A 65,526-nucleotide genomic window follows, 5' to 3' on the forward strand; every position below is an offset into this window, starting at 1 on the left:
TGCAGACGGAGGCGGTTCGCTTTATCTACGATAGTTTGTCCCCCACGTCAGTCACAAAACTTCTAAAACGACCCAACTTGCCGCAACTAACCCAGCGTAATCGAGTTTCCCGACTGAAATTTATGCAGCAGACTGTAGACACTACAACGTTAACATCGCTGACATAATTATATTTTCTTCCAGATATACCGCGCGAAGCAGAGGCATCAACTAACTATGACACCATTCCGTGTAAAAAATAGTATTAAATATTTTTTTTTCCCAGGACAGTAACTGACTAGAAGAACAAAATAACACGACAGTGACTCAACCTTTCCTTTATTTTCCGCCAGCAGAGACTGGCACCAAAGCTCATATATGCCTTTTTTGCTTTTTTGCAGAGCATTTTTTGCCTATTTTACAGTGCACTGCGTTGAAAAAGTACCATTTGTTGAAGTGAACAGGCAGTGTACTTTGTTCTTCACTTTGATCATTTGTCTGCGATTATTTTTGTACTTTGTTATATTCACACCTTGCTAAAATCGCTTCTGGCTTGCGGTGTCCATGAATAAGGATCCATATAGTGTTAAGAATATCTTTTATCTCGCACAGATCGTAGCAACTGTGGCATCAGGTGAACAGCTCCTCTTGGCAACATCAAATTCTGGCGCCAACGCTCCGCTGGAAATCGCAAGCCACGACGACATGCCCCAGGGTGTTCAATCACTGCTGCCAAAGAACTACAAATTTCCAAGCAACCAGACCGGAAGGTCCTGTAAATATGCATGGTTTGAGAAATTCACGTGACTGCCGCACGACTACGAATGTGACCGTGTTTTGCCACTTGTGTCAAATAGCCTTAAAGGAAAAAGGAGGAAACGTTGCAGCAGTACAACTACGCTTTATTCACAACGGGTTGAGTAACTGGGAAAAGGCTATTGAAAAATTTAAGTGCCATAAAAAGAGCCAATTTCACTGCGTCTCCGCAAGCCGCCAACTATCGAGAGAAAATTTGGGAATTCGTGTAGTGCAGCTGTTGTCTCAACACAGTAGCAGACAGCGGGAGGAAGCCAGGCAGGCACTGCGCGCAATACTAAATTCGGTGTGCTACTTACGCCGCACAGGTCAAGCTTTGCAAGGGCAGGCGATCGAAGGATGAAAGAAACCTTCTTGATCTGCTGGATGAACGATCGCAAGACGTGCCTGCTATGAAGAAATGGCTGGAGCAGCGATATAGGTGGCTGAGCAGCGATCTACAGAACGAGCTCATAGAAATTATGGCGCACAGCATTCAGCGGAGCATCATCAACGATGTCAGATGCAGTCCATTTTACGGAATCATCGCTGACAGTACTACTGACGTAACAGGCAATGAGCAATTCACATTTTGTGTGCGTTGGGTAGACAGGATAGCACTGGAAGTTCATGAGGAAATTCTTGGCATGTACAATGCACCAAACAGCAGAGCCGAGACTTTGTATAAAGCCGTGAGGGACACGATTTTGCGTCTGGGCCTGGACTTTTACAACCTAAGGGGGCATTGTTTTGACGGGGCCGCGAACATGGCAGGCAGATTTACTGGCGTGCAGAAAAAGATTACAGACTCTGAACCACGGTCAGCAAATCTGTATATATAGGAAAGCGGTAAAACATTTAAAATGCATAGGACTTTTCCAATGCTACTTGAACGTGAAGAGCATGTCATCATAAATGCCAAACACGCCTGAACACTGCACTGCACCAACAACAGAAGTCAAGGAACATGTCTTGCCAGAGTCATAATACGGATGGCTAAAGTGGAGACTTGGACTTCATCAAAAATGTGAGAAGACGGGTTTTCAACTTGAAAAACAAAGAAAAAGAGGAAATAAACCTCCAGTCAGCATTTTTCTTCTCCTATAATTCCTTTTTTTTCAAGCATTTTTCTGCATAAACACATAAATGAACATTGCAAGTCGAAAGTGCTCAGTGAAATTCCCGATGAAACTGCAAAGAAGGTGGGATAACTAAAATGTCTGCTGAAGAGTTTAGACGCAAGCGATGGCCTTCAACACCAAGAAAAATAGCTCAGAGCAGAGCTTGTTCAAGGGTTCAGATACCTGTGCTATGCCTACAAGCTTCTAGAGACGGGTCCATTGTGGCTAAGCAATTCCTTTGCTGATCCCCACACACAGGATGGATACATTGAAGTACAAAGTCGACCTCTTTTGAAGAGAAAAGGAATGCACACAGTCAATAAAAAAAGGAATTAGTCTTATCTGCCACACCCAAACACAGAACATAGAGAAGGAAAAAGAACATTTGCTCTGCTTCTGTCACATGTCCTCGCTACTGACAAGATGTGAATTGAACATTAGTAAGAAGTAAAAAAAACATGAGCATGGCATCAGAAGAAGACAGCAAAAAGATTACTGCAATAGTTTCGCATTAAGTGTGCCAATGCACAGACAAGTGGCTTTCATGTTGGATTCTTCAGGAAGTAACAACCCATTGCATTTCTCTTCAAAATTAGGCAAATCATTGAATGTCACTCAAAAACTAATGTGCCATGAAATGACAGGGCAAGAAATCCTACAATGACTTTAATGTAGAAATGTGTAATCAAAACCTCCAGTCAGGAACTAGCATCAAGCACAATAAGGATTATTGAACTAAGTTTCTGGTGTACTGCAAGGCATCAAACAGAGCAGGCAATTAATATGGTCCAGCAAGGATCTATATTATAATTTCCATATCAGTGCGGAAAGGTAACGACAACACAGCACAGCTTGGAACCGGCATCTCTAGCTTTAGACTACAGTGTAATCCACTAATAACGATATTGAAAAATTTGATCGTTATAAATGATTATCGTTATATCTGGACCAGAGTCAGAGAAAATGCAAAAAAAACATTCTGAGCAAAAACCCAACCCTCTTGAGCAGAGAATAGATACCTTAAATGTCAATACACGTCAGTTTCCTTCACACTGCTGTTTTTCAGCACAAAACTAACATATTGTGACGAACTAGAAGACGACAAAGTGGGCACTGGGCAGTGGCATGGAATGGAGTTGTAGTACATGAACAGTCATGCTACCACATGGTAAAAGAATGCAGCGCGAAAAAAACAAGGACGAACAGAAGTGGACAGGACAGGGCGCTGTCCTGTCCTGTCCACTTCTGTTCGTCCTTGTTTTTTTCGCGCTGCATTCTTTTACCATGTTCACTGACCAACAAGCCCAAACAGCCGCTTTAGTTCATCAGATGCTACCACAGATGCTCTGTGAAAATGGGTGAATCAAGTCAAGTAAAAAAAATTACAAGATTGCACAATTAAGTCTGCATACGAGCGGAAATGCGAAAGCCTTTCTCTGTCCTCTTTCCCCCTCCATTTTCTCTTTTTTTGTTCTGCCATTTTGTGTTTATTTTTCAGTTTTTGTTTTATTAATATTTTTATTTTTTAAGATTCCTTTTTTTTTGTTTCATTGCATATATTTTGCTTGAGAAAATATATGCCTTAATGAACTTTTGCATTTTGGTTTTATTTACCATAAACTTATGTTTGACAGTTTGCGCGGACAACTTCCACTACACCTGCCGTTTACAACTTCCGTCCATGCCACTCATGAGCCAAGAAAGGCTTATGCCTTAATAAAGGGGTGCACAAAGCAGTTGATGTCTACCAAAAAAAGAAGTGCATTTTGTATACGGAAGCATGAGAAGTGTTTCAATGTGGTTTTGGAGATGGAACATTTGAGCACAACACTAGAAAGAACTGTTTAGAACACTTAGTGATGCATTAAAATACCTACAAATGTAAGAAAATACTGTGTACATCGAAAGGAACAAAAATCCAAAACTGGCCTTAGTGTTAGATGTGAAGGATTTCACCAGAAAAGTACAACAAAGCTGCAGATTATAAATGTCACTCCAAAGGCAGCAAGCCATGAAAAGGCAGAGGGATAACTCCTATCACGACCACAGTGGGGTAGCGTCATTTTGACTAGGAAAACAAGGAGCATGAAGTTAAAGCCAATGACAAATATTGATGATTACATCTTATGTGCTGCACAAGCAGCATGGGCAATTAAAATTGACAAACAGTACAACTGCTCTGCGAAAGTTAAATATAAAGATAGTACACCACCTCAGAAAAGCAACTATCTTTAAGATTTACGTGGCACCAATGTAGAAAAAAAAATGCCAAAGCAACTTTTTCTAAGCACTTTGTCGGATTGAATGGCAATAAAGAAAAAATTCTTCACGTCCTGAAAAATGAGAGCAGTGTGCAACAGAAATAGGCACTCCAAGTACATTTAGAGGACCACAGCTCAAAAGACGCAATAGCTGATGAGAACAAATAAGGAACAGCTGCTCATTTTCATCCACCACTCCTCATGCACTATGTGGCTCTATACATGCATTACACATTGGCCACCGCTGGTACCTTCGGGAATTCAAAGCAAACGTCACATTCTGCTAAGCCGGTTTTCTACAGCAGGTCTGAGTAACCTATCTTGGGACTCCAAGCATACAAGAATGAGCACAAAAATATTGTGAACCAAGACAGAAAATTACTACACAGCAAACACGTATCTGTCCATGGCCAATGCTGTTCCTCCATATGCCATAGTGTTCATGAACAGAAGACAAAATTGTCCACAGTTGTTTGCCCCCAAATTTTATCACATCTCACAGGCCTCGCTTGCAAATATGGCACCACAAAACGTATTGTCGCCACACAGTCTATGTCGAAATACCCCCTCGATGTGTGCAACGAACCATAACAATGTCTCTGCAGCCAAACAAGCAGATCTATATGATGGCTGACCTCAAGTGTATCTGTGGCACAGTGCTGGTCATGGTACAATGGAATGTTCTGGGTATTCAATTGTTCATTGCATTTACCGTAAAACCTGCATGCAAATACAGTGCACAGAGAGCACACTAGAGAAGTTTACCACTCCAGTGGGTCTGTATGACAACTTATGCTTGACTTCACTCTGAAAACCATGAGGCACAGGGTGTCCTTTTGTGAAAATGCCTGGATGCACCAAAAGAGGAGCTCTCCGATATGTGTCCGCCTGTATTTTTTGAAGTCAGTGTGACCAATTGTGGCATGCCGCACTCAAGACACAGAAACAACTGCCTTCCTGCTTGCATTTCTTGTTGATGCAAGGCATGACACCTGGAATGGGCTTGAACAGTAACCACACAACTGAAGAAGGCATATGTTTCCAGAAAAATGAGAGATATGCATCAGTGCATACATGTAAGAGCTGGCCCAGCTCTCAAGAATTAATGAATGCTGAAGAGGCACTTAGTCTGGCCTTGTTACGTTGGTGGCATGTGTAGCATCAAATTCAGGGAGCCAAGGTTTTAAACAATGCAGTCTTGAAATAAGTGTTTTGTAGCTAGCATGCACTTCCCATCACCACAACAGGTCACACACAGCTGGGCTATCATCACAAAAAGACTGCTGGAACTAATAGAGAAAAAAGCCGCAGATATTTTAAGCTGCTGCATGGCTTCCAAAGTATTGTACACACGCAAGAAAAGGAAAAAAGGAAGAGTGCATGCAGCTGTACACACTGCACTGCCTGTCACACACATTCCTTAGATCACCTCCTGAAAAAATGTGAACACAGAAAAAGTTTGAGAAGCAATGCGTGAGTAACGCTGCTCCCAAAACATACCCCCCTATTCAAGAGTTTCCCAATATCCTCCTCTGACCACCAACAGAAGGGGCCGCCACTAAGTACAGAGATTGAAGAACTCGGCCAGACTTCTTGGCATGAAGCTGTGGACAATGTCTCAGAAGCTACTGCAAGATGGAATAGCAGGAGTAACTCCTGCAATGACCATAATGTAAAAGTGTATCAGTGAAGCTGTAGCTTCATTTCAACTAGTAAAAAACAAGCAAGCAGCATGATGCCAAACAATCAAGCTTTTACGCTCCCAATGCAGCGCAAGGTGAAGAGCAGCATATAAAAAATGTTCTAAACAAGGTGCTGCATTCCCTTTGCAGAGCCTAAAAGCAAGAGCACTGCATCACTTCGGGGCAGGGATTACATTTCTCATTTAGACACCACATATGCAGAAAAATAAAGTGTGCAGAAGCCACTTCTGCAGGTTGGCGAGCAACTTTCAAGGCACACGGCCATTACTGAAGGTATGTGAAGTTACAGGTCTGCAAAAGCAAGTACAAAAGTTGAAAAGAAAAAGAATTCTTCTGATGCCTCAGAGTAAAAGGAAAGCCAGTTTTACTAGGGAAAAAAAATTGCAAACTATATAATATATGCCACCGCTTTGGCACTTTAAAGCAAGTTTCATCAGCAGTTGTCCCATTTTAAGCACACAAGAGTAAGAGAACATGAATGAAAAGGACATTGTGAGAAAAAATGAAGCTTTAATTCTCAAAAGAGATGTACATCCAGGGCAAGCACATTTGACTCCTTCACGCTGCTGTTCACGAGTATGAAACTAACACTGCTCACAATAACATCTAATCACATCTTCCTTCGTTCGTCTGGCAGGTCGGGGCTTCACTCTGCTCATCTTGCTTCGGCGGACCGTGGCTACTTCAGCTCTCCCATGGTCTGCCTCTCTTCCCAGCACCCAGCTCTAATCTCCCCTGTGTCTGTTGCCTTTGCTGCATCTACCGCGTCTTGCTGGAGTTTCTCGGCATCTCGTTCTCTTCCACACTCAATGCTCTTTTCTCTGTCGCTGCACCTGCAGCTGGCCAAGGATGCACGCCAAATTCTAGGGAAGCTATGGCCGTTACTATGAGAGGGCCAATTTCCTCATTGGGGATGTGTCGAGGGGGGGGGGATCAGGTATGTATCCCTTGCAGGGCAGCGCTCTCCTGCAGCCAACGTCTCGTCTCCTCTGCTGGCAGCCCACCTGTGCCAGCTGCCGACTTCCTTCGCCACTTCGAGCTGTTACACTGTCTGCAGCGTCTGCTGCCGGTAGGGTAGCTTGCTGCTACGCAAACATGCAGACACAAACGTGCTCGTCTGCCCGCGCTCGTGGGGGGTGTAGTACAACCGCACAATAAACCGCAAGGAATCATGAGTGTTGGGCATCACACGTGGCCTCCCATCTTCTCCCCTCTAGATACCTCTGGCCGTCTGTCCTCTGTAGCGCTCGCCGCTATTCCACACCAGTGCCTTAGGAGGCATATTGAGGTCAATAATTCTGAAGATAGGCGCAATGTCGCTGGCACAAGTTGGCGAAGTTTGTTCTTGTAACCCTAATTGTGAGCAATGCATAGGCCTCATGGATTCAGTCAGCAAAGCTGCTGCTGCAACGAACATACTGGTACGGCACCTCGTGAGTGCGAAGGTGTGTTTTCAGGCCGCTCCTCGCTGCAAAGCCCTTGCTGCAATGTGTACACTTGTATGGCCGCTCGCCTGTGTGGAGGTTAAGGTGTGTTTTCAGGCTGCTCCTCGCTGCGAAGCCCTTGCTGCAATGTGCGCACTTGTATGGCCGCTCGCCCGTGTGGACGTTAAGGTGCTCAACCAAACTGGATTTCGTTGCGAAGCCCTTGCTGCAATGGGTACACCTAAAGGGGCGCTCCCCAGTGTGTACCCGCTGGTGGCTCTTGAAGTTGGTGTGGACAACTGTGGAATAGCCACATTCAAGGCACCGGAGCCGCTCCTTTCCAGTTTCTGATTTTTGTTGAAACGGCGAGTCGCTCCTGGTCCAAGTTGTGACTGAGCCTGCACAATGGAAGAAAGCATATATGATCTTTAAAATGGGAGGCATATGCTTCAGAACATGGGTGACCACTGGCCCACTTCTCAGGATGAGTTAATATACGATGACGACACTTTCACTAAGCGTTGGTTATGTTACCGACATATGTGCTGTCGTGTGAAATTCTGTTAGCCAGACTTATGACAACTCAGTCCTGAAAAAGAAAAGTTCTTATATGAAGTGCCATGCCGTTATCAGTATGGCAACAACAAACAACCCACCATACAAAAAGCCCCAAATGCAACATTGAAGCCAACTTAAAGCTAGAGATTTTTCTGAGCCACTGAGCAGTTCATTTTACTGAAATATTTTTACACGTGCAAAGTGCCCACTGTACTTTAGCAGCCATTCTGTGAGCTCCAAAGAAATCTAGTTTATGGCTGTAACATTCGAGGCACCCATACATAAAGGCATTGCCTCACTTAAAGAAAGCTGGCAACGTAAAAGAAAAAACCTCGCAACAAGGCCTCAAAAATAAATTTTCTGCCACAAGTGCTGGATGCAGACAATGTAACCATGCAGTAACAACAATACAGTAACTTGTTTGTTAAAACACTCAAGGTAGGGCCCAACTGATGCTCAGCTGGCAGTCAGCTCTGCGGATGCACAACAGGCTAAATTTTAAAGACAAAGATATGCAAAAATAAAAATTTTCATAGCAAAGCCTAGTGTAATTCTAACAATGATATTCATCAGATGCCACATCAATATTTATAGGTACCCGTCTGAGCATAGCTCAAAAACAGAGCAGAGCACATGAAAGCAGAATGGTAGCTTTTAGATTCTGAGAAGGAAAAATAAAGACTTCATTTCTCACAGTTCCAGATGCCATTAGGGATCAACGCTGACTTCACATTCTAATCAACTTTCCTTGTTACTTCTTCCCCTTTGCATGTGCGTGAATGCAGAAGCATGAGCATACATCAAAACGGGGGTGACCACTTAAAGCAGACGTGCGGTACCATGCTTACAAAAGCATGCACACAATCTCTATTCCTTTGTCTGATATGGTGTACGCAACTTTAAACAATGAATGGTAGCTTTCAACATCACCTACAGCGCCTTTAATGAGACAGGCCTGGTCTGAGAGGATTTTCAAGAAACTATAACTAATTTCATGGTAATGTACATAAAGGTGCATCTGTGATGTCGCAAGGAAGATAAAGCATGAAACTGCACGAAATTAACTGCCCATGAGAAGAGAAAGTGAAAATGTGTGATGCAAATCTGCATCAATATAAGAAATTTAGCGATAAAATATCTGAAATGCATAATGAAACAGGCACAGGATTCTTGCAACAGTCCTTGAATGTGAAGAGCACACATGATCACAAATGGCAAAACACTCCTGAACACAGTGCACTGCACCAAGAACAGAAGGTAGGCAACATATGTCTTAAGACAACATAGGCAACATATGGCGAAGAGTTATATCACAGACGGCTACAGAGCAGACTTGGACTTCATCAAAAATGTGAGAATGTGGGCTTTCAACCTGAAAAATAAGGAAAAAGAAAAATTAATCTCCAGTCAGGATTTCACTTCTTAATTCCTTTTTTTTTTCCAAGCATGTTCTGCACCAACACATCAAAAGAACTTGACAACGTGAAGGTGCTAAGTGAAATTGCAAAATGCAACAGCAAAAAGGGGAATAACTCCCAGCAATGGACTTGGACACCAAAAAAAAACGGACAATTTAAAAACTTGTTCAGGTTTTTGCATACCTACGTCATGCCTATAAGCTTCCCGAGACTTGTCCACCCTGGGAAAACAATTATTTAGGTGATCCCCACACACAGGATGGACACACTGAAGTAAAATGTGGACCCAGTCTTGAATTGAAGAAAAGAAAAACAAAAAGTGTTTTGGTTTATGGGGGTTTAACATCCCAAAACGACCCAGGCTATGAGGGATGCCGTAGTGAAGGGCTCCGGAAATTTCGACCACCGGGGGTTCTTTAACGTGCACTGACATTGCACAGTACACGAGCCTCGCAGAATTTCACCTCCATCGAAATTCGACCGCCGCGGCCGGGGTCGAACCCACGTCTTTTGGGCCAGCAGCCGAGCGCCGTAACCACTCAGCCACCGTGGCGGCTAAAAGTGTTTTATTTGCCACTTCCAAATGCAGATCATGCAGCAGGCACAACCCCGCCGCGGTGGCACAGTGGTTAGGGCGCTCGACTACTGATCCGGAGTTCCTGGGTTCGAACCCAACCGCGGCGGCTGCGTTTTCATGGAGGAAAAATGCCAAGGCGCCCGTGTGCTGTGCGATGTGAGTGCACGTTAAAGATCCCCAGGCGGTCAAAATTATTCCAGAGCCCTCCACTACTGCACCTCTTTCTTCCTTTCTTCTTTCACTCCTTCCTTTATCCCTCCCCTTACGGCGCAGTTCAGGTGTCCAACGATATATGAGACAGATACGGCACCATTTCCTTTCCCCCTAAACCAATTATTATTATTATTACTATTATTATTATTATTGTTATTAGCAGGCACAATACATTTGCATTGTTTATCTCACTTTCTTGGGATGGCGTTGCGCAAACGACAAGACGTGCACAGGAAAAGTAAAAGACGACAGATAGAGTGCTAACTATCAACTGGATTTATTGCTTTCACAAAAGCATATATATGCGGAATTCATATGCAAGGCCAACGGTGGTGCCATGCATGCACAAAGTCGCCTACAATTAAAAAAAATGGTAAACAGGCATGGTGTTCCGGTGGTGTTTTCGGCTCCAAAAAAGCTCGCTGGGTTGTGCCCAAGGATCACCGAGGAAGGAGCCCCACCAAGCACATGCACAAAGGAAGATGCTGTTCAGTTTGTGAAATGTGCCACAGGCATGGTCTATCAAATCCAGCTCAAGTGTGGACACGTGTATGTCGGCCAAACTGGACGCTGCATCAATCAACGCGCAGGGGAGCATGCTCTGTCTATACAAAAAAGAGAAGGGGCGAACTTGCCCGCTCATTGCATTTCATGTCTTGGTTGTGAACCGTTGCTCAAAGACATCAAGATTCTGGGCAAGAGTAAAAACAAAAAAGCCCGCGAACTTTTATAAGCATTCCACATCAAAGAAAAAGGCAATAATTGTGTTAGCGATACCTCAATAACCTTAAAAGATAGGGAAAAGAATTTTCTCCGTTGCTTTTGCTGACCTTTGCTGGCTTGACTTGTCATTCCATTCTTTTTTCTTCCCTCTCCCCCTTCTTTCGCACATGTGAATTCTGCATATATATGCTTTTGTGAAAGCAATAAATCCAGTTGATAGTTCTCGCTCTATCTGTCGTCTTCTACTTTTCCTGTGTACGTCTTGCCGTTTGCGCAACGCCATCCCAAGAAGGCTATGCACCAACTCGCCCAGCAAGAAGTTCTTCTACATTATCTCGCTTGTGCTCACTACTGACGAGAAGTGGTGACAAACCTGAGCATGACGTCAGAAGAAGGCAAAAGCAACGAGAAGTGGTGACAAACCTGAGCACGAGGTCAGAAGAAGGCAAAAGCGTTTCGCCATTATACAGAGAAGTGGCTCCCATGCTGCATATCTCTCACATAACCTGAACTCGTGCCAAAAACAAAATGCCTAATTTATGCTCAATTATTAGAGAGAGGTCCTCCACATGCAACGGCTCTAGCTCTCCCTGGACGGTTTACATACCTAGATGTCCACACATTCTCTTGCAGTGAAGCTGACCGCATGAATCAAGAATAAAAATACAGCCCTGTGTAAAAAGGATGTTGTAGAGTTGGGCAATCACAATGAAACAGAGGCAAAAGCAACCACGCAAGTGGAAACACACGTGAAACACTGGGACCACCTTTTCAAAAAATACATTTGCCCAGTTTTGCTCCTGTATTGTGCCATGTCTGCCTTCTTGTTCTTAGTCTTTCTTCTCCCTCTCCCTCCTCTTTTAAGCCGACCAGTTTAGCGCACACTACTGCCTGCAGAGCCATGTATGCAGTGTACGCTATGCACAGCACTTAAACTCTGGCTCAATCAAAGGGTGGTTCGAGCACAGGTGGAAAGAGAAATAAAGAGGGAGAGAGAGAGAGAAAGCGGTCAGCAGCCTGATTCACACTTCATTTTATACAAATTTGGGGAGAAACCATATTTAAAGGTAGTCATTTGCTCAATTTATGGCAGACCTGAAACAAACGATCCCCATGCTCTGCCAGTGTGCTCGTTGTTGTGTAGCCCTGGAACTGAGTGGACAGCCATGGACAGACTCGTGGCGTGAGAGCGCGGGTTTCCACTTTTCTTCCATCATTTGTGTAGTGCTGCCGATTTAATTTTAATTGTTCTGAGGTTTTAGAAAACGTGTTAACGATTCTTGTTAAAAATCACAGTGAAATTTCCGAAATGAGAAATGTTCCAACCAGCCACTGACATGAATAAAAAACGGTTACCCGCTTCAGATTCACACAGTACGTGCAATCTAGCACAGGGGGGGTGAGATCCCTTGTCAATGCTGGTGGGGGGTCTGAGACCCACCCCCGAGTCCCCCCTGACTTTAGGCACTAGCTATGCATGGCCATGAGTACAGAGCAGACTTTTATCATTTTGCCGGCTAAGCTTGAATCCAGGTTGTTATCCAGACAAGCTCTACAGAGTGGGTATAAAACTGGGCAAAAATCTGTTGCACAAGTTTGTGTATGCGTACAATGAAAAGGCTTACACACGGAAGGCAGCACAAGCACGGGTAGATTCCAAGAGACATTTTGTAGTCCTTAAGACAAGAAATAGCCAGCAGGCAAATAGGGGGAGAAAAAAGCAGAAAGAGACCACACCATGTCTCAAAGCATGGTCACAAAGATTAAACCCCTAGATCTCGGTGCACTCGTAAACAAGGCCATGTACAAACAGTCATACAATTCCTGGAAAGCTGTTATAGTAAGATACAACTTCAAAAAACAGCAGTTGGTAACACTGGGCCATAGTCCACAGCATCCTTTATTGCTCTGCTAGCCAATCACAACAGTAAGCGAAATAAGCTTTTTAATGTTTGACTATATTAAAGACACCAGGCATAAAAATTTGAGGTTATTTTTTTTCTGTAATCAGCTTCTTGTTTCAAGAGAGGAATTTTAACAACAAACTATTTTCTGGTTACGGAGGAATTCTGTCCGGCGGTTCTGAATGAGGGCGGAGCTTCGCAGCAGACTTAAGCTGTATCAGACTACAGTAGAATCCCACACGCTTAACTATGGTAGTAATACACTTGCGCCAAGAGACGAGTGCAGAAGTGCCCCACCGTGGCCACTCACATCGCACATTGCAATCAACGGGCATCCTATTTTACAGGCGGCCTATGAAGATGAGCGGGAGTTTGTCTAAAGCCACAATTTTGTGCATATAAACTTTGCTTGGTTTCTTGGCACAAGCCCTAACGACAGCGAAAATGAAAAGAGCAATGCGGCATGCTTATAGCGATGACCCAATATACACAGTTTGGGCACTTGCGGCTTCTGTGGATGATGTGAAGCAAAATGAAAGAGCTTCTGGAGATTTCCTGTGGGGCAGCTACGAGCGTTAACACTAGGTTCAACTCTTTATTAAAGAGCACAGCATCCTTGCGAGGTGCCTTAATTTACTAGTTGGTAAGAATGGTCCGGCTATAGGCCAAATCTAATACCCATTCTCATAATTTGTCAGTATGAACAGCTGGCTCATGCTTGATGGTGCATTGTTTCATAAGCAATCTCCTGTACACTGTACCTTGAATGGTTTCACACATGCTGCAAATGTCTGGCTTGCCAGTAGCAGGCAGCTGTGGCAGCACATACTACATCAAGGTGCAGGTGGTTTGTTTGGAAGCAGAGAAATTGATGCTTGCACTTCAGTGCCTTGGGGCTCAAGGCATCGTACAGCCCAAAGATTATTCAAATTGGAAGCACGGACTGCGTCCTTGGAAATTTAGTGACGAATTCTGCGGTTTGCTCCAGGAGATGGGAAAAAAATTTGTAGTCGCTCTCATCGTCAAGCAGTACACATAAAATGAAACGTTTTGCAGTACAAGCATATAACTAAGATGGTGCCAGCAGCATTCTTGAAATGGGTCTTGTACAGGGTATGCGAGTCCATGCCATCGTAAACATCCATAAACCAACCTTAACATCCATGTCGCCGCTCAGGCGCACGAGCGTGCGCGCTCCCCGGACCATATCCCTTTTTGCTGCCCTCACATTTTCCGCGCTCCATTACTGCTTACGAGCGATGAGGCCCAGATAGGATCACTATAGCACACACTGTTACAGCATTGCTGCCGGCAGTAAAGTCTTCTCTGCGACAGCACAGCCAACCCAGCCTTCAAAAGGCCACAACATGCGCTACTGCTCCCGGCGCGCCGATTGCTCTAGCGTGCACGATGTTGCAGGATGACCGTTTAGAAGGAAAGGTCCACACAGAATTTACAGGTTCGAGCTCACATCGTGTTCTCAAACTCAAACTAGGCACTGTACTCAAATAAGCCAAGCTCAAACTATAGCTCAAGCTAGAATGAACTAGAAGCTCAAACTCTCAAACCGGTTCACCGTGGTTCCTGGACGATGTTCACCTGAGTGTGCTGAGAACGGGAGTTGAAAGGGCTGAGAGTATGTCATGTTTAATAGGTTAATGCCTCCACGTATTTGACAAGTTTCAGAATAAGTGCACAGAATTTTTTTTTTGTTTGTCAACGATAATTCGAAGCAATTTATATCCTACATTCGTGCTCCAGTTCGGTTCACTGCCCACCGAACTACGACCCTACAACCATACCCGAAACTATTGGATGGATGGGTGGATGGATGATAATGGCTTTATTCTTTGTATTGGGCGGCAGCTTGCGCCACCTAGCCTAAACTTCCTCCATTGTTATTTGATTTTCTTTTTCCTCTACAAATTCACCCCTCCCTTGATTTCCTCCACCAATCTTCAAGCCTCCTCTTCGTCAATGTCACGCTTTTCTCATCCACTCGCCCATCCTCCCCAGCAAATCCCAGCGCTCTCCATGTCTGTTGCTGTTCACACCTTCTATATACATATATAGGAGGTGTTGGCTGGGTGGAGTTCTGCACACCTCAAAACCAAGTGCTCTATGGTCTCTGTTTCTGTTTTACAGGCAGAGCACAAAATATCCACTTCAAATTTGGACCTATACGTTTTTGTTCTCAGAGCCCCTGTCCTAGCCTCAAAAAGCAATGAACTGCCCCACGAGTTATTAAATAATTGCTCTTTCTTGATGTCTTGTTTTCGTGCCCTATATGTACCTAATGTCGATTTTTTTTTATTCTTTCTTTCCACATCTTTCTTTCTGTCTCCTTTACGTCCGCTTTCACACTAGTATTTTGCTGAGCCCTATCCCTCGCCTGTTGCTACCGCTTACACTGTACTGCCGCTGAATATTATTCACGAGAAAATCTATCGCTATGCAGACGCCATGTTTTCATTGTTTGCGCTGATTCTGTTCCTAAACTCTGGCAAAAAAAATACAAAGCAATTAAGCTGTATACTATTTGATTATCTGCCTGACATATTTTGCAGCTCGACTTTGGTTTTTCAAAATCATGGTAGCTAGAACTTGCTTGCTATGGTCACACGGACCCACACCATCCATGACATATCACTCGCTTCCATGCCTCACTTCCTGCCAGGGCCACAGATGGAGCCAAACAACAGCGGCTGCTGAAAACGAGCAAAAGCGTGTTGAACGTTGAGCGCGTCTCGTGCTACTGTGGTAGCGAGAATGTTCAGGTAGCACCAGCTAGCCCGGCTTCCTATTCTAACTCAGAGCACGTACAGTCATGAAATTTATGAGCGTGAACACGGCAGCGCGTGGCAGACAGCTTCGAGCCCTACTTGCGGCGATACGCGGCAGCTGCTTTCCACGACATGGTGGAAGGGTAATGCCGCCTTGCCTGCTTCCAGGAGACATCTCCAAAGGTGAAGGACACGTCTCCCTTTCCCCTCTGTTTATGAAAGCTGCCACCGCGTGTCACCACAAGTATGGTTCGAGGCTATCGGGCACGCGCTGCCGCGTTCACGCTCAGAAATTTCACGACTGTACAGTGCCTGTCTGAGCTCCCACATATCGCTTTAGCGTGCAGTTGTCCAATGTCACTGCAATATCCAAGGCCACAGAGGTAATGGCATGGCAGAGCATTATAAAACAGCGCTAGAAGACATGGACAGAAAGGTGGAACACACACACGCTGCGCTGAACTGAATTTTATTCATGAAGCACTTCTGTGTGTGTGTATATATATAGTGCAGATAAAAGAGTCGATAATCAGTCCCATCAGAGGTTCCTTTGTTACCGCCATCCAAAAATGCCTTTTCTTTCGCTAGAAGCAAGAGACGTGCTGCTCACACGCGCCTTTACAATCAAATATTGTTTTAGTCTCAATAACCAAAGACTGTTTTAGTCTCAATAATTTCCCGTGCCAATGTTTTGTTAATGTCAATTTTGGATACTGCATAACAAGCCCAACAAGCCACTTTGTTAAACTATGATGAAGCACTTTTCACGTGGCCTCAATAATGCACTGCATCCTCTTTCACCAAAAAGTAAGTTTTGCATGCCTGCGTACATGCATGTGTGTGTGTGGTGCACTTCCAGGCACCAACTCGTAATAATACACCTCCCTGCTACAAGCCCCCACCCACCCACTTCCAGCTACCGCCATTCCTCCAGAAGCCTTCTTGCTAGGTTCTTAACTGAAGGGTTACGTGTCCTGGCCTGTTGAGCTTGTGCCAGTATCGATTGGTGTCACAGGCAAGCAGAGAGGTACAACCGGTACAACCTGAGGTGACGGTCACCTGTGCGATTGGTACCAGGATGGCGGACTCTTTCGCAACCGAAGGCATGCAGCCTCCGATGGAGAGATTTCTCGTCACAAGCCTTACAACCATGGTTTGTCCCTCTTTTTATAGCTTGCTCTATTTCAGCCCGTGTGTTTATTTTTGTGGTCTGTTTGTTTGTTTTTTTCTTACCTTTGGCATCCATTTACGTATGAAAGATGCATTTTTTCTCTGAGCATTCCACAGGAATCGTCAAAGGAGGCATGCTCTAGTTACAAAAATTTAGCTCACCACCTCCGTTTAATACCTACAGCTGCCAATTAGAACAGCCTAGGAGCACATTCATTCCACTTTACGAATCTGCTATACACAGGAGATAAAATTGTATCGAGTGTGCATGTGGAACGCAAGATCTTGTATTGCAACATTGGGTCATAGCTATAAATATGTCACATTACTGATTTCATTTCTGCAGGCACTGGAGATCAGATTGAGAAGCCAAAGAACAGAGTTTGCAGGAAAACACTGTTTCAAAACAACTTTCACCCGTCTTAATCATAGGCTGGCTGTAGCTTTGAAGTCATAGTTTGTAAAGAGCACTCCTGGTGATTGCAACACTCGGTGTATATGGCCACGGTGGGGCACTTCTGCCCACTTCTCTATTTGTCAACAGTATTACCATGGCTGTGCATATGGGATTCTACTAACAGCCCACCAAGCACTGCACAACTCTTCGTACATTGCACTGTTAGTGCAATGCCAACCACAAATACTGCTTGGAATGCACAAAAAAAAACCATGTGCCAAAATTTTTAATCTCTTCAGTCTCAAGCCTCCATTTCAGCAAAACACTGTGCGAGGGCAGTAAACACTCGAAGGGACCGTTTTCGCGCAGAATCTTTTGGAAACTGCATATAAAAATAATGAGACTCCAGATTACTGCTCAGCTGCCCCAACATTTATACAGGAAACCAGCAAAAAAAAAAGTTTACATACAAATATATCAATTTACAGAAATAATCACAAAGTGAATAAGGGAGCGAAAACCTGAGAATGCTTGGCAATGTGTCCACAAGAGGTCTTGTCTGACCAACCTTCCTCTATTATGGTTTACAGAATTAAGTAAAAAGTGCATTTGTGATTGCTTTTACCTAACTTAAAAATGTCAAAACAGAAGACACTTTCATCTAGGAAACACTTTCATTAGCCATTTGCAGCACTTGACAACTTGCATCTCCAACGCTCGGTTTGGCTATGCAAATAAGGCAGCCACCAACAAACAGAAGTGGCCACCAAGTTCTGAGCTTGGAAGAATCTTACCTAAAACTGCGCCACTTTCACTGCTTTGCAACAAATTATTAAGACAATGTCACCCACAAGTTACGAGATAAAATGGCAGGGCAGCAACTTCTGTAATGACCACACTGTGAAATGTTCGAGCAAAGCTGCAGATCCATATTAACCAGGCAAGTACAAATATGATACCAACCTTATGTGGTGCAAGGCATCAAACAAAGAATAAAAGTATGGCTGGCCGAATAGTAATGTTGCATTTTTTCCTTAATGCACGAGAATGCATCATTTCAGGTAATTGATTACCTTTTCAAATTATTCTGCACCAGTACAAAAGCATAGAGGCAGACATACTATGCACAAAGTAAATATTAACAATATGTAGTTAAAGGTGTTTCAAAGCACGAACATAAAAAATCTTTCTGATATCTCATTAAGAAAATTAAAGCCTTTTGCAGCAGAAATAAATATTTATAGGGCATATCACGCACTCTCTTTCCAGTTTTCTAAACGAGGTTTTATTATATTTGCCAAATTAAGCGTACTAGTCGGAGGACAAAGCAAAACAATACATTTGTCCAAGGCCACTACACCAGCTTCCTTCATGCCAGTGTTCACAAGCAGATGAGCAACACCGTTCACAGTAACATGTGATAACATTTTGCACCACTTCTTTAGCAATGTAGCATGATGCAACACATTCAGCAAGTTTCTTGTCGAATTATGTTCCCAAATATCCTTGTCGATAGCTGATGCATTCAATTTTGATAAACGCTGTGGCACAGGACAACGGCAGCAAGAAAGGCCACCAGGCTGACAGAACACAGATAAGGGTTTGACTCAGTCTGCATGCTGGATCAGAAATTAGGTGTGGGTCGCACAGCTTCAGCACTGTCCTGCGACCGATCACTAATGGCAGATTATACTGTAGTTTCAGAGAAGAGTAGAAGAATTTAGGTCAGTACTATTTTCATGATATTGCGGAGCTGTCCCACTTAGGAAGGTGCTAGAGCAGAAGCAATACACAAATGGCTTTTAATCGTTGTGGATTTGCGTATGACGACGACGGTTTGCTGTGTCTGAAAAGGTCATCGAACATAGGTTGCATCGGTAAGGCTTCTCGCCCGTGTGGATCCTCAGGTGTTTTCTCAGGTCTCCCTTTGTTTTGCATCTCTTGCTGCAATATGTGCACTTATATGGCCGCTCGCCTGTGTGGATGCGAAGATGCTCCCCAAGGCTGCTCTTCCTTGCAAAGCTCTGGCTGCAATGGCTGCACCGAAAGGGGCGCTCTCCGGTGTGTGTCCTTTGGTGGTTCTTGAAGTTGGTGTGGATGTCAGTGGCGTAGCCACACTCAATGCACAGGAAACGGAATCTTCCTGCTTGCAATCTTTGTTGCGGCAGTAAGTCGTTCCTCCTCCCATCTGTGACCAAGCCTGCACAATGGAAGAAAGTTTACGCACCTTATTAAGCAAGGAGGGATTTGTTCCGGGGCATGGATGACTGTTGGCATACCTAGGGAGAGTTCATGAATGGCAAAGATATTTTTTACCTCCCTCACCCATGGACCAAACATGAAACCACCGCTTTTGCAAGGCAACTGTTTGAGCTGGGTGATCAACTATCTTGTTTTAACTAAGTATAGCATGTGGGAAAGCCTGCTTGTGGACTTTCGCATGATTTCCAAGCCCAGAAATGTCCGATGAGGTAAGCTATGGAAAATGACCAGTCCGCGAGGTAAAGAACACAGATGAAAGCAAAGAGCAAACTTCTGTATGCTTCCGCTCTCTTTAAACTTGACCACTGGATAATTTGCCCAGTGGTTTTGTATTAGTCAAATGCATGAAAGTAGTATTTCATCACTGCTGATTTCGTAAATTTTTGAATATCTATTTTACAAATCATATATTCCGGTCTTACCACACATCAACAATCACAAACGACACTAACCAATGCTTTGGTTTTCATTGCTGTCCCTCTACCTAACATGGCCTACCTAACCCCCTATTGACAAAAATTAGAGTACATATGCGCTTTTTGAGACCCGAATCAATCATTCCTTACACCCACTCTCGAATCGGTACAGAATCGAGCTGCTTGGTTTGTTTACTCTAAGTACAGAGATTTCACTACTGTATCTAATCTAAAGTCTCAAGCTAAGCTGCTAGCTCCTGTTCAATGGCATAAAATTTCTCGACCTCGTCTTTTCCAAAAAACGTATCGCTCACAGTTATCCAACTCCATCATCCTGCCCTCACACTGAACTTTGGAACAGGTCAGCCACACCTGCCCATACTACTGCACATTTTTTATTCGTTTTTGTCCAGACTGCACAAGACCGGAATGACCTTCCCGCTGATGCTGTGCTCCACTCCAATCCGCAACATTTTGAGAGTTTCTTCGAGAGAATATTTTACTGATGTATTCTTTTTATGTAACACCACTATCCCTCATGTAATATACTCCACACCTGGGGCCTTTGAGGTGTATTCGAAATAAACAACAAAATAACCGAACAACATATAGTTGGCTCATATTTGAAACTGAATCTTTGCACACCCACACATTAGCATTTATACAGGAGCTGATAGCATTGTTCTTGCTGCTTAATACGTTCTGTGTAAAGCAATGAAACTGGACTTTCTTCATTTACAACAAGTGCTTGGGTGAGTCCAATTTACAGCTGATGAATGAATTCATAACAGCTTGGGAAAAACATTGGTAAAGAACACATTATACACATTTAGTAAACATATATATCCACCATATAGCAATTACACAACTGAGATAATTCCCTAAACTAGTTCAACCAGTTAAAACCAGCTAGGAATTTTCGCCTGGGAATATGGTGGGGTCAAGGGCGGGGAAAAGATTGTAAAATATCTTGCAATCATCCTGTGGCTCATACTGCTGCTTTCTGTAAGCACAAAGGTACTTGATTGGCTGCTGCACAACACCACTTTATTCCCTGGAGGATAGCATGGGACCTCCTCTGAACAGTGGCACACACTACAAAGACACTCGACAAAAGTGAATGTCAGCCCTCTCCCAGTAGCACAAATGCTGTCGTTAAGCTGCCTCTGCGAGTGTGAAATCAACACAAAAAGCACAGTGCAAACACTGGAGTTATGCGCTAACAGGTGAAAAAGTGCTTCAAATCGGCCTACTGTGCCTCATTCCTCAATCTTACTCCCCCGCAATACCCGTTAATCTGACTGCTCCGGTGTTTGAAGAAGATTCTCAGGCAGATGCAACTAATTTCACAGCAATGTGCGCAGTTCCATCTCGACAATCTATTGAGCTGCAGAATGAACGATGTAAGGAGGATGAAGTATGAAACAGCAGCAAAGTACTTGCTCCCATTAACACAGAGTAAAAATATGCAAGGTTAATATCTCTCAATATCAGCAAGGTGGTAATATGTCATGCAGAAGACAGCACAAACCGCAACAGTCAGTATACATGCAGGACACATAACGGCAATTGTTGGGAAACTTGCAACCCCACACTGGTGTGGAGGAAACTTTCACTTCATCGACAACCCAAGAATGTATAGACTTCCAACCTGAAAAAAACAAAGAAAAAGAAAATATTATTTGTAGGCAAGACTTCTGAAGAATATTTTTTTCCCAGGCATTCCCACAAAAATGCAGAAAAGAATATGGCACAAAGGTTCAATATCCCAAAGCTGCAGGTGGGCTATGAGGGACACCGTAGCAAAGGTTGCCAGATGGATTCTGACCAGCTGTGTTTCTTGAATGTGCGCTAGCAGTACACGCCACATGAGTATTTGTACATTATGCCTCCACTGATATGTGTCCGGCGCACCAGATTTTAACCTGCAACCTTGGCACAGCACCTGAATGCTAGTGACACTAAGCCACCGTGCGAGTGCAGAAAATGATATGGCAAGCTGACAGTGGTCGATGTAATTGAAAAATTAAACCGTAGAAAGGCAGTGTATCTCCACTGTTTTCCAAAGAGTGTGGATACCAGTGATGAACTCAGACACGAAGAAGATTGCTTCATGCCAGTGTCTGTTCAGAGTTCATGTACCGATGACATGCCAATCAGTTCCTAGGGGCTCTGTTCGTTTAAAAACTTCCTTTCTTTGCAAAAAATGGTTTAGATCATTTGCACACAAGGTGGACGCATATAAGTGAAAACTTGACCCTGGCATGCACAATTAAGGAAAATAAAGAAACAAAGTAATCCGAAGCTCTGAAATGCAGAGCATACAGTAGCTGCAAACCATTTGCTTCGCTTGTTACTTGTGCTTGCTACTGATCAGAAGTTGATTGAACAGTGGGCACAGGTAGCAAACACAAGCACGGTACCAGAAAGCAAAAGTGCTCGAGAGGAACCAGAACAACAGGTTTCCTGCTACAGTTAAGCATTAAGACGTACTATCATACAGACAAGTGGCTTCCATGGTACTCTATTGCAAAAAATTTGACTCGCACAAAAATCAAAATGGTAACTGAAAGCCATATTACAAGAAATAGGTCCTTAACAAGTAAGCCTTGATCTCGCTAGACTGTTTACACGTCCCAAAATCCCCACATTCCTTCGCATTAAAGTTCGGAGGATTCTTATGACACCAGAACCATGTGTGAAAAAGACGTACTAGTGTAGGACAAATGCAATGAACCATCAAGCATCCAATCATAAAAATTTCAGCAGCACACAGCGAAAAAAAATCTGCAGAACCAAATGCTAAGCTCTATAAGCAACTCCAGCATGAATGCAATGACCCACAGTAGTTCCTGTATTTTCATTCTTTACTGTTTCTTTGCCTTCTCCATCCTCCCTTTTTAACACCTCTTCCCGCCTGCTTGGCCATGCATACTGTGTGCTTATAAAGATATGGGCGGTCTTCAGTCTTACTCAGAAGCACATGGACCTGAATTACTATCCATATCAACTCTGCAATAGGGACACAAAAGTGGGTGAAGAAGACACGGCATGAAGGTTTATGGTTTATGGGGGTTTAACGTCCCAAAGCAACTCAGGCTATGAGAGACGCCGAAGTGAAGGGCTCCGGAAATTTCGGCCACCTGGGGTTCTTTAACGTGCACTGACATCGCACAGTACATGGGCCTCTAGAATTTCGCCTCCATAGAAATTCGGCTGCCGCGGCAGGGATCAAAACCGTGTCTTTCGGGCCAGCAGCCGAGCGCCGTAACCACTTAGCCACCGCGACGGCTTCAGCTCGAAGGTTCAAGGTTGCATTTCTACATTACAGAAGTTTGAACACCTAACGCAACATAAACACACGCTCAAAGAAATCTTTAGATATGAAACATTGCAAACAAACAAGAAAAAGGAGATTACACTACAGCTCACAGTGCGGTCACAAAGGTTAAAGGTGCACTAAACAGGAATCTGAACTCGTCTTTTTACCACGGGAACTCTATCTACACATTCTGGGCGTTCTTTAAAACTTTGAATTATTGTCCTGTGCAGCCGATTGCCATAATTAAGTCGGATTAAACGTCCCGGCTCCCGCTTTTTTTTCAACTCAACGCAGTAGGTAGGAGGAGTCAACCAACCCGTCAGCGAGTCCCGTGACGGCTTGCCGCTATGCCATCAGCAGAGTGATAAGTAAATCAGAGAGTCTAGGTGTATTTTTATTTCCGTGGGCCTAATTTGCGGCTATATATTGTCTGTGACTGAAACTGTTTATTCATAGAAACCTAAAGAACAAAATAAAAGTGAAGGCAAGGCCGCCACTGGACTGGCTGAAAGGCACCCCACGCATTGATTGACCACCTACGTACCGCATTGAGTTAAAAAAAAGGCGGGAGCCGGGACGTTTAATCCAATTTAAATAGGGCAGTCAACTGCACAGGACAATAATTCGAAGTTTCTGAGAATGCCCGGAACGTATAGATAGAGTTCCCATGGTAAAAAGACGAGTTCAGGTTCCTCTTTAGTGCACCTTTAAGTCCACTGTTCTGGGTGCACTCACAGGCCGCACAGAAAACACGAGGCGCAAAGCGACAAGAGCAGAAGTGGCCTACAGTCTCTTATAAAGGGGCTCTGAAACACCTTACGAGGAAAGCACATCAACTCGCTTAATCACTGCATTGTGTTGTCATGAAAACCTGAGCCAAATAATACACTTCTACACGCAGCAGAGGACCCACAATCACGCGCACAAGTTGACGAGCCCTTCCCGGCGACTTTTTCATGCTTGCACCCTCCTCAGTCGCTCGCATCTATGTATACATGTTGAGAGGCGGCTACTGGTTAGATTAGTTCAGACATCAGGCAGCTACCAAGGCTGCGGACAATTAGCCGCGTAGCTCCGGCGGGCCAAGAAGCTCTCCCCCAGCGGTGGGGCAGGCGGAGGAGCGCCTACCTTCCAGATTGCAAAAAGTGACGAGAGGAGAGAGAAAAGCGCGAAGACGCTGAAATTCAAATTTTGACTGCAGATAACTCAGCTTCTACAAAGCGCACTAGAAAATTTCTTGCTGTACAGTATTCGTGAAGAGGCGTGCGTTAACATCCCAGCAATACTGCAACTTTATTAGAGCCCCTTCCAGAGCCCCTTTAAAACACAAGATGTTGCAATCATCAGACTAACTCTTATACAGACTTTACAGACTGATACTTCCAAGCTATGATCCATCTATAAAAACGAGCAAGCGTTATTGTGAAGCAACGTTCACTTGCAAACGCTGTCCTTTGCCATTCGGATGTGAGCTCCAATGCCAGCAAGTGTTTAAAACAGAGGCGCAATGTTAGAAGCAGCTATGGTTAATAGCTCCATACCTCCTAAAAACAAATCCTCTACACTTGTCATTTCTTTAGAAGACAGATCCATGGTGTATGGAGGAAGAGCTTGAAAGATTTTTCCAGTTAAGCAGCTCTGGTTAAGATGGGTGACGAGTTCTGATCTTGTACAAGAGCATGGCACAACTAAGAGGCCTTCCTTGACAACAGTGCTCACATGCTTGGACAGCCAAAGCTGGTAGCCGCTTTAACACTGTGGCATAAACAGTTGGCTCATACTTAGTGATGCAATGTATACCGTTAGCACTCTCCTTCTACTGCACCCCTTGATTGAGCAGAAAACCCTGAATAGTCTCACATATGCTACCAGAGCTGCCTAACTTGGCATAGTTAAGTGTGTGCTAGGCCCCAGCGGTTTATGCGAAAGTAATGCCAATGACATATTGATACCTGTGCTTTCTAAATATATGGGGACACAAATGACCTTACGCCCGACAAAACTGGAAGCCCAGAGCATTCGCTCGGTATACAGGCCAATTTCCGCACAGCCCGTGCAGTACAAAGGTTTTGCTAGGTAATTACCACGCGGTGTGTGGTGCTGCCGCTGCTGTGCACAAGGAATACAAGCTCAGTTTTCTGTAACCTGTCTCAGTTACCACGTGTCAACTGCATGCTTAAAGGCACGTGTCAGTCGAAGTCATTTAAAGAGCCAGCCTGATGATGATGATGTGGACTGTACCCTTTTGGAGCGGGCTGTCACCGTAACTGGGACACAGCCATTAGTTTGTGCATGCACTTGGAAAACATGCAAAACAAAAAAAAACTAAAAAATATACACAAAATACGATATACAAATGTGCAGCAAACGAAAAGCGAAACATCACCATGGTCGCAACACCACACGCACAGTCATCCCACAGTTCTCCACCGAAACTGGAGGCAGAACACCACGCACACATGCACTCCAGCACCAAGCACACAGGTATAGCACACGCATGGAGTTACTTCTGTGCCATTCTGCACCAAGCCTGCAGGCGAGTTCTTGTCGCAGCCACGGCGTTGGCCTGGCTGGGTTCCCACGCTCCACCGTCGTCTCGCTTGAAGGAAACGCCGAGCGCCAATTGCAGAGTGGTGCCATCTGTAATCCACGGGTGCAGGCAGGGGCAGTGCAGCACCAAGTGTTCAATGTCTTCTTGTCCATTCCCGCAAGCTCTGCACATCGCAGCATGCACTTTGGGCATAGTGTCGAAGCACTGATAATAGGTCAGCGTTCACAGCGCTCCTGCGCGTGCATTGAAAAGCAAAACGCTGTCAACGCTGTTGTTGTGCAGCTGCTCTTTGTTGATGGCCGCCTTGTGGACTCAGTACAGGTTCAGGGTGGACTTGTTCTACATAGAGATTACCCACTTGGCAACCTCTTTCTCCCGCACTCGCACCTTGATGACCCCGTGTCTCTTCAGAGTCAAGGCAAGCCAGAAAACCAAATTTCTGGTGCAACAGGTTTACATGCCTGTACGAAGGGGCTCAGATGCCTTCAAAGTGGAGGTAGCGGTAAACCTGCTGCGCCCATCGGGGGTCGCCCTATAAACGAAGGCGACCCTCATACCCAACTTTGGTGCGGGCCTCCCGGGTCTTGAACGAGGACCATCCCATGTCGCCATGGATTGCCTCAACGGCTACACGACCATGGCATCTTAGTGCAAGGCGGTCAATGTCTCTCTAGCAAGAAGGCCGCGGGTCTCCTTAAGCACGGTCTCTATAGATTCGGTCAGCACGAATAGACTGTACTCAAGGCACCTGCCCCGGCGAAACCCATTCTGCAGCTCTGTGAGGCGACCGCTTTTATCTGCCAAGCCGTTCATCCACCTCTTCACTACCTGCACAAAAAGGCAAGACGCTAGTCGCTGTCAACAGCCTGTGGTCTCGCAAACAGGTCTCGTCAACATCCCTCTTCGGGATTAGCGTCACTTTCCCAAAGAGCCAGTCATCCAAAATCGGGTCGCCTTTTATGATCCCGGCGTACATTTGCGCAAGCTGTTCTCGTGCTCTCTCCCCAAAGCACATAACTAATCTCGCGGGAAGATTGTTAAGGCCTTGTGCTGTGCGCAAATCCAGCAAAAGCGCGGTCAATCGCCAGTATGATCACTTCCCACGATATGCTTGGTTCCCCAGGCGACTGTGGTATCTGCGGCTTCGCTCATGTAGCTGGCGGCGAGTTCTCGTAAAGGTTGCGGATATGGGGAGTAAGGTGGCGTACTAAATCTGGCACTGGTTCATCTCTCAAGCCTCGTGTAGACTTATTGCCAGAAATATCTACGTCCACTTCGCCCACTCGCGGCTATCTCGCGAAGCTGTCTGTCATCGTGCTCCGCAATCTTGCATTACGCCAGTTGTTGCAAGACTCTCTTTAGCCGCACATATTCCTCTTAAGTCTGGTGCTTCTTCGGGAAGGAACTACACCAGGTGATGCTGACGTCTGTTGAAATGAAAATGGAAAAATGAAAATTGGTTTTGCGGAAAGTAAATGGCGCAGCAACTGTCTCACATATTTCGATGGGAAGGAAAGGGATAAACGAGAAGTGAAAGAAGGAAGAAAGAAAGAGGTGCAGTAATAATTCTTTGCAATAATTCTCAGAGCTCTGGAATAATTTCGACCACCTAGAGATCTTTAACGCGCACTGACATCGCACAGCACACAGGCGCCTTTTTGCATTCCGCGTCCACTGAAACGCGGCCGAAGCGGTCGGATTCGAGCCCGGGACGAGCGCCTTAACCACTGAGCCACCTCGGCAAGTCTCTGTTGACCTACCGTCTTGCTTAGAGGGCCATTCTATACCTTGCCATACATAGTGAGCGTGAGCGCGTCTACGAGACCTGGTGCGAACTTGATGTTTGCTCATGATGTGACGCAATTCACCAACATGTGTGTCGTATGTTTCCAGCTGCATGCAACCGCAGCTCTGTTCAAATACTTTAGCTGTGCTCTCATGTGCGACGATGGCATCACATATTTTCTGGTAGGTTCACGCTGTACTATGCTCCGAGCCTTCCACATTATCAACTTCAATGCGTCCGCACAACACTGTTCTCCGCCTGTCCAAGACAATTCGCCGACTTTGCGTGAACATGCAAGCACCATGCGCAAGCACTGTCCGACGACCCCAATCATAGCCTCCTATGCCCCAATGCTCCTACTTGATTGCAACTTGCCACCTTCCTCTATGCAACTTAGCGATTACCATGGATGAATGAGTGGATAAATGATAATGGCTTTACTCTTTGTATAAGAGGGCAGCTTGCACCCTCTAGCCTATGTTTTTCTCCCCCCATACCACTTGTACGAAAAAAAAAGAACAACTTAGAGCAGAACTAAGCAAAAAAGACATGTTTTCATACATTAAATGCGGTTTTTCAAGATTATGGAAATCAAAAAATGCATGTCGCTTATAGATTTGTACATGATTCCTTAATACGGTACCGCCGCTAGCGCCGACTACCGACGGCGGCAGAAAACTTGCGCGAAACAACGTTGAGCGCAAAGAGCGTGGCTGGTTATCTGTCGTCTGCTACTGCGCTTGCGGCGCGTCGTCGGCTGCTCCCATCGAGCATGAGTTGAGCGTTAGGGCACGAATCCACTTTACTAAGCTGTGTCCGAGTAATGAGCTGCTTGTACCTGCGCTCGTGACAGTTCTCCTCTGGGATTAGGCGAGCCACGTTTTTGTCAGCTAAAAACGCATATCTACCGTGGGCTGTGAGTGAACAAAAGTATCAATAATCTTGCGGAAACGGCGCAAAAAGGACAGTAGACAGAAAGTGGTGTCCCTACCGGCATGACGAAGGCTCCCTTGTACAAGTCAGGCTTAACGGAAAGCTGAGTTCCCGTAGATGAATCTTGCGCGTTTGTGGGAAAGGGCCTTCGATCGGCTGCTGTTTCAATCAACATGCGTTATTGGCCCAAAAAGGCACGTCAATGCACCTTTTAATGCATTAACGCATTAATGCGAAATGCACGTGCGTTATTGCACATTCTTGTCGTCACAACGGTGTTCTCATGGAAAGTCTTAAGTCACTCATGCTTAACATTGCAATGTCATTAGCACTGTCCATTTTTCCTGTTTCCCTAAGTCATAACGACTCACCGTGAAGGGTTTCAAATATGCTGCCACAATCACTCGACTTCGAACTGTTTGGCGTGTGTCAGTCTCTGATGGTTTAAGCTCAAACCTCAACTAGAAATTGCATGAGTTATCTCCGGGAATGGGACAATATTTTACAAAACCCGTTCTTTCTACGGTCCATTAGTTAGCAACTCATGTTAATGCAGGTCGGAGGCTGCCGGTAGCGCAGTTACGACTGGTGGCTGCAAAACCGCGGACGAAAGTGAATGCGGTTCCCTCCGCAGTTCTCACTTCAGTCTCTACATTCATGGCAGAAATTAGAATATGTGCATTGGCCTGGCGCTACCGCATGCGCAATCCTGCCTCGCCCGTGCACAAGGAGTTTTTTGGCAGCGCGCCACCAATGCTGGAACTTCGCAAATTGTTCCGTTTACTTTTGTCTTTTGTCTCAGGGAGCACGCGGTGAACCAAACGCTTCAAGTCACATGCCAGTTGGAGTATTTCAAATTGAAAACCTTGGTAAAGCTAATATCCTTTCCAGCTAACCATTTAAATAGCCTTCTTACATTTAGGCTTGCCAATTTCGAATAGCCCTGAAACGTTCATGAGACAGCGCCGATGCTTTGCTCGGCAAGTGCACAACGGAGCCGGTTTCCCTAGCTTCAAAACAACAGGTGCGGAGCCGCCCGCACTGCAAAGTTCAGTGTAACCACACAACACGTTTCTTCAAACACGCACGAACAAAGACAAGCAATATATCCAAATGATGATTAAACTCGCCCAGACACTCTGGGCGGAACGAAAATGCTAGAACTATAGCAGAACTATAGTGAACTAGAAATAAACTCTAGCAGAACACTATAGCAGAACTGTACCAAACAACCGCCATTTTTTTAGATTGGATTGGATTGAATTAGATCTGGGAAATGTGTTGCAGCTTTGTCAACTAATCGACGATATAAACTAGCGCTGACTACCGACGGCAAAGGGAAACTAGCGCGAAAGCGCATGGCTGGCATCGCGTCGTCTGCTACTGCGCTCGCGGCGCGTCGTCTGCCGCTCCTGCCCAGACTCAACGGTGCGGCAATGCGCAAATACATTAAAAAAATAAATCTGCGTGCCAGTAATGCCCTGCTTCGGTTTACACTCATGACTTCTTCTATCGGATCTCTTCTGCGATTAGCGGCGTGTCAAGGCTGCATTCGCAAAGCGGTCTGAGCATTATCGTGAACATGGCGTAAAAACGACAGTAGACAGAAGAGGAAATTTCTCGTCTGTCGTCACTTTCGCACCGTTTCCACGAGAATGTTCAATCAGCCAGGTCACTAAATTTGTGCTTTATAACCCAGAAAAGCGCACCCGCGCTGCCAATCAGCGTTGCAGGTGCTCGCCAGTCAGCCGACAGGCTATGAAGAGAGCGTGCGTGACAGAATTTTCGGTTAGCCTAGCACAACCTCCATGACTCAGAGCGACTGGCCAGATGGGGATCGACGACGATTCCTTATTTCCGCAGAAGAGAAAAATGAACTTCCCTCAGTAAATTTAGAGCTTAGTACATTTATCGCGCCAACGAATGATAGCTTCGGTTAGGAAATCACGATTCAGGGCATCAAAGGGGACCTCGCGGTAAACGCTGACATTTATAACTTCTGCAGCGACGTGTCTCATTACACGGTCAGAAAGCATGCGGCTTACCGGAAGTCGCGTCATATAGCTGACAATTTCCAGTATATTCTTCAGCTGAAGCAGCATATGCGCGCCTTGGTGTTGGCATATTTCAGCCACAGCTTCAAAAGTTTGCAGTATGGGATTTTGCTGCGATAGTAGTAACAGGCTCGTTTGGAAAAATCGAAGCGTCGGCTTGTGAAGCAAAAGGCTTCACTCGACCACAGCAGCAATTCAAAAAAGTTAATTACTGAATCTTAATAATTAGCTGCCTATTCAGGATTACTCCTTTAGTAACGGACGTGTGCCGCGGCTGTGAGTTAATTTGCTCCTGAAAATATATATATTTTTTCTATTTTGAACCTTATTTACACCCAAGAATGATACACACTCGGCATGGCATGTAGAGCGGAACTGCATAATTGGTTGAATATGGCGATAGTGGGCAAGCGCCAGATGGTTTTCGTTAAAATTAAAGAATGAATAAAAAATTATGGTCTGATATATCAGAAATATACTGTTTCACCTAAGACTTTACACAATTATTAAAAATAGGTTTTTTGGGTTAGAAGAGCGCTTTTTTTCGGCATAGTGTTACCAGCGGAGTAGTACGTACGTCAGAACACAGCTAAGACGTGCTAATTAGCACGCTGATTAACTATACTGAATACTTAATTTTCAACTATTACTGTTAGGCTCCTTAATTATTTCGAATCGTGTAGCCCACCGTAAGTAATATCCATATCAGTTTTTTTTTTTAGAATTTCGAAAACGCGCCGCGGATGCCCTCGGCGCTGTGGCCCAACAAATTTGGGCTATTTCGATGAGTTACGTGCACTGGAAAGGGTGCTTTGCCTGCAAGCTTCTCGAAAGCGCATGAAAGCGACGTCCGAAAAACGATTCCCGCCGCCCGAAGGTGTGCCTCGTTCTCCGAGGCCTCGAGCCATCTACTCAGTAAATGTGTTTGAATTGAACTGCCTGCGGTAGCATAGATCAGTTTCTAAATGGCGATTTTGAACACATAATTAGATACGCGGCGTGGAGCCATGGACCGGTGGCGCCGACCTCCGACGCCTGCAGTAAACGTGCACGAAAGCGCAGTTGCGGCGCACATGCAGTGTCGTCTGCCACTGCGCTTGCGCTTAGTCTGCTGCTCCTCTTGGGCTTGAAAGAAGCTCGAATCCACTACACAAACAGTAATGTGTTGCTTTAGCCTGTACGCGCTTGATCTATTTTCTTCCAGATCTTGTCAGCGATTACTGGATAATCCCTTTTCCATTTGCGACGGTATAGCGGCACTCATAATCCGCTTAAACTTGGCTACAAACGCTGGGCCAGTTCCGCAGCGCAAGTTCAGGCAGTTCAAGTGATTGGCACTGACTGCTTCCAAAACTAACACAACATATGGTAGAATGCAGGCCTGGTCGTCTGCTCGTTTTGGCGTTGCCACCAAACAGCGGTCAACTGCTCGCCGCTCATGTCAACGGTCGAACCTCATGAAGAATTTTCAAACAACCAAACCAGCGCCAAGAAATAGTCGTAATACACATACATGATTCACGGCTATGTGTCCCTGAAATGCTGCCCATGGGGCTCGACTTGACCGCTCCGTTTTACGATTCTGACGGCACGACCAACTATACCAACCTGACAGCCCGCACGACGGCTTGCCAAGACGGAGGCGAAGCAAAGACTCGTCCCCTCAGCCTACCGCTGTTCTCATCGCCCTTAGTTGCGATTTAACGTCACGATGTGGCGCTAGAGTGTTGACCGTGCGCATAGCCTTTTTGATTCTTTTTCTCCTTACCGCACGATGTCATGGATGGCGGCTGCTACGATTCCGGACGCTGCAGGTGCGAACATCGGCATTGGTTGTTATCTTAGTTGTTGCGTTTCGATTTGAAGTTAGAGAAAGTGTTGCGCGCTTATCTGAATCTCAATGCGGAGAATTCAGCCCATGTGATCGTGGAGCCAGAGAGTTTCTCAAACTCTGTGCTTGAAGCATGAGCCTGTACATTCCGATGTCGAGCCGTGTTTCGGCGGTCAGTGGCAGAAGTTTTGGACTTCTTCAAACTTCTGCGGCTAACAAAGTCTTTCGTTAGCTTTACAAGAGGTTAGATTTAACGCGTCCTCTCACGGACGAATTAGGTAACAGTCTGTTGCGATCGACTTCAAAAATTGGTGGCGCCCAACGGAAGGAAAATTGAACACTGCTCAGGGACCACAGTAAAGTGAACGCGACGTACAGTATCCCAGAAGGGGTAACGCGCACGAGCATTGCATGCCTTCTGTAATCGACTACAACGCAAGAACGCAGCGGCAAACGCCGTTCAAAGGAGGCCAGCCGATGGCGTCCACCGACATGACGTCCCGGCTAATCCGTGGCTAATCCCCTTGCACACGCCAGCAGATGCAAGGGGATCAACATCGCCTCCTTTGAGAGGCGATTTCCTGTACGAGCGTCGGAAATGAAGCCAGTAAATGACAGAGCAGAAATCTTCCAGCCACCAATGACAAGAATAAAAGAACGGTTGCCTGCTTTGGATTCATGCAGTCCCTACATTATAGCTTGTGGGGTGTCACAGATTCCTTATCAGTAATGGTGGGTGGTCTGGGAGCCCCCCGAGACCCTCCTGACTTTAGGCGCTGCTTGTAACATTGGGTTTTTTCTGTAAACATGCCGCATTACTCTTTTCATTCTTGAAGGCATTGCAGCTTGCATTGAGTAGGCAAAGAAAAAAGTTTGCAAGTGAACACTGTTTCAGAACGACTTGCTAACGAAGGATTGAAAGCTGGACAAGTTGGTACACTTTTATGCTTTTTGGAAGTGCGAAATACATTAGAACGAAAGACATGTCACTTGCACTCGAGACATAGCACACTCGCAACAGTTTACTGCAGTGAGGAAGCAAGCAAAGAAGAGACCAATAATGTGTGACACAGCAGCTGCAAACATGGGGAGGTGCAGGACAAAAAAAATACCAATACAAATACAAAAAAAAGGTTTCTCTTCTCTTTCACCAACTGCATGAGGTAAGAAACACTGCATCTGATTCTGTGAGTGCAATAGGAGTAGGCTCATGTCCTTGCCATCCGCTTTTGCGATATGACTCGATGGATTTGGGCAGAGTGAGGCACTTCTGCACTCAACTCTTTGTGCATGATTAGCGAGGCAATGCATATGCACTTAGGCTGAATGCTAGGAATTGCGCAAATGTGTGAGCGGACCTAGATGATTAGGCAAACCACAGACATCAGTCCAACCTTTCCAAACTGTACCATAACGCATTGTTTGACTTTTTTCTTCTGTTTTTCATGTTTGGTATCTCTTGTCTAGGAGATTACAACACAATATATTCATTATAATAAGCCTCTTTGTACAGTCTTTCTTGCATTCATTTTTTGTATTGCTTGTGTTGCTGTTGCCATGATCACAAAACGGATGCCGTGATCAATAATAGTTGCACTGCCCATGTAACCTACTTAGTTTCACATATAGTTGTGCTGATGGTGTTTTCTTTGGTCATCATATTTCTGCTCGGAGCTTTGATATAAACAAACGTGTGGCTGACTGTGTATATGAACACTCTGAGAAGAGCAGGGCCTTGCCTTGGATAGGACCTGTTTTTAACGGCACAAAATCTGCTTTCTGGTCTCGGTGTGCAGGTCGATTTTGGGAAAAAGTGCGGCATGAGAGTCGCATTTGTCTGCACGAGAATTTCCCAATGCTAAGCTGTTACCTTAGGTTTCTTATCCTGGCTCTTGTCCAACACTTTTTCTGAGTTCCGCTGTCATGATTACCTGTGTCCAATGACTAAAGTACCTCATCTCAGTTTCAAGTGCACGTGACCCAGAAAACAACTAACATTTTGCAGCTTCTGGGAGCTTGATCATTAGAGAACAGTGACAGAAATAGTTTCTTTGATTACAACAAATTTTCTAGGAATGACCTGTTACAAGGACGCAATTTCTCATAAACTTGACACCATAGAGGCTGAACTGCTTAGCAGAATGAACAGTTACAGGCGCTCCACCCCAGTAGCTTTTCCTTCATTGCCAGGAAAAGCTGTTGCTGAGTGTAGTTTTCATGCGTGTAGTTCCACTTTTGATGGTGTGGAAAGGGAAGTTCCCACACATGGTCTGGCATGTAAAGAAGAGTTATCGCATTAGCCTTTTGTGTTAACAATTTTCATTTTTCTTACTGACAAAAATTTGTCTTCTCCATCTTCAGAGTTGCCAGCCGCCTTCTCTTAGATACTCCCTGATTGCTTTTGGCAAGATTTCACATTTCTTGAAGCCATATTCGCAGTTGCATTCACTGGATCCAACACCTGTGGCAAAAGGAAAAATTAATAACCAAACGTTTAATAACCAAAGGCTATTTTCGGTACAGTTGAAGCCATCATTTATTAGGTAGAACTATGGTTTTATGTGTCAATGCCTGGAATATTTTCACCATCAGATATTTTATAACATATGTACTGCCTTGGAAGTTAAACATTACACCTGATGCCTGTGAAATTCATTGTTATATATTTTTTTAAAAACTTCCGTGACGTGAACATGGTGACGACAATGATGTAACAAGCAATTGCGGGTGTCCACATTTAATGCATCAAAGGCACTGTGCGGCTATATTTTCACTTTCCTGTGTCCAGTTTCCGGCTGTCCAGTCTACTGGTGCCCACTTCCCTTGCAGCCGCTCATTGTTGTCTGCTCATCTGTCGACTCAAGTTCACAGGCACATTTCTGTGAAGGTCAGTCTCCCCTCTGCTTTGCACTTGTACTTAGCCTGTGCACCATTGCGAATGCCAAATGACATGAAACCAACCAGTACCCCCTATACAGCCAGTACTGTAATACATAGGCTTCAAATGGGAGCCCGCTTCACCAATGCAAGTCTAGGTTTGCCTGGATGGCTTAGGAGCACCCATGTATTTACAAGCATGGGTGATACTGCCTTTAAAGGATACATTGTTCTCCATTGAAGCATAATTGTGAGAAGTGCAAAAGGATGTGCCTGCTGCTTAAAGGAATACCCTACTGCACTTCACGCACTACAGTAATCCATCCATAGCGCACATTAGCCTGCGAGGTGTTTTTCACATGTGAACAGCATTGACTAGAAGTTGCACAGGGGCTCAAAATATTTGCTGATACTTTTTACTTAGTTGCAGTTTCAACCCTCTTTTCACAGTGGTAGCATGGTTGTGGTCTGTTGCGCTGATGAAAGGTGCATGAGAGCTTTGAAATGGGAAATCTTTAATTCAAAGCGAATTCTCTGAAACTTTGTTTCGCTGAATTTTTACACCACATACACTGGTTAAAGTACTGAGTCATATGAAAGAGCACTTTTACTATACATTAACCTCTCTAAAGATGTGGACCGCATCTCCCGACCACGTCACAAGGCGCATACCTCACATTTCCACGAGACATATGCTTTCTTCCGTTGTGCAGGCTTGGTCACGACTGAGAGCAGGTGCACCTCACCACAACAAGAGGAACCGCAAGCAGGGAGACTACGGCACCTGTGCTCCGAGTGTGGCTATTCCACATCATCTCACAGCCACTTGAAGAACCACAAGAGGACACACACCAAAGAGCGCCCCTTCCAGTGCAGCCATTGCAGCAAGGGCTTCGCACAAAGGGGCAACCTGACTGCACACCTTCGCATTCACACGGGCGAAAAACCGTACCAGTGCATTCAGTGTGGGAAGAACTTCACTCTGAAGGGTCATCTGACAAGACATCTCTGCATCCACACGGGCGAGAGGCCATACCAGTGCCACTTATGCCCCATGACCTTTGCTACGCAGGCAACCCTAAGCACTCACCTGCGATATCACAAGAATGATAAGCGATTCAAGTGCCGTTTTTGCCAGAAGGCATTTATGTATAGGATGCGTCGGGAATGTCATGAAAAAGTTCACCTGAAGAGATCCACTGCTTCGTGAATCTGTGCAACTGATATGCAACTTGTGATGCAGCATGAAGACTGCTTCAAGTCCTTATTCGTATTGTGTGGGCCTAAAATTTGCATTTGTAACCTCTATGATGACTTGTCTAACGCCTTTATGTGCTCTTGGTCAGGGGCTCTGTGGGCACAAATTGTCAATTTCTTCTTAATGCGAGAGCATTAGTACCCCCATGTCTGGAAAAATTGCCGGCATTGGCAGCAGCATCGACCATTTGGAGCCCCACATCTAGAGCGGCCGGAGCAACCGGCCGGTCTGTTAACCTAAGTGAACGATCTAGGTCACGTGACCTTGCAGCATCATCACAATGTGCAGCCAGGTTCTCACAAGCCCCACCAATAGCAACACTTGCCATCACAGGGCAGTGGCGCATTGCTTAACTGCTGCACCATTGCGTCAAAAGTGGTATGTGGACTCCCAGGAATCTATGAATGGTCAGTAGAGAATGATCAATTCTGCATATATGGGCATTAACCCATTAACACTCTCGTATCATACCCTTAAGATGGAGGTTAACTGTCCCCTGCGGAGAGTCTGACAGCAAGAGTCTTGTTTAAAGGCCTGATTATTAAAGGGACATTGAGGACAAATTGAAGTTAGCCTATACTGATAGATTATCACATCCTGATGACACAGACGCTGCTTCCACTGAAAATGAAGCTTTTACACAAGCTATAGGAAGGACAGGTGTCGCCAAAAGCAAATGTTTTCACAAACTGCAGTTCGTCAACACAGTATCTTTTTTTATCCCGGAGGCAAAGCTACACCACCATTCTCTCCTGAACAGTGATCACGGAGTAGTTTTCAATCTTGACATCACTAGTGGAACCAAGCGGCAGGAAAATTTTGTAATCCAATTTTTTGTGCAATAACTGTAGCCAGAGCATCAATTTTTACTACGAAGAAAGGTTGGATAGAGTTGTTCATGGTGTCCCTATTTTAAGCAGTAAGGACGCCAGATTTTTGGTTCCATGTTTTTTGTTTCAAATGACATGCAAAACATTGGTATATATAGGTCCTGAGGTGGAATTCGCCCTAACTCGGACAGCATTAAGTGCCCCATGCACCAGAGAATCTGGTGTTGGTGTTGTCGGCACTGAGCGAAAAATCATGAGCATGGCTCTGGCAGGTGGTGCCCAAAGAGCAACCCAGGAGGCAGGTGGGCCACCTATGTCACATGACCTTGCGGACTCATCACAACCTGCCCGCAGGATAGTGAGCGAACTGCCCATCGTGGCAAGTGGTAGTTAAATTAATTATTAGTCTCTCGGGAAGTGAAACCTGGGCTACAAAAGGCCTACTGCTTGGAGCACCTGCTCGGAGCACCTGTCATCGCAGCGTAGTGGCGCATCGCTTGACTGCTGCACCACTGCGCCAGGAGGGGTACGAGGACTCCCAGAGATCTATGAATATTAAGTAGAGAGTTACCTTCTGCGTGTATGGGAATTAACCCATTACGCTATCAAGTCATACCCTTAAGGCAGAGCTTAAGTTTCCCTTCCAAAAAGCCTGCTGTGGGCTTGCTCCATACATACGGACACCTACGGCCAAGTATTGGAGGCAACAGACATTTAAAGGATATTTTAATTTGGCTCCAAAGACTCCTTGAATGCTCCTTCTCATAACTGACACCCTTTGCTAGTGCGGCATTCAAAGACATGAACCTTGAAAGGATAACATGAATCTTAGTGCTCTCAGAGCATGGCAGAGTGATGCACTATATGTGGCAACCAGCAGTGATGCGAGCAGGTTCTGCATCAGTCTGCATCTCAACATTTAGGGCCCATGGAATCGGGCCAGATTGTTGCTTTTCCATGGTTCCAATGTCGTAGCATAGGCTGGTGCTCAGAAACCGAAACTGCTCAGCTATAAATAATTCTACAGTAAATTAATTACTGTACATATATGAATCCTTGAGCCTGTGTCATATTTAATAATGACACAGTGATCAACACATTTGGAACAGAAAACATGCAAAGCACACTTTGGTGTTTCCAACCCTTCAAAAGAATCCAAGGGGACATTTTGAAGGGAGGTTTTTTGAATGGAACCGATGAGGATGCATTGGCAAGGAGCATGTGTAATGTTCTGTGTTGTATCACATTACCAAAGAAGGGGTGCAAGAAGGGACAAATCTTAATTTGCTAGCGCTAAGGCTTCGACTCGACAATTTTGCCTACCTTTGTCAGAATCTTGAAAACCATGCCTTTAACCAAAAGCAGAGTGAAAACCAAAGTGCTAGCACACCTAATTTGCATTTAGCCGAACCACGCTAAGTTGTCCGTCATTTTTTGGTTTAAATTATGAAACATTTTTTATTCCCTCTTTTGTATAGTGAGCGCTGGCATGAAGGCAGTTCACTGTCATAAGCACTGGTTATGACATAGAATACTGATTTGCTATGTCATATCCAGTGCTTAATTATGTGCTTTAAATTGGAAAGGTGATTACGGAATCTACTTCAGAAAACAAGCCAGATAGTCGGTGTTGACTTTTCATGTTTCTTTTGTGTGTGCGCGATTTTGCTTGTGCGTATGTTTGTGTGTGCCATGTTTATTTTTTCTCCAATACACTTGCCTTTTCAATGCGGCACCAGCAGGGTTCTTGTGTTCTCTACAGTAAAATTTTATAAGTTTTGAAAACGTGGCTTTTTGACTTTTTTTTGTGATGGTGTGGTGCGAACACGAAAGGTAGTCCCTGTCCTGGAACAGTGCATGATTTTTATGTGTAAAGGTTTTTACAACCATTTCTAATTACCTTCTCTGTTTGATGCTTTGCAATACATAAGAAGTGCACATGAGTGGTTGTTAGGGTACATTCACACTTGAGTCATGGACTTCATGTGAACGATTTCTGTTGATTCGTTCCTATACTGGAGCACTACAAATGTGGGGAGGGAGCGTATCGCATCAGCCAAAACCAGTCATGCAATTGCAACATGTGCGACTCGCAGTTGTTAGTGTGCCCTTGGTGCGTTTGCTGCTTTTATCCTGCTAAAGTGAAGCTCACCGACACGCTTTTGCATTATGGTCATAGCAAGAGAGATTGCTATGCCACAACATCTCATGCCAACTTCTATGAGCATTTGGTGATGTCAGTGCTGTTAGTTGCTGGCTGACTTTCTGTGCACACTGTTATCATTCACATTTTGTACAGTTACAGATGTTTAAATGCACCAGGAGAGCTTTAAGTAATTCATTTTTTGTTAGCGGATAATGGTTTATGGGTGTTTAACATCCCAAAGCGACCCAGGCTATGAGGGATGGCGTAGTGAAGGGCTCCAGAAATTTCAACCACCTAGGGTACTTTAACATGCTCTGACATTGCACAGTACACAGGCCTCTAGAGTTTCACCTCCATCGAAATTCGACTGCCGTTGCCAGGATCGAACCCGCGTCTTTCAGGTCAGCAGCCGAGCGCCGTAACCACTGAGCCACCGCGGTGGATTTCTTGTTTGTGTTCACAGATTAAGTCACAAGAACCTCTGTGTAATAGAACCCTTGTTCTCAAATGTATTGCACTGTAAGGTTGATAAAGTGTTGAATACACCCTTACTACTTGTGACTTGTCTTGTGTGGCCTATATTCACGAAGAATCAGCTGCATAGCAAAGCTGTTTGCAGCACACTGATAGTGGTAGATTTATTTAGCTGAAAAAAGAAAAAAGAAGGGAAAATCGAGGTGCCCGATGCAGAAACTGCCACCTGAAGTCGAGGACCTGGACAGGAGAGAAAAAGACAGGAAGTGGGTGGAGAGAAGGTAGAGCAGAAAAGTAGGAAATGTTTTTGTACTTTGTACACGAAAGTTTACACAAGTAAAAAAAGGTCAATTGAGTACACGTATATTTTTTTTTGTCACTGCCCTCCTTTGCAAACTGCAGTGCTCATGGGCTGTGCTTCTGCAGGAAGTCTTCTGGCATGCAGAGCATGACTAAAGTGGTTCAAACTCTGTGAGAACCAGCGGTGCTTAAAGTAGGTAACAGGGAAAGGCGGGCTAGTTGGTGGTTCGAACTGGTAGATAAGCATATTTTAACCGTGTCAGTGTCATAACCATGTTGTAACCGTGGCAATGTCAGTTTTTATCGAATAAACGTTGAGGTAGGAAGAACAAACTCTTTACAGTTTTTTTTTTATGGTGAATTATAAGTCGACATTTTGCCCAACTTCATGGGAACAGTTCTTTGCGAGCTGTACACAATTTGTGAAGAATGAGGTCCTCACAAAAATTTAGTCGTTTACAGTACCCAATCTTTGCTTTTGGGAGTTTGCATTTTGGCTGTACACGCTAGTTATTCCAAAAGAGAGTAGAGTTTTCACTTTTGTTGTGAATATCCTGTATACATCTACAGGAAAAATAATATTTCGGAAAGTACAGTTGATTTTCACATAAATACATTTCCTGGATGCTGGTTGGCAAGGCACAGGCATCCGAGTCTTTAAGCAAGCATTTGTATGAACCACCTTTTTTTTTTTAGTTCAGATCCGTTTCCGGTATCTGAACTTTAGGAAACTTACATATTATAACCCACCCTTTCCTTCTGTTGTATTCTGCAATTGCACTTACTAATCTCAGCTTATTCCACTTTCTCATATGTTCGTGCAAAACAAAAAATGCGGAAAAAATTGAGACGCTGATCATGAAACTTGATGCAAGAAAACTGCGACAGCAGTTGGATTTATCCTCGTAGATAAATTTGATGCTTTTACCCTAGTGAATGCTTTTACTCGAAGCCGAAGCTTTGCACTCGCAACAGAATACTTCTGGTTTGGGGAGGTGGGTGAATGGGCAGCCCTTCAGCTAAAGGTGGGGTGGCGAGTTGGCTGGGAGGTGGTGCATCTTTAGGGCAGCTGGCCTCTCCGCTGAATCTTTGAATTTGATTTCGGCGTTGCTTTGTCGTTCCCCTGCTGTGTAAAGGTAGGTGGGTTGATGGTGGGAGGTGCTTCTGGAGGATAGAATTGGGTGGGTAAGCAGCCGGTGGCGCTTCTGGTGGGTAAAGGTCTGGTCCCGGTTTTGGTCCGGGTGGCCTACCTAGCGGTACCCATTACAAAGGGTACGGCCTCAAGTATCTATCTACCTGTAGATGGGGGTGGGGAGGTAGACTGAGGATGGAAGCTTCACACAGACAATGGCTGCATTTTTGCCGAGTGCCACAGGTACTAAAATCGCAGTAAACGAAATGTGCCTCAAGGGATGACGGGAAGTTCTTGCACAGTCAGCTTGGCTAGCTGGTTGTTGTGAACACTGTGAGACATAGAACCAGCACTAAGAGGCAAGGACTGGATATTACTTGGATGCTGCGAACACCGGACAGTGAACAACAAACTTCAGTTGATGCCGAGCATACGTGGTGTCCGGTTAGTCTTCAGCCCTTGTCTCTTAATGCTGGTTCTGTGTTTAATTGTGGTAATTTCAGGCTAGAAATATTTTATGGTCTTTTCATATATTTGTTGATGCAAAACTATTAGATGGCTTAATCACAAGGCCCTATTCGCAAGAAACAGCACCATGTGAATTACGAGCTGAGTCATGTGATGAAGGTGATGACGTCAGACACTTAAGGCTAATACCTAATAAGTGTAATAAGGTAAGGCTAAGACATAGTACAATTAGTGATGACATTATGCCAAGTCACATGACAACGGTGTAATGTGACATCATACCAAGTCACGTGACAATGATGTAATGTGATGTCATACCAAGTCGCCACCCCCTAATCCATGAAGGTTTTCATCAAATCGCAGCAATGGCATCACTGGCTGACCTCAATGTGGTGGAAGCATTGCCAACTACATTTGCATCAAAATTTTGGTTGGTTTGTTAGGGTTTAATGAGGGACACCGTAGTGAAGGGCTGCGAAAATTTCGACTACCTGGAGTTATTTAACATGCACTGACATCACACAGTACACGTGCCTCTAGAATTTCGGCTCCATCGGAATTCGACCGCCGCAGCCGGGATCGAATCCGAGTCTTTCAGGTCAGCAGCCGAGCGCCGTAACCACTGAGCCACCGTGGCGGTTGCATAAAAAAAAAAAAAATTTGAGTAACCGTTCGTCGTACAGTGTTCCAGGTGGTGTCATAGCCTTTCTCTTTGCATATAGCTTACATGTTTCAGCAAAGTTGAAGACTAGCCTGCAACAGGGGTTCAGACTGATGACATATGCACCTTCAATTGCATGCTTTAAGGCATGGTTGAGGTGTCCATGGAGATGTCGAGATGTGAGAGCTACTGCACCCTTTCCTTTCCTCAAAACACATGCTTTTGCATTCCTCCACATAAACAGACATAAGTGTCCTCAGAATTTGTTTTTCAGGTTGCAAGCTTATGTTATGCCCAGACATTTTCATTGAAGTGCAAGTCTTGGCTCCAGTACTCAGTGGATTACTTGCGGCTAAATCCTTAGTACCGACCTGCCGTCCTTCTAGAGGGATGCTTGTTCGTCTCAGCATTCCATATCACATGCTCTGCATTTATAGTGCGTTATAAAAAAAGATATAGCTTCACTGTTTTGCATTCTACATGATGTCATACCAGCTTCTGCTTTTTTTTTTTTTTTCAGGAGCAATTGCTCTCTTATAACTCTGCTCCTTACTCTACTAATTTTATTGAAACAGCACTTTGCACTATTCCTGAACTGTATAACAACGCACATTACCACGAAGGTGGTTGTGTATGCCGTAGAAATGTGCTGTGATTACCAGAGCAGTCAGTTAATGGGTGCCAATGGGGGACTACAGATTGAGAAACACACACCATATGGCTGAATTGCATTGCTGCATCACTTAGTGAGCCAGTACACTGCACTACTGGTGAAGCACTTGGTGTATCTATCTCATGCTCCTACAGTTTCCAACAGCGTCTGTGCAGTGGCAGTCTGTTTCCGCTATGAATTAAGGGCATTCATTCCTGCAGTTGAGATGATGTCTCATGGTCTTTGCTGCCAGTAAGGCAAGATTTCATGCTGAATTTAGCAGTCAAATCTAGGACAGGGAAACCAACAGTCTGCATGTGAAAACACCGATGCCAGTTGTTGCACCAGTGTCTTGGGGGTGCATGATGAAGCATCGATGTAGCCTTTAGTACACATGCATGTTCTCCAGTCTGTTGCCCCCATGGTATTATAATGAATTTAAACTGATCACAGTGCAACTACAGTGGTTGAATACCCATTAATGTGTTTTTGACGACTGCTGGATTCATGGATCATGTGTAAAGTGCACTAACCTATACACTTGACCTTGATTGATGAGGTGTGTTTAGAATGGCATTATGCAGCAGCTACAGAACTTGAAAATTGCAACGATGGCACCTTTGGTACAGGTACAAAGGTATTGTTGCTAATAATTAGTTATACATGTTAAAAGTGGCAATGTTAACTAATAGTACATTCCACTATTTCTTGCCAGTCACGCTAAGTGAAGAACACGAAGATTTTCTAGGTTTACTTGAATGCCTGAATGACATAACTGTGGATAGAAAATGAAGTGAGAGAAAAGACTGTTAGCAACATGATCAGGTTTCCATCCTTCTTCAGTGGCAAATTGTTTTTGAGTGGTCATTTTCATCAGGGATATACCAATGCTTGGTGTCTTTTGTAATATATTGCACTAAGAAGAGAGTAACAAGGCTGTTGAAGGCACATATGCATTGAGCACTCCTAATGACATTGCTTACGTCTTGCTTTCCTTTACCCAGTTTCTAGACATTATGTGGGTTTTTATGTGTTGTTTTGCATTTTGGTTGTGTGCAAAGGCAGGATGCTACATATGGTTAGACACGTGAAGAATATTTTAATACATAATCTTGCATCACATTAGCATTCAGAACTGAATTTTTTTTTTTTGTGCATGCTTGGTAAAATACATATTTTGTTTGTTCTTAGAGCTGCTGCATGTCTTCTGTTAGGCCCTTCCTATGAGCTTTTTGGGACAACTGCACATTCCACAAGTCTCAATAATGGTTGCATCACTTGGTTACAACACTTGCGGGAACAAACAAAACTAATAACCAGTCTTGTCACTAGGGGAACTCCTGTGGGCGATTCTCAATACAGTTCAAGGCGTCATTGATTAGGTGGGACCATCTTTACATATTGGTGCCATGAGATCAAATGTTCCAGGGTGCATATAACAGCTGGCAATTCACAACACTGCATTCCTTCCCAATGCCCAAACAAGGATTACACACCACATCAGCATGCATCACAGCAAGAAAAGGCCAAAAAAACAAGCAAAAAAGACATTTTCAGGAAAGCTATTGGAAGGAATGGCAGAAAAAAAAAAAAGGACCCTGCTGGTGGAACATTAAAAAGACAAGAACACGGTACCATAAATAAATAGGCCATAAAAACACTGCACCTCTGTTTCTGAAGTAAGTTTCACAGCCACTTTTCCAATATCAACACAAACATCAGAGATGACGCAGAAAAATACTCAAAATCAGCATGAAACAAAAGCAAGATGCAAAATGCGTTTAATGCACTCACTTCTTGCCAATGCTCACTTTGCACAAGTGGAAAGCAAAAACAGTTCACAATCATCTACCATTAAAACCTATCACACCTCCACATCTCTTTGTTGGTTTATGGCATGTTGTAACACTTTACACAAGCTTCTTTTCATTACCCTGCTGGATCTTAATCAAACTAATTCTTTAAAGATACCCTCTTGGATCCCTTTAACACCAGCCTTTTAAACCAAGACCTCGCAGCCAAGCTCTTGCACCCGAACTGTGCACAATGGCTGTCCACTGTAGAGACCACAGTTGATGAGGTGCTCTGCCAAGGAGTCCCAAAGGGGCAGCCATGTGCGTAAAACACATCCCTTGCCACTGTGAAGAAAGCAGACAGTTCAGCAGGATATGTGTACATTCTAGGTAAGTGAATATTGTGCCAATCTTGGCCTTGGAGTCAGCACCAAGGTTGTATGCAGTCTTTTAGCAACAGTTTCTCGTAATGAGTTCTTGAAACTACTAGACACGGTTAAATGCCATAGGCAGATCCCTTTTTAATAGTCAGTTGATGAGGAAATGGCACTTTTCAAGTAATACCACCCTTTCTCGGCTGGAGTTTATCCACTGTGCTTCAGTGACAGCTGCGGAAGTGTTAAAAAAGTATATGCCATTCTGGTCGCAAGAGACAAACGGGAACAGCACATAAAGGTATTCAAAAAGTCATTACAGAGGTTACAATATGCCATTTTAACAATTATAAGGCCACAAAGTATTACCATGGGTTTACAGGTGTCTTTGTGCCGCGCCACAATTGTGATAGGTAGCAGAACTGCAAACGCATCCTGCCACTATTAAATGCCGGTACAGCACGCCATGGCCTTACGGGACAACATTATGAATCCTGTATTCATGCGATTCCCGAAGTTTTGCGCTCACAAATGACCTTGGGCAAAAGCGACACTTGTATGGTTTATCACCCGTGTGTGCTAGCACGTGATTAATTACGCTCTGCTTCGAAGCAAAGGCCAGGGGACATAGGATGCACGGGTACGGCTTCTCGCCCGTGTGGACCCGAAGATGTTTTGTTAGGTAACCCTTCAATGCAAACCCCTTGCTGCAGAGAGCACACTTGTATGGCTTCTCAACCGCGTGGGTGCGAAGGTGCAGATTGAAGTTGCTCCTGCGTTTGAAGCTCTTGCTGCAAATGGCGCACCGAAAGGGGCGCTCTTCACTGTGTCTCTCCAGGTGTTCTTTGAAGCTGGTGTGAATATCTGTGGAATAATCGCACTGTGGACACAGGTATCGCTGCATTCCTGCTTGCGATGGTTGTTGAGGCGGTGAGCCGCTCATGCTCCGTGTGTTCTTCCTCGCGCCTCCGTCCTTTGTTCGTCTATATGGTGCAAAATTTCAGGAGATCAAGATCTGAGGCAACTTGCCTAATATTAAACTGAATTTATGCATTTCACGTCAGCACAGCAGTTCACAACCACGTTATCACTGCGAAATGGTAGACGGAATTGAGTACGTATCAGAAAAGATCACCAACCACTGTGGCAACAAAACCTAGTTTGCTGATATGCCGCACAAGTTCGTAAGAGCCCGAAACCTACACGCCACTGCGCCGACGGTTTCGGCACGGCTTGCAAATTACTTTCGAAACCACAGTCATAGCTTCCCATTTCTCTACGAACAGCAACAAAATAGCAAATACCTCAAATTAACTCTGTGACCATGAACGAGCGCCCTACGACAAAAATACAGGCTAAAACACCACAGCCCATGCGTACCGTGTTGAAGCAATGCTCCGACGGCGCGGCTATCCACCGAAGCGACCGAATCGCGGCTGGCGCTGCTAGTTCTAGCCACCCTAGCGCTGCTGCTGCGGCCGGTCCACGCGCGGCCATTCGTTGTGACCGGAACCAGAATTGAGCGATGTTTGTTTACAAACATCATGGAGGAAGGAAAACTAGGAGAGAGCATGACGTCACGCGGCCAGCCTTCGCAAGCAGAGTGTTTATGAAGCCGTTTTTTCCCCCATTTTTTCGCTCTCCGAGTCGGCCCCTAATGTTTTGGTGTCGGTATGTTTTAGTGCGCGCGTCTGCTCGGCCGCACGGGCTACGGCGCGGCCGCCTACTGTGGCGAGCTCCAAGCCGCTTTTTTTTTTTTGGTTCGGTATGTGCAATCGTTCGGTGGTCCCTATGAAATTTACGAGAGATAACAGCTGGTATTTTTGGTGGAACACACGTCATTCACCAAACTAACAGCGCCAGGCAGAAGCGTGCACATCTGGTACGTCTCACGACAATGGCTTGCGCGGATTCAATACTATACTCAATAGAAAAGTGAAGCAACTATTTACGATGGCTCTCTCTCCGTACTTTCGTTTAAATTTTCACTGTACATGGGGAGACACGTAGCTGAAGGCGTCCGCCTGTGATGACGCGCGGCAGTTTTGCCTTAGCATAGGCATCTTTCCCCGTCTTCCAGCATAAAACGCGGGAAAGGATCTGCCGTAAATTGTTTGCTTGGATTTTTAAGACAAACCTGCTCCAGAGATGAAGAAACCAGACAATCGCTCGCACATTACTGTGGATAATTACAATCCCAGTCGCGGCTGCCGCATTTCAGTGGTAGCGAAATGCAGAGGCCCGTTAATTGGAATTGCTGGGATTATCTGTGCTGCTCTCAGTGAAGGGCATTGCGAAATTATACGCGCGCCATGGCTAGTTTTGCTTCGCCGTCGCCGCAGACGATGCAAATATGCGACTTCCCCCAAAAATGTGGTTTAAAACATTAATACTGGCGACCAACATTCATTTGTGTGCGAAATTTTAGCTCGAGCGATTCACCAGTTGAGCTCAGAGAAGCATTATACGGCGCGCGTATAATTCCGAAACACATTAATATGCAAAACTTGCACGTGATCAAATTAAACCTTATGCTCAGATGCACGTTGTGGTGCAATACGAACTGAAACCGCAATGCGTGAAGCAGTAAGCAAGACATTTTATTTCGACTATTATACACAATTTCGAGAACTAAATATAAGCTGTAGAAACATCAAACATTGTGACGCATAAGAAGAAAATGTATATTATGGGCGCTGATTGTTGGATAGGTTAAGGTTGAGCTTCCCTATAATTATACAGTTCTGAATAAGTGGTAATCATTATTATACACACAATGTAACACAGGTACATAATAAGTACAATTGGACTTCCAGTAGCACTTGGGCTGTAGAAATGCTGTGTGCTTAAAAAAACAATAATAACATGCATTAATTATGATGCATATGCAGTTTGACGAGGGTAGTAAAAACAATAACATTGCTTGCCCACGCTTTGTATGAACTCTTGAGCAGTATACAACATTTAGAGTTAAAGAACATGCAACAGCCTCGACATGCATTCAAAGCTTTGCATGTTAGTGTGTACTGCAAGCATCAAATGAAACACAATTAAAGAAGACACTTTGTTCAAAGACAACACACACACTTTGTTGAAACAAATTCGGTTAATCATGTAACACAATTTCCCTAACAGCTATTAAGTCAGTTCTTGGTAATTAATAATAACAATATTTATTTTTCACTGACCTCAAGACAGGAAGCAGCCGCAAGAAAACTGCCTTAGTGGCTTGGCAGGGCTGATAGCCAATGATTTAAAGATGTTACTGCAGTAATATCTGTCCCATAGCATAGTACTGCGTTTTCAATCATTTTTTTAACTATTGACCTTTGAACTGTGTCAGCTTTGTGTGCTTTTGTCGCACCCTTTCTAGGTGAAGTTGCCCTGTGGCCGTTTTGGCAAGATAATGCATCCTGATGTCTAGATATATTTGTACAATTGCCCTCACAAGGTGGGATGAGTGATTTTCAAGGGGAAGGTTATCAATCATGTGTTCATTAAGAACTCTAAAAAGGTCTTTACCTATAAATGCTGTCATTGCAGCTACTGCAACCTTATCTACAAGCCCTCGTGACATCAAAGGAGAACAAGCTATGGCTCGACGCAGTTCTTTCTCACATTGCTGACAGATTGTGAGGACATCCTTTGAGGGGTAGATTAAGCCACCATGCGATTTCCTTCGAATCAGGGAGTAGGTTTTGTCATCATGACGTAATGTGGTTAGTGCAGATACACACTCATGACACTTCAGACTGGCTTGTAGATTTCTTACCACAAATCTAGCAATGTATGAAACAACAACCTCGGAAGTTTCTGAAATTTTGCCTGGATCAGAGCAGTAAGCATGCTCTTCAACAATGCTCGGCACTGTTTCAACAGAAGGCTCATTTTCTGTTAGGCTTTTGCGAGTGGTGGTCATGTTTATTACCTCTGTTGAAGATGGCTTCACAGATGAGCTCACATAGAGAATGCTTATGTGCTCAAGTGGAAGACAGTTTCCACTGGCAACATCTTTCACCTCATTTTGCACTATAAGGCGCTTGAATGCTGCAGCAAACTGCCGTGCAGTTGGATTGTCGTTGCAGCGGCCGAATGAACGTATCGCTGCAAAAAACAGTTCAAGGTGGTCCTGGCTCAATTTCAAAGTAGGCAGGTATGCTAATACTGCATTGTCCTGAACTAAATGGATGTACAAGGAAATTACACTCTGCATGCAAATTAAAAAGCCAATAAATCCTGTCTTTCTGTTAGTTTCTGTGATCAGTTTTTTTTGTGCTGGGTCTCGAATAGAGGAAAAGTATTCCTTTGCTTTTTGCAAGTATGTGGTAACAGCAGCCACATTTTCAGGGCACAAGGGCTTTTTCCAGCCTCTTTGCTTCAAGTGTCGCGAGTTGAGAATGTCGAACATATTGTTCACATATCTTACAAACTCTTCTGTGGCTGCAGAATCTCGCAAGCTTGTTACATTTAGTTCCCTGCATTCTGCAATAGCATCTGCTACAGATGTGCTGAATACCTGTGCTGCAAGGGACACTTTCATTGGCTGAGAGTGCCAGTTGATGTGGGATTGTCTCAATTTGTTTGCTAAATGTAGTCCCTCTGAGTATTGCAACTCATGCAGCTGTTCGATGTGCCTCCACATTATTAGGCCTCCACTGGCATTTTCTAAAACTTTTTTGTCGCATAGTGTGTTTCTAAGAAGCTTAAGCATGTGGCAGGCATCCAATAAAACAAATATTGGCCGATTTGTAACAGGGTGAGGAAAAGCAGTGTTCAGCTCTTCCAAGCCAAGCTTGCAACCAAGGTTGCGCAACATAGAAACATTCGCAGCTGCACCATCGCAAGTTAAACTTACTACATGTGCGCCCTTTTCGTGTGCAAGAGAAGTAGCCTGGAGGACAATGTTGCTCCGTTGCTCACCTCCTAGGCCATCAACAAGGAAGTACCCTAATGGTAGCTTCCATCTCCCATTGATTGCCACCAGCATAGCAACAAAGGAGTCTTTAGCAATGGGGAAGCTGTCATCGTTCACTTCAGTGCCCATGTCCACATGCCCATGAAACCTCTTACCGTCCCATTCGACATGTCGCCTAATCGCCATTTCGTCTACAACCAAGTTGCAGAGTGTGGAATGGCCCAGCTTTGAATTTTCTTCCACTTTCATTTCAAGTGCAGCCAATGCTTCTTTTGAAAAACCAGGAGAGCCATCAATGTGCTCAAGCCATTTTGATAATGTCTTGGGATGAGGCAAACATGTGTCAAAAACAGCCCTGACATAGTTGTATGCCCTGGGGGAATAAAAATGCAAAGTTAAAGCAAAAGCTCTTAACTCTGGAGAGTAGGCCATTGAATGTGGTTTGCCTGTTTTTTCCACGATGTGACGCATCAATAAGTTTTCTTTGGAGCCTGCAAGGCTTTGGAGTGCAACAATGTTTTCCTCAATCAGAATTTTGTTTTTTGATAGATCATCAATCACACTTGAAAGGCGAGCAACCTTGCGTTGAAGACGGCGCTGCGCTTGCTGCAGTCTTTTTATTTTCTTTTTGGTGAAGACATGAATGGCAGCATAGCGCTTCACCTGATGACGCAGGAACGCCTTTTCGGGGGTATCCTTCTTTACCGAAGGCTGGCAATAATAGCACATACAAATATCAAAAATTTTCTCATTGCACTTTATTGATATGATGAAGACATGATTGCATGTATCACCCCAAGTTTGAGTATACACAGGCAAAAAAGTAATGGTGAGCAATTTTTTTTACCACAAAAACCAGAGCTCATGCAAAAATATGGTGGGAATTCAATGGTGGTTGTGCCATAAGCACCACTTGGCTTATGAAAGCAAGCATTTGAGCCTAAAGTGCTTCTCATAGAAATCCTGCTAGGAAAGGTGATGGACATATTAAAATGCTAGAGCAATAATGACTTGCAAAGTAACGTTTCTCAGAACTTCAAAATAATTTTTCATAAGTTTACATCTGATAAATGCTTTTCATAATCAAGCTAAACACACAAAGCTGTACGGTAGGCAGAATAGGGCTGGACGGAATGAGCTTCCAGTTATTTATACTTGATATAGTTTTTGCAGCCGGCATGCCATCAGTAATTAGAAAGTACTCCCTGTCGCCTCAGTGTCGCCCTTCAAGAACTTGTAATAGTATGAGCACTCACAGCCTTCCAAGTTAGTTCAATAGTCTAAATCTGATTTTTGTGTTCAGTGGTCACATAGCTCCAGTGCTTTATTTTGAGATAATTTCAAGTATGGTCCTGGAACAAACGCACATTCCATCACATTTGTATTTAACGAAATGTGCATCATAAGCGATTGTGGCACATTGCCGAAGGCCGGAGGCATGGAACAAAAAGTATGGGGAAGAAAAACTGCCACATTTTTTTCTCTGCATTATTTTGAACACCCAGGCTTCAAGAATAACTGTAAAGCCTCATTTTTGTATAGGTTTGAAAACGATATATATTTTTTCTGACAAAGCTATCTATGAATTGTGAAGTGCAACCTCACAGAACCTCCTTCACTTCCGTTAATAAAGAAAACTTCAAAATCAAGAATGCATTTGATTGCAACATTCAACATATAACCCAACTGAAAATTTTCAAAGCATAATGTTCCTGAAGTAGTTAATGATACATTTTATGTACTAAACAGGGATTACAGGGGTCCCACTTTCTTCCAACTGTTGCTTTGAGTGAATACAAGTAATGTCTAGTAGCCGTCTCACCATGACTGCAACCCTCCTGGCTTGCAGAGACGGTCTTGCAGTGGCTTGTGCATTTCCAGTGCCTTGTCTTAGGCCGGCCACCTGCATGGACACGAGCACACAGCTGTTGTGAGGACACACAAAAGCAAGTCAACTTGACCTTTCTGCTCAGAATGCTACCAAAAAAAACAAGCGCATGAAGCTGCAGACCACAGCCTTAAAAGAGAACAAGAAAAATAATCAAAATTTAATCCATTACTTAGGGAATAGAAAGGTTGCAAAATTGGGTTGCGCTCATTGGCCAACTGGCACAGGCAAATAGTGCAGCATATTTTTTGCATAATGCAGAAGTGTAAATGAATATAACTCACTGCAGCTTCGCGATCACTCTGGTTGCGGTCGAAGGGCAGCTGCCTGTGGCAAGGCTTCTTTCGCATCGGAGGGGACACAGGAATTGGTATTTCCTCTTTGGCAGATATGGTTCCTGAAGAATCTGTTTCCCACTCCATCAGGACCTCCACCTCTTGTTCCTTCAGTTGTTCTGCTGCCATCTCCTCTGGTGAAACACTGTGTTGCTCTGCAAGCGGCGGAGCAGCAGTTGTGCCTTCCGAGTCGCTTTGTGAGGGACCAGCAATTTCAGCAGCGCTGCCGGCATCACACAGATGCTGCACCTGCAGCCATAATTAAGGGCAACAGAATCAAAGAATTTAGAACTGAACTGCGAGTGCCGACATGCATGTTGGTCTCTATCTATATACACCTTATAAAACACACTTGCGAAATCACAAAAAAAAATTGGCCAAGCAACTGTAAGTTTGGATGGATTCGCCACATAAAAGTGCCGTCTTAAGCATTTCTACGCTGGTATTTTTGCCTATTTTTTGACTGTGCAATGTTTCTAAGGTACTTGTTTCATCACGAGATAGCATGCAGTACAATTTACTAGCTTTAAAGTAACTGGAAGTGGAAAATAAGTGCAGTGACAAGCAATGCAAGAGCATGGTGAGTGCTACGCAAAGTGTATAATTGTAAAATGGTCCGAAATATGCTCCCTTGTGCATGTGTGTTACACTAATAAAATTTCATTAATTGTTATAGTCCTCAAAGAAATTTGCTCCATTGATTAAACATCTGCAATGCCCTCAGAAGAGGCCAATCTTGATCTCACTCTCACTAAACGAATTTGCACAGGTTTACATACTGATTCATTTGAGGGCTGTAGGCTTGTTTGTATAATATCCTTTTCATGCGGAACTTCTTGTTCACTTGCCGTTGCTGCAGCTGCTGTCGATGCTTCTCCTGTGTGTGTCTGCACAGAAGAAAATAGGCACGTAATAAGACAACACGCTTACTATTATGGAATAATTAAACATGGTTTGATGCGTGCTTCAGAAGTGGCATTACACAATGTGGCAGTACCTTAAATCAGAATTTAGAGCAATTTTTAGAACTGAAAATTTTCTTTTTGGAGAATTTGAGCTGAGGTGCGCCGAGCTTTGAGCGCTAATATTTCTAATCTGGAGCATTCGGGGCAATCGAACATTGGCATGGAAGCATTCTGGCATGTGTAGGTTAGTTTCCAAATCTCTTTGATTGGAAAAAAATGCTGGGAAATTACAAGTATGATGTACAATCAGGGTCAAAAGTCTCTGGACCACATGTGAATGAAACGAAGCCGATAGCCCCACTATTATTCGGCAGCTGGAGACCAGGGAAAATTTTTTTCTTTCATCTCTACAAGTGCGACCTCCACAGCCGCCGACTAATAGTATATAAGCTATCGAACTTCGTTTGAGTAACACGTGGTCCAGAGACTCTTGACCTCAACTGTACATGACCGCCACACGTCGCTTGTGAATTGTACCCGGAAATTCACAACAAGTGGATTGATCATGCTTGATAGAGACACCAGCAGGCCGTATTTTATTCATGTCAATGCCTCCCACTTCTGTTTTGATTAGGGTACACTGCGAGCATCACGCATATTGCAACCACAGGGCGATCAGTGTTGTGCGTTCAGGCCTAAGGTATCCCACAATGAGAAAGTCTGCTGTCAGCCAGACCATAGCCTCCTCTATTTTTCTGTGCCTGGTCAATGGCGGCTGGGGCCGTTGCCAGGCGCCGTTTGCGCAAGTACGCGAAGCCTCTCCCAGGTGGCGCGCGCAGCCCTGGATTGAGCAGACGACGCAGTAGTAATACGTAGCGTAGAAAACGTCGCGCTATGCTACAGCGCAGCTTCTATTGTCTCCAAAAATACACGACGTGGGAGAATGGTCACGTTGTTGGCTACCTATACATTGTTTTCATGCATATACAAGCGTGCGTAAATGAGTATAGTAGTAGCATAAGACTTTTTTCAGGCACAAAACGTTAGGCGCCTAGTATGTCGATGGCCTGCTGCACGAGCAGGCGCTGTTCACCTTCAGCTCCAAGCCAGTCCAGCTAGTATGGGAGGGTGTGAGAAAGATACCCGATTACAGAGCAACAGGGCAGAAGATTACACAATGGGAGAGGTTGGCATAAAGGGGCAGATTAGTCGGAACATGAAGGATCGCGACGGAATTTGTATACGTAAATGAGGAGTTGGATTACCAAGAAAATTGTGAACACGACAGCCGGGGCATACTGATAGCGCGCGGCTGCGGCATAGTTGCGACTCCCCCTTAAATTACCTTATTAAAAAAATCCCTGGTACTTTCCGCTTCGCGTTTGATCTGCATCCCGGCACACAGCAGTATGCCATAGCTCACGCACACGCGAAACGATGAGTAGACACAGCGCAAACAAAACGCCAACTGATACCTACGGTCGCCGCAGCCCGCACACCCGCACGTGCCTTATCCAGGGCTGGCAGCGCCACCCGCGGAAGAATTCGGCAGAGGGGCGTTCCCGTCAGACGGAGCTTCAGCAGCCTTTGAGCAGGCACAGAAAAATAGAGGCGGCTATGGCCAGACATGAGATATGTGTACCTACATATGTTGCCATTTCTGCGTCTGTGGCATTTCAATTTTTTTCACAATGCAGTCTTTGCTCAACGGCAACCAGTGTCATCCTTTTGCGGAAGATTGCGCCATCGTTGCATGCGAGTGCAATGGCGAGGGCAGTCGGTTTTCGTGCACAAAAAACACCACAATATTTAAGTTTTAGTATATCCCTCTATAATCAATCAATTTAATTAAGGGCCAACACGCTTTGGCAGGCAACAATATTAGCATGAACAAGTCGTTTTAGGAAACTCCTACACAGCGCTAATTATTGCCTGTGAATCACTACTGTTAACTCTGCTCTTGGCACAGCGTATCTTGTACCAGCATACTCGCAGACCTCATAAACGCTGCCAGCAGCTTTGGGAGGCGAGGGTTCGGCTTGTTTCAAAGCTCGCCTCGTTCGCAAACGCACGCGCGCGCACACACACACATGAAAAAAAAAATACGAGGCAGCGAATTAGAGGACTGACTTTGCCTGCCAAAAGGCCGCCCGTAGAAGAGATAGCATATCCCTTTTCGTGATGAAAACGAACAGTGGGGCTAAGCCGCAAGGGGTGGAGTACGTCGCAGCCCTGACTCGCGTAGGTTTATTAGCCCGGTTGGCCTTCGAATTTATCGGATATAGACAAAAAGCGACGATGATCTGCGGGAACGACGCCACTAAAGGAGCTGTTCCGCAACAGTACAGGAAACTATACGTTTGTTTGAGGCTTTCATCGACATGTGGAGATTCAGTGAAGTTGCCGACAGGCATGTGCAGGCAGAGGAGGAAGACGTACGCTGCTCACTCATGTTCACTGTAGTAAAATGATTATGATAGGTAAAGCTGGTTTCACACCGATATTACACAGTATATTATAGCCAGGTCTTCGCCCTAGCGCTGCAGGATAAAAAGAGACGTGCTGACAGCATGGATCCCAGATTCCCAGCAGACTGAGTACTTTGTTCTTCACAAAATAAAAACAAATTCGAAAGGTCGAGAGCGCGGAGCCAACGAGAGAGAGACGGTTTGATGCTGTCTCGCCGCGCAGGTGTGAGGCATAAAAAGTTAGCGGCGCGGATGCGCGATATATATCGAGGCATCTCGTGTGTCCGACCCACGGCGGTGTCGGCGCGTACGTCCTCTTCTCGTCCTCTACAACACCATGCATGCATATGTCCTTAGAAAACCAGAGTGTCTTCAACTAGCGTATTCATGCATAGACAGAGCGGATTGATAATTAATGCTGTATAGATTTTAAGCTGAGCGCTACAATTGGGAATGACAGCTCGTTAAATTGTTTTGTCATGGCATAACCAACGTACGGCGGTCGGCAAACCTCGTCCCGGCTGGTGTCATATATGGTACTATACCGCGCATAGTTCTGAACTTGCTGTATACAACGCCACGAAACTGCGCATATGTGCATTGCAGTCGTGCTTATTATAGAAGCATTCACTCTCACTTAAATATTAGGGTGACTAAGCACGCAAAGATGTCGTCATATCAGTCACCTATTCGCTCCTATAAACACTGCTGTTAATTAATTGGCATGCACGCATATGCTACTTACAGCTGAAGCAAGAGAAAGCGATGGCACGGCGCTTGCAGTCAGTCGGCGAAGATAGGACCTCCTGCATGTTTGTAAACAAACGAGGTGGCGCTGCAGTCGCTAGCGAGCTCGTGGTAGGCAAAAGTGGCAAAAGGTCGAGGAGTGGCGTCGCGGATAGATAGGTGCACCATAGATAGGTGTTGAGCGCGGGTTTTTAAGGCTTGTAGGCGCGTTTCCAGTTTCTGCTAATCATAGCAATGGTCGATGCTTCCAACTTAGTAATTTGTCGAAGTACACGAGCTCGCGTTGTCCACGTGCGGCCTATAAAGAGAAATAGTTTGCCACTGTGTATTGTATATATGGTTAGTAGTAAACATGTAGAAAGCGTCCCTGCCGTTTATTTATGCGCTAGGCATTGAATAAAACAAGTTTTGACACTCTGCACTAGCCGGAATGATTTTACTTCGGGACAGTAGTGAGGGGAAGTGCTGGCGTTGTTTCGTCGGAGCAGACATGCGCTCATCGTCTGCTGACATAGGTACGTGTCGCGCTGTGCGAAAAGTGGGGACAGCGTCGTCTACTGATCCGGAGTTCCCGGGTTCGATCCCGACCACGGCGGCTGCGTTTTTATGGAGGAAAAACGCTAAGGCGCCCGTGTGCTGTGCGATGTCAGTGCACGTTAAAGATCCCCAGGTGGTCGAAATTATTCCGGAGCCCTCCACTACGGCACCTATTCTTCCTTTCTTCTTTCACTCCCTCCTTTATCCCTTCCCTTACGGCGCGGCTCAGGTGTCCAACGATATATGAGACAGATATTACGCCATTTCCTTTCCCCAAAAAACCAATTATTATTATTATTATTATTATGTCCCTGATCTCCTGTCGCTTAGCGCTGTTTTTAGCCGCATGACCACGCACCAGCCAGGTCGACTTGTCCTCTTGTTAAGCTGGTCGATTTGGTGAAAATTTTTGATTTCTAGAATTATTTTTTTTCCTAGCCCTGAAGTCTAGTTTCGTGACGAAAAATTATAGCAAAATATTGAGTACAAATTTATAAATTACGCTTTTTAGAAGTGTGGTCGTCAAAAATTGTGAGGTAATTTCTTTGATTTCAGTGCCGCATTTCTTTGACAAAAGCGAAAGCGAAATGCCATAAACGAGGGAATAAACTTTAAGGTTCGTTTTCTGACCTCTCACATTTTCTGCGACTGGATCACTCACCTTCGTATTTCGCATGAAAATCAAATGATTCCATTTGTCGCAAACTATTCCTGAGACGTTGAGGAGCGTAATCTCTCGATTTTTTTTCCCTACACGTGCAGTAGTGTGTTAGTTATTTCTTGTAAGAAACGTATTCATGTAACTATGCATGCATAAGTACTGATCATATAGAAAAAGAACTAATCGCGTCATCATACAGAACATGGCTTTATGTACATGCTGGCATAAAAAAAACTGCGCACTATCTACTCAATTATTTGAGACCTTGGGGGGACTTGACGACGGTGTTAATTTTAATTACCCAGAACTGCACCAGGTATAGCTATAAATAAAAGGAATTACTGAAACTAGCGTAGGAATTTCATATTTGCACCAAGTTTAGTTACATATCACATGCATGAATAACGAAAACAATGCCGCGTCACCTCTCAATCTCGCCACCTGTCTGTTAGTAGCACGCCTGCGGCTGCTTCTTTCCAAACAAGCTTCGCGATCATGTATTAACTCATGAAACATGACACATGCATGATGCAATGAAAAAGCATATGGCGTTTAGCACACTTAAGGTACGCCATTCTAAGCGCACCAACGCGACCGCGCAAGATTGGCACAACTTACCAGACTTCTTTCTACTCGAATGAAATAATTACGTCGTCATATCAAGAAACAGTTTCAAGTAAATATTAAATGTCACAAAACGCGCCATTAAAACATAGTGTGCTATTAACAAAAAAAACGCATTCCTTGGGGGCGAGTGAACCTGTCGGCGCCCCGTGCACTCCGGCTCAAGGTGTGCAGCTACATATGTCTTTTTTTTTTCCTTGAGCAATTATCAGCCTACTATCCTGAAGTTCAGGTGAATGAACGCAGTAACTTGCTTGCTATTATGTGCATTGAGTGGCAGTGCCTATCGACTCCCAGACTTCGCGCTTTACTACCGTGGCCCAATGCCTGTTAGCCAGTTTCCGAATGCGGCATTTATGCGCGAGAAACCTATCGAGGCTAATTTAATATTTTTTATGCTACTACGCGGATCCAGCAGTGACGCAGCTGGTCAATATATGCTGCTTCTGCAGTGCACAGGCTTGAAGCAGCCGCCGGTAACTGCGCCAGCTGCGGTAGGCACGGGCAAGCGGAACCTGTTTTGCCTACCATGCGAAAGTCGCTGCTAACATCAGCGCCACCGCATCTTCGTGACGTCGCGGGGTGAAGGAGGTCCAAGAAGGGGGTAGTGGGGTCAGGGAGAGCCCACGGGTGCGGCATCTCACGTCGACAGCGTGAGATGGCGCCACTGGAGCACTGGCTGTAAAGAACCCGCGACATACCCGCGATACGCGCTGCATTCGCAGCGCCGAGAAAGCTGTGTGCATCTGGTGTAACACCGAAAATCGGATGTCTGCAGCTCTAATGCATATTTTCTTAAAACCTACCTCCCAAGGCAAAGAGCCCAGAAAAGGTGGAAAGGCGGACATGCCACAAGTTTGGGCGAAGATAAAGCCGACCCGACGAAGAGACAGAATTCCGCCGTACGACGATCCGGTTGCATTTCTAAACGCAGAGCTCACAAACAGGGCAAAAGTAAATTGTGATGAGTAAATCGCTTAATTTTCAATCAAAATTTTCGCTGCACGTCCAGGTGCGATCACATTCACTGTTAAAGTTAGCCAAACAATTGCGGCACGCGTACTTACGCATCCTGAAGAGAGATATCCCGAATCGACGAGGCTTTAGTTCATCAAATTCAGCTTTTATTTTCCAAAGTACACATTCACTGAAATCTAGAAAGATATAATTCCTGTCACGGCGATGCAATTAGTAGGCTGTCACGGCGGTTCCTAAAATGCGCGAAATTTCGTAATACACGAGCGTTGCAAACAATATTCTTTGAAAGGTAAAGCCTTGTTAAATCAGTTGTTCTGATTTTTTTTCCACTCAATTAGCCGAAAATCTTGTAAGCGTTTTAGTTGAAGCAGACGAAACGGCCGGAAAGGCATATTCAAAGGGCCCGCGCTTCTTGCAACGCTCACCTCGGCGGCCTTGTTGTGACGCTTTCGACTGCCGAAAACAGATAGCGGCACTGCCGCCATTCAGCGAAATAACGTCGTCTGCGGGTTTTGGTTCGCCGATCTCTACGTAGACGATTACGTTTTCGCATCATGCACGGCTCAACTAAGTAAGTACCGTAGTCAAACTTGCTACGATACAAAAGTTACCATAATACGCAAGCTCTGTGTGCGGTTTCACCGCTAATGAGCCAGCGGTTGAGGCGGGGAAATTTTTGAAATTGTCAGCGATAAAAACGCACAATACTGTACAAGAGTGCAAAGTGGAGCACTTTCACCCTCAACCTTTTGCCATGGGCATTAGCATGACTATGCCAGCGACTGACAGCTAGGCACTGCGCTTCAGTTTCTGCAAGCCCATTTGTATGGAGTTACTGGAGGAATTTAAGATATTTTCTGAAGCCTCTATCTTCTTGAGGTTTTCTGAGCATTAGTTCTTGTCTTGTGCTGCTGTTAGCATTTTCACAAAATAAATGCTTTGCCAAATGGTTGCGACTGTCCTGCCGTGTAATCCCATTGAGTCTTTTAAGGTACAATCGTCCTGGTATTTTCTTCAGTCATTGAACTTGCACTCTTGAGCTTTGATGCGATCGAATACATGGACATCAGGGTATATAAACAATCTGAGAGAGAAAAAGGCCTTCCCTTGGAGAGAGCCAGTTTCTCATTAAGCAAAACCTGCTCTTTGGCTTCCATGTGTGTTGATGTTATAAAGGGGGTATACGAGAACTACTTTTATGTAAGGGCATTTCCCAGGGCTGTGTTACTGTGATGAGCCCGTTGTCGTGTCTCTTGTTCTGTCTTCTGGTGTCATGGCTACCTGTGCCCAAAAAATAAATACTTTTCAGTGACACAAAGCATCTCACGTCTTTTTGTACATGTATTTTGAATGTCTGCCATTTGTTTAGTGAATATCATGTATTTGGACCTTTTACTAGCTGAGCTGGCTATGGGTCCAATCAAGTTTTGATGTATTGGTTATCTGAAATAAAATGATGATGCTGATGAACAGAAGCATTTTAAAGATACTGAGAGCTATGCTTTGGCAATCGAACACACACTTTTTTTTTTTGCTATTTAGATGTGCATGTCATCTTATGCATGCAAAGATTGTCAAGTTTGCAATCTGTTGTATGGATTTTGTATGCTGTGATAAGGAAAATAATGGTTTTGCAAATGTATAGCAGTTTTCAAGTTAATGCACCCTTTGGAAGCTGGTCTGCAGACTGCAGCTCGTGAATGCTTCAGCAGGAACCTGAGTATATTCCACTCTTCATGAAACCCAAAAACATTCCCTATGTCTCGAGACTCTTTGGTAGACACTGGACATGTCCCCTAAATTCTCCCTCCTGCATTCTGCATGGCACCAAGACATCTCGGCTTGTCGCGTTCACTTCTGTGTCCGTGCTTTCATAAAAAGTCTTGAGAACAAGAAAATGCACAGGAAAGGCATGAAGGAAAGGTTTGGCAGATGATTTTTTTCTTTTTTGAACATTTTCAATGAAGTGCAAGTCTCCACTGTACCAATCTGTGGATAATTACTCACTGCCAAGACATTATTACTTGCCTGCTATTTACAGTGCAGTGCGGTGCAGTTTCTTGAGTGTCTCACTCAATATCGCATGGACTGCATTCAGTGCTGCAGCAATGCTGTGCTTGTTTTGTGTTGAGCTTTACATGATGCCTTACTAACTTAATCTGTTTATACATGTTCAGCTCGCATATCTTCAGTCAATTCCTACAGGAGCGATTCCTCTGCATACCTTTCGCTTTATAGCTTCTTTGCATCATTCGAAATGCACTGTTAAGGCTTCCTTGAATTATAAATTGTGCATTGCCTTTGAAGTGGCTGCATATGCTGTAAAAAGCTTCTTTGTAGTGATCAGACCAGTCAGTGTGTTATCTGGGAGCAGTAATAATTATGGGACACGTGAAATTTGACAGAGTTCCTAAATTAATTATCCGGTGGCCAGCCACTCCACCACTGACACTGTGCTTTTCATGTGCAAACCATGCTCATTAGGGCACCTTTCCAGCGACTTCTGCGACCGAGTCATAGCTGCAGGGTGCCAGCCTGCGTGATGAAGCATTGATGCATTCCTGACAATGCCTGCATCTCCTGCAACATTTTATTGCCCATAAGCCCTACAATTTAACTGGCCATATTCTGTCCATGAACAGCTATTCATTTTTTTTACATAGTGCTGTTTTTGAGCAAGCACTGTTTCTACCATATTAACTGACTAGCAGTAGAGCACACATGCCTATGCACTTGACCTGTGCAGAAGGTGCAGTTGTAATGGCATTCAGCTGCATGTGTTGCATTTCGGGGAACATGCACTTTCTTCCATTTGCAGGCACAGTCGCTGCACGCAGCAGCTGTGGCTCACCAACTCAGAAATACAAGGGAGGAAGGCGGCAGTATATGTGCCCTGAATGCGACTATTCCGCAGTTTCGCTCACCCGCTTCAAGAACCACATGAGGACGCATACTGGACAGCGCCCATTCCTGTGCAGCAATTGCAACCAGGGCTTTACACAAAGCAGCAGCTTGACAGCACACATCCGCATCCACACGGGCGGAAGGCCACACCAGTGCCATTCATTGCGGCAAGAGCTGGTGCATTGGTGTAGCAATAAATGCCTTGTTTGTGTCAGCCAGAGTGTTGTTTCTTTGTTCCCCTTCAGAGCAAGGCCCGCCGCAGTCATCATGTGCTCGGTAGCATGCGCCATCAAGGGGTGGGGTCAGGGTGCTTTTGAACAATGTCAGCTATCCCACACAGTTCATGATATGCGCTTGGAATTTCGCAGTGAAGCATCGGAAGGATTTTTTTTTTTTGAAACGTGATTTGATGCTTACTCTAATAATTGCTGATGCTGTGAATAAAGACCACGTGCCTACTAATTAAGTGAGCAGTAGCTTCAGCACTTTTTTTTTTCTGTTTTCAGTGTAATCGGAATGGCAATCCACCATCTGAAATGCATGGTCAGTGAAACATAGTGGACCACCACACAGACACTGGTAGGAATTATCTTCCAGCCAGTTCCATCGCTTTCTCAGGGATAGAACACCTGTAAAAGGAAAGTGCCAACCACTCCCTAAGCAGCCTTGACACAATAGTTTCCAAACAGATGAGTGGCCTCCAGCTTAGTTGGCAGAATTTCCAACCGGTTCCCAAAATACCAATGGGAATCTTACAACAGGAAAGTCCAAATGAAAGCCTATGCATCTTTATACTGACTAGGCTATCAGTTTTGAGTCAGAGATAAGTTGAGTCTTCAAAACGTGAGCTCATCACGAATAGCTGCAGAACCAAATTGACCACGAAACAAAACTACGCCCCAAATTTCTCAGCGAAGCAATCTCAAGAAATGGGCACCGCTGACCTTAATTGAGTAGTTACATTAAAATTATATGGCCTATACCCTTGGCCCATACCTGCGCAATGACATGCAAAATCGTGATGCAGGCTTTTTTTTTTTGCCAACTTAGCTGGTTCTGCTCTGCCACATTTTTGGGCACAGTATTGTCGCCTAGCTGGTACTTGTTGAAATCAGATTTTCCTCTGCATCTTGCTTCCTTCTAAAGTGGTAGACTCCTTTACGGTTATTCTCCATAGACCAAGAGCATAATTAGGTCACAAAGTCGTCATGCTCCAACAGCTGCTCAGTTTATTTTTTCTCATATCACCCTAATGCACCCTAAGCAGGACAAAGACATGCAAGGAGTATTGTTTACTCTTTTTACTCATGTATATACTTTCCGTATATGAAATATAGGTCTACTTTTTTATCCATCCTCACTCTACTGTCTTTTTCGCGTTATGTATCAGCCTATTTCTCATTTCCATCAGTCGGTATTCAGGAGCCCAACTTAAATGCAGGATATTCTGCGGCTGTCACCCCGCTATTTTACAAGCATTCAAGCAACTACTACCACCCCCTGCCACACCGTCCATGTGCAATATATCTTTGCAACACAGCCGATTTTTCAATAAAACGAGACAATAAACACAAGTAGCAAGGATGCATTCCACAATTTTATCAACTTGGAAAACAACAATGCACTCAAGAAAGAGCACAGTACAAAGATTTGTGTGACACGGAACACCAAAAAAATTGGTAAACTCAAACTCTTGGTTCACAAGAAACTGAGAGCCATGCTGCAAAGTAAACCCATTACCATAGTAAGGCAGGTGGTAAGCAACATGCTACAAACTACTGAATTGCTCAGTCAGGGTAACGTGTGCCCTTTATCGCTCTACTGATCCGTTTTTTGCCAAAAGCCATGCCCGTTCCTCGGCAATGCCCTTTCCTTCCTCCTCCTCCTTTCTTGGCTATAAAATCCCAAGCCACGAAATAAACGTGGTCCTTTTGCACCGACTGCTTGCCTGGGTTGGTTCTGGCACGGCGCTGTTGCCGAGCCATTTGCTACACAACAGTGGGATCAGAAGAATTCGCCTGAAACATGGCCACTCCCATTTCCATGAATAACAAAGCTCCACACCGAACCTCACTCACAAACCAGCATGAGATGAAACAGCACAGCAACAGCTCCTACGAAGATCGCAGTGTGAATATGTCAGCAAGATTAGCTTTTCCTTAACTGGAGAAGATAAAAACACAGCAACAACCACAGCAGTATGTAGAGCAAGGCACCGAACAGAGTGGACATATAAGAACAGTCGGTGAGAGTTAACACTGCATGCAGGTAGCATAATAAGCTATTTGCAGAGCCAACATTAATACTAGGAGTGAAAAGTGCCTTTGTGACAGTTGTTTGAAAGGAATTCTTAAAGGGGCTCTGAAAAGGGGTTTGATAAAATTGTGGTATGCGTGGGATGTTAAAGGACGCTGCTTGCAAGCATTGTCCAGCAGGAATTGCTTTGTAGAAGCTGAGTTATCTGAAGTCAAAATTTGGATTTCAGTGTCTTCGTGCCTTTCACTCTCCTCCCCCAGCCCCGCCTCCGGGGGCAGAGCTTCCTGACCCACCAGGGCTGGCGGCTTACTGGCCGCAGCCATGTGAGCTGCCTCGACGTCTGATAAAATGTAACCAATAGCCATCTCTGAACTGGTATAAGCAGGCGTGAGCGACGGAGGGTGCGACCATGAAAAATTCACCGGAAAAGGCTCGCCAACTTTCGCACACGATTGTGGGTTCTCTGCAGCGTGTAGAAATATATCATTGGGCTCAGGTGTTCATGACAACACAGTGCAGTGATTGAGCGCCCCTTGGAAAGTGCTTCAGAGCCCCTTTAAAGCTGAAGCCGGACGTGGGTAAATGATATATTGGGATATTCCCATGTAAATGCCATCAAGGGAGCAGAATTATCAGGTTCAAATGAATTTTTAGAGTTTATGTATTAAAAATGTTCAGGCACAGTTCACAAAACTGATGAAGGTGGCTACATGGGCTTCATAAGTTACACTACACTGGTAACATACTAATGCAAACAACATAAAAGAAGAACTTTCAAAGGAGTTAAACCACTAGTGAATAAAGGCGGGACCTGGTATGGCAAAGGAGCCTAAACTCCTGCAGTGGAAAATTTTAAATTCCACAAATTGAGAACAAAAAAATCTGCAATATTCCGCAGCAGTGGCTACCTTGTCACTGCTTTGTGTCTACACCCGTTTGCCCATTTTTTCCCTTCTCTACTACTCACTCCCTTTTATTCTTTCTCAACGGCCTGCACAGTGTTCTTGCCACGTTTATGGCGACCCTCTTACCAGTGCATACCGCGCGCTTCACCTCGATGACACATGGTCACGGATAGGGTGGCTTTCCCTCTCGGTTCATGAGCCTGGCGGGTGAACTTGCTGTGGGTATTAAAAAAAAACTGCAGCAAAAAAAAACACTC

General features: G+C 44.7%; 3 protein-coding genes and 1 long non-coding RNA gene across 4 annotated transcripts in view; 1 reads left to right on the forward strand and 3 right to left on the reverse strand.

The window, feature by feature from the left end:
- Positions 1-6,363: 6,363 nt before the first annotated feature.
- Positions 6,364-27,688, reverse strand: LOC144108310 (uncharacterized). The gene is made up of 4 exons (XM_077641574.1): positions 25,534-27,688; positions 21,236-21,355; positions 18,833-19,226; positions 6,364-7,761 (listed from the first exon to the last, which is right to left on the reverse strand). The coding sequence occupies exons 1-4, from the start codon at positions 25,754-25,756 to the stop codon at positions 7,245-7,247; spliced, it is 1,254 nt and encodes a 417-aa protein (XP_077497700.1). The 5' UTR covers positions 25,757-27,688; the 3' UTR covers positions 6,364-7,244.
- Positions 27,689-32,125: 4,437 nt separating this feature from the next.
- LOC144106187 (uncharacterized) lies at positions 32,126-39,843 on the forward strand. Its single transcript, XM_077638925.1, has 3 exons — positions 32,126-32,164; positions 34,970-35,068; positions 35,772-39,843. The coding sequence occupies exons 1-3, from the start codon at positions 32,134-32,136 to the stop codon at positions 36,266-36,268; spliced, it is 627 nt and encodes a 208-aa protein (XP_077495051.1). The 5' UTR covers positions 32,126-32,133; the 3' UTR covers positions 36,269-39,843.
- Positions 39,844-44,095: 4,252 nt separating this feature from the next.
- Positions 44,096-56,491, reverse strand: LOC144106188 (uncharacterized). Its single transcript, XM_077638926.1, has 5 exons — positions 56,403-56,491; positions 53,064-53,171; positions 52,234-52,533; positions 51,884-51,964; positions 44,096-46,129 (listed from the first exon to the last, which is right to left on the reverse strand). Exons 3-5 carry the CDS (start codon positions 52,411-52,413, stop codon positions 45,968-45,970), a joined length of 423 nt encoding a protein of 140 aa, XP_077495052.1. The 5' UTR covers positions 52,414-52,533; positions 53,064-53,171; positions 56,403-56,491; the 3' UTR covers positions 44,096-45,967.
- A 7,194-nt stretch (positions 56,492-63,685) lies between these two features.
- The window catches only part of LOC144107854 (uncharacterized), a 12,474-nt gene continuing 10,633 nt past the window's right edge, over positions 63,686-65,526 (reverse strand). The window contains exon 2 of the long non-coding RNA XR_013309417.1: positions 63,686-65,526. This exon is cut by the window's right edge and continues 8,858 nt beyond it. This is a non-coding gene — a long non-coding RNA (uncharacterized LOC144107854).

The sequence above is a fragment of the Amblyomma americanum genome, chromosome 10 (genome assembly GCF_052857255.1).
Source record: "Amblyomma americanum isolate KBUSLIRL-KWMA chromosome 10, ASM5285725v1, whole genome shotgun sequence".
NCBI lineage: Eukaryota > Metazoa > Arthropoda > Arachnida > Ixodida > Ixodidae > Amblyomma > Amblyomma americanum.

What these genes read in the sequence shown, in the direction of transcription:
- LOC144108310 (XM_077641574.1), bottom strand. Translation starts at nt 25,756, where the DNA reads ATGCTGCGATGTGCAGAGCTTGCGGGAATGGACAAGAAGACATTGAAC. An exon ending in CATGTATACTGACTGTTGCG is followed by an intron (nt 19,227 to 21,235) that starts GTTTGTGCTGTC and finishes TCCATTGTGCAG; the next exon opens with GCTTGGTCACAGATGGGAGG. An exon ending in CATACGCAAATCCACAACGA is followed by an intron (nt 7,762 to 18,832) that starts TTAAAAGCCATT and finishes ACTCATCCTGAG; the next exon opens with AAGTGGGCCAGTGGTCACCC.
- LOC144106187 (XM_077638925.1), top strand. Translation starts at nt 32,134, where the DNA reads ATGGCGGCTGCTACGATTCCGGACGCTGCAG. An exon ending in TACGATTCCGGACGCTGCAG is followed by an intron (nt 32,165 to 34,969) that starts GTGCGAACATCG and finishes TCCTGTGTCCAG; the next exon opens with TTTCCGGCTGTCCAGTCTAC. An exon ending in ACAGGCACATTTCTGTGAAG is followed by an intron (nt 35,069 to 35,771) that starts GTCAGTCTCCCC and finishes TCCGTTGTGCAG; the next exon opens with GCTTGGTCACGACTGAGAGC.
- LOC144106188 (XM_077638926.1), bottom strand. Translation starts at nt 52,413, where the DNA reads ATGGCAGCAGAACAACTGAAGGAACAAGAGGTGGAGGTCCTGATGGAG. An exon ending in AGAGTGATCGCGAAGCTGCA is followed by an intron (nt 51,965 to 52,233) that starts GTGAGTTATATT and finishes GTGTCCATGCAG; the next exon opens with GTGGCCGGCCTAAGACAAGG. An exon ending in CCAGGAGGGTTGCAGTCATG is followed by an intron (nt 46,130 to 51,883) that starts GTGAGACGGCTA and finishes TGCACCATATAG; the next exon opens with ACGAACAAAGGACGGAGGCG.